Genomic DNA, 72,089 nt, shown 5'->3' with positions numbered 1-72,089 from the left:
TTGACAGCAACTTGTCTTTCGAGTAACAATGACCTTCTATCTAACTTTAGGTCATCCTCAAACTTTTCTGTCAAGAGTTTTTTTATTGGAATTAATGTTTTATCACAGAAACAGACAGGTGCCGCTGCCTCTCACAATGTTTGCTCTCCATTAGTTGATTTAGCTGCATTTGTTCATTTCATTTTGGCTTTTTAATAAATCAAACTAGAATTACCGCCTTGCGGTTCTGTGCCTCAAATTCGAGGATTAAAGAATAATTGATTGTCATTATGCAATACAGTGTTGCACAACGAAATGCAGGTGAAAAACATGACAAACAACAAAACAGAAACAGTAGTGCATTCCTATGCATGTTTTTAATTTGTATCAGGACGAAGGTAAACAGCAGCAACAAAACAAGTTTCTGGGCAATATGGATCGGCATATTAACATAAGAATTCGACATCAGGGAAACATTGTCCATCAATTTTGACTGTTTTTGAGCACCAAGCATTATTGATGTGAACGGAGTTCTGTGCAGCCTGATCCAGGACGCCAAGATGGAGCCAGGTCTCTGTAAATGTGTGGGCACAACAGTCATGCTGATTTTGCCTGAATTTCCCTGTGACCTGACATTAACCCGGAGCAGAATGGGTGGTGAGATAGCCTCAGGTCCTAGCTGAGTTAGCTTAGCTTCCACCTCGGCTCTCCTCCCTCTCGACTCCGCTGTTAGTGGCGTTTGGTCCGGCAGGTCTTGGTGGTTATCTTTTCAAGGTCCGCTCCTGAAGAATCAATCCCCCTGCGTCCTTCTCCGATGTTAGTGTTTTCTCTCATACGCCATTAGCAAACAAACAACAGTGTAGCGGTGTTATAGTCTGGTGGATGATTTGGCCAGAGGTGATTTGTTATAAAGTTTTATTGCAGTGGGCAGGAATGATCTCCTGTATCTGTCCGTGTGACACAGGAGATAAAGTAAGATAGTAAGTAAGTAGTCTATGTCTGTCCAAAACGTCATCACTTTATCAGTCTATCCTTTTAGATATTTGTGGGAAATTGTCATAGTGAGCATTAGATTTTTTGAGGTATGGCCAAAATGTTGTGAGGTCACATTGACCTCAGTTCATCTTTGAATCCAAGAAGACGTCTGTGACACATCGCAGACTGTGATGCCCGTCACCATCTTGTTATTTCGCAGCAAGAAGTGACACGAGAGGGTGGAGCTACGTACAACCAGATGCTAAAAATGACAAATTCATGCTGAACGTTTTTATGCCAGTCTTGTGTTTAAAAGACGACCCGCTCTTCCTCCTGATCCACCGCCACCGGTCAAAGGGTACTCATACACATATTTAAAAAAGGTGGATGAAGTTGTTGCCAGTAGCGGTTTCCACTAGCAGCAAACTGTTCACAAACTGACACTAACTGCGAGTGGCAGAGCAGAATATTTGAGGTGAGAAATGAGCCATGGGATTACAGGATCACGGTTTAATATTTTACATTTTACAGGGTCTCAGGGATAATTCCCGACAAGTTGTACGGCCCATGACTGAAATGCACGATGCGGAGGCTGATGTGAGCCAGAGGGCGTCTGCCTTCACAAAACTCGGAGGGCATGGGGCTTAACAATAGGTGGCCGGGGGCCAACAAAATGCCGTATGTAATCAAATGACATAAAGCATTAGATACACGGGGGCAGCTATGGCTCAGTGGGTAGAGCGGGTCGGCCTCATGTCAAAGTGTCCTTGAGCGACAGACTGAGGCCTGAGTTTCACCCCGGGCACTTTACAGCAGCCCAGTTCTCTTAAATGCTTAGGATGGGTTAAATGTAGAGGTCAAATTTCATGAATGTACCTGTTTAAGTGTCTTTTATTTATTTTTATTTTTGAGGATTTCTGTTTTATAGGTTCTCTCCAGCAGGAAAAAACTAGTATCCATGCTCTCCCTCTGTGTGTGTTGTAATCAGAGCTTCTCTGTGTTTTGCGGCCGGCTAAACGTGCCTATCATTGAATGTAAGCGTGCCCCAATATTCTAGCTAATGGCCGCCGCTCCGCACGGCGGTTACAGCCGATGACGCCATCCCGGCCAATGGCGTCGTCTCGGACGCGTAGCGCCCACCCTCCGGTTCCCCTCCTGGTAAACAGTGTTAGCTGTCAGCACTGTTGCTGTAGTTTGCACTGTTAGCACTGTTAGCGCTGTTAGCTTCTTGCTGGCTCAGCCGTCGCCATGTTGAGAGCCGTGCGGAGGCAATAGATATGCTCTGGATTTCGAATGAAATATAGTGATATAGAATTCCTGATGGTTTTACCAGCTGCACCTGCTCTTTGTAAACTTAGCCTGGGTTAGTATGATCATATATCCCCCACTAATTCTAAACTGCATGAAAACTACAAACTCTGAAACACATTTATTTCTTCATGTATGCATAAATAAGAACATAATGTTATTTTTTGGAAGCGCTGTTACAGCTTGAAGAAGAGTGAGAATAGAGAATAGTGCTACAAAATTATATTAAGACTCTTTTTCAGTGGAGATAACATTACATAGGCTGCCTCCCTCCCTCTTTCTCTCTCTCGCTCACACACACACACACTCAGACATGTCTTTATCGCGTCTCTTTCTTCGTCACACTCTTAACAACATTATTGGATTCAAGAACGCCAAACCCCACTTGAGAATAGGATTATAACAAAAAAAAAACACATCTTCAGGTGAAATACTCTCTAGTTTTCCTGTTTTTTTTCTCACAGCCAGAGGACTTTGTTTACTGCACTTTCCTGTGAAAGAGATGAAACACTCGACGAAGATGAGATTGACTGAGATGGTGAAGTACAGAACTTCAGATTTCAAATACAAACAAACACAAAGAAACTTCATCAAAGAGACCTTTAAAACAAGTGTACCTGTTCAGACTGATGGAAACACTCTCTGACGCATTGTTTCATTTCCAAACCTCTTGAAAACTCACTCGCTCACTCGCTATTAATCACAACCACGTCGTCATATGAATGAGTTATTCATGGGAACACCATAACATTCAACATGTACCCGTAAAGACATGCAGTGCGATCCGGGGAGAGAGGTCAGTTTGGGTAACACATCCATGAGTCGTACGGCTTATGAGACACGGACAAACACCGCACAGTCATTTGGACTTTACAACTTTAGTAATCATTTTGTCCTCCATTCCAGGGGAAAGCAGGGGGTGCAGGAAACAGCGTGGGTCGGGTTGTTAACATAAACTGTGAGAGCTAGCATGGCGAACAGGCTTACAACACCAGTCCCCACAGTTGTTAGCTTTTACAGCTTCTTATCAAACGCCTTACTGTCATTGCACAACCGAGCAGTACCCCTTCATCTCTGCTGCTTGTATCAATTCACTGTGCAGCTCTATAAAACGAAGACATGAGCAATATTTGTGTGCCCAGAATGAGATGTCAATCCCACCTCCTCTCTCACATGTGGACTTAAAAAAGTCCCTTGGATCCATGCTCTAAACCCAACCAGAGGTCTGCCATTTTTAATTTTGCATGAATTTATTGTGTATTTTATGCCATTTACAGGTGCTGTACTTTAACAACCCCCCCCCCCTCCCCTTAGGAACTCATTAGATCAAATTCAAATTTGGTCAGTACGATCTTAAGACCTTAGTGATTAAAAGTTACCAAAAGCTTGAGGTTTTATTGAACGGCGTCTACGTGGTGTGGCTACCATTTTACATGGTTGCCACATCCTTGTACAATATTTACTGTATTTATCTTGCTTATTCTATTTATTATCTCACACTGATGGACTATTTCTTATGTGTTGTGTTATTTTATATTATATATTCATTGTCATGTGTTTGTTTTTTTGTCCACCTGCCCCAGGGACAACATGAGCTGATTAGCTTCTAGCTAACTCTCATGCAATTAGTTTTAAATGAGCACTGTCCCTGCAAAACAAAAACACAATCAAATATACAATACAGCCTTGCACAGGAACATCAAATCCAGATTTCATACCTTAAGGAAACATAGCCTACTAGTAGTAAAATAAAAGCCGTACCTTTCACGTTTCTTATAATCTGGGGTTGGAAGCAAACAGTCCGGGGAGAATCTTCTACTAAACCGCTACTAATAGTGAAGTGATGTCTTTGTGCAGGAGGTGACGCTTGATAAAAAACACAAAAAACAATGTGACTGTAGAGTCAGTCCTCTGTTGAATGAGCCTCTCCATGCCAATGCATTCACTATCTCACGTGCTTAAAACCTTGCTATCACTCTTGCAGTCACATGCGTACTAATACCAAGGATTCAATACCCTGTTGGCATTATAATAAGAATGTCGTTTTTTTTTTTTTATTGATATGGAGATTGACTCTCTTCTCAATGCATCTGAAGAAGAAAAAAATTCAAACTTGAGATGTACTGGCTCTTGAGAATGAAAAGACTGACTGTAGTGGTTTCAGCTGGATAGTTTCAATCATGCTAAATGGATTTTCTAAATGCCAAAGTAACTGCTTTATAGATTTGGCTTCCCTGAGAGGAGAGCAAGCTCATTTAGATGGAATATTGCTGACTGCCAAGATACCTCCATGTTTCTGCAAAAACTAAACCAGGAGGAAATGTGGATTCAGTTTTGTGATACAAATACCTCATTATCCAATCTTTGACAAATGATTTCCAGAGCCGTCGTGGTGCATCTCAGGAGTGTCGCTGTTTACTTTAGTGGTCTGGGTCGCTGATGTCCTCTCATCGTCTCTTTGATTTGGTTTCTCTCACTACAGCCTTCCCTTCTTGCTGTCAGCTAGATGTGCATTAGCCCCACACATTGCTGTATGATAATTATTCTTAAGTGGGGGTAATTTTAAGCAGCAGGAGGTGTATTCAACATTCTTGTAATTGTATTCAGACGTTCAATGCACTTATACAAGTCTATCACACTAATGTTCAATGCACGTATATATTTTAACAGTATTTAAGAGTAAAGTATAAACTTTAATTTCCATTTATTCTGGAGCTTGCAAACACATCTCAAGTTCTCTATTAAAGGGTAACCAGTATTTTTCAACCTGGATTTATATTATTTATGTATCTTATATGTTTTTAGGGACAATTTTCGAAATTGATCCAGCATTGAGAAAAGCAAAACGCTGCAGACAGAAGAAGCAGCGAAACGGGCTGCAAGTAATCATATCTGGCAACTCCTCACCATCAATGTGCATCCACTAAAAGAGCTTGCTATTAACACTGACAGGCTCAAATTGTTATCATAAGTGTCTGACAACTAGTCATAGCAACGGATCATAAAACTCGGTTTGGCTATTATCACTGATCGGATCAGCACAAAATAAAAATGGGAGCAAATATAACTTGTAGGAATCTATGATCATGTTTTGTTGCCGCCGATACTAATTGCCGATCATTGATGATCCATATTGGCAGATACAGATCACTTTGTTGTTTGATTATAGCAGCTGGTCTACAAGGATCCAGACTTATTATTTGTGCCACCATCGCAAAAAACATTGTAACTGCTCCGAAGTCAGTAAACCATCAAACATTCTAAATGTTATTCTTTTACTTTGTTATAGTCATTTATAGAGTTTTTTCTTCATTAAAAACACACCATTCAAATGATAAGGAATTAAAAGATTGTATATTTATTGATTAAAACAAACCTTGTCATTAGTAGTTTTATGATGTATGATAAGCTGCTTAAAGCTCGTGTTAGGAAGTTAAACGGCTCATAATTCATCTCTAATATCTATTTATGTTGCTGTAAAAGCATCTCCTTCAGACATTTGGATTTTTTCAAGTTTCTCACCAAAAACTACATTTTACAAATTTACAGATTACATGTGAACACATCATGATAACATTTTATTATGTTTAAATCAGTTCCAATACCTTCACGCAATACTCATTTTCACTGAACAGAGCCTGAACTCATCAAAATGTAACTGATCATACGTTAGCCGTTAGCGGTGCTGCTAACGTTACTAGTTCTCCTGCCAATTTCAACACGGATTGGTTGTTCACAATTTAACATTTTCAGGCATCGGCGAGTACCGAGCATACGTGCTGATCTCCTGATTGAAAATGTTAACTGAATATCGGCCGATAACGATCGTCAGTAAAACTTTATTTCACACCGTGATGGTTAAACTATAATTAATCCGCGGTTCGGCACGCATGTGAACCGCAGATTAATTACACAGTGTAACCATCCGTACGGATCAACAGCAGTCCGTTACACCACTACTGACAACATTATGGAAAGAAACCCGACAGAGAAATAAAAGACGTTTCGTGATTTTGTTTTGAGGCACTTGCTCAAACGGAAAGAAATAAACCAACGCATCACTTTAACGCAGCTAAATTAACCAACTTGCATTTAATGAAGAGCTCTGTTTCAGGTAGCACAACTCCTGCACACTCTGAACGTTGACTCACTATGGCAACACTGAGCTGTTTGATGTTTTGTCGAATAGAAACAGACGTCAACAGAAACACGGTTCAGAGAAGCATATAACGATGGTGATTGTATTGAGTGCTGATTCATTGGTGTATGTTCCTCTCCACTGATTGGGAACCAAGCTGCCAGCAAAACATGTATCCCTCAGCCTGGAATAACAACATATTGGATGTGCAGCCCTCCTCTATTAAAAAAAAACAGAATCTGTTGGCACAATCCTGTTGCGGAGAGAAAACGATCCTCTCAGGACTGACTGGGATATTGTAGCGGAGGGGATGCAGCCATTTCTCAAAAGGCAATTTCCTCACTATAGCGTCAGCCTCTCTGATTCCAAGGGAAAGGATAACATCATTTCATCACTTGATTAATTGTTATGGGAAGAGGTAGCGATATGACAAACTCATATTCACGGTGCGGGAACAAGCAATGCTTATTTTTAGAGCAGGCAGCTGCCAGGAGTCGCATTTAACTGAGATTCCTGAACAAGGTGGAAGAAGTCGTCTGTCTGCTGTTTCTGATCGGAGTGAAGTTATTTTCAAATCTACTCCGGTCTTACTGCCCTCAGGGGTCATATGAACCTTTGGAGAGACAGGGTTGGTGGCAGCAATGCTGCTCTAATTAGTGGGCAATTAACTCTATCCAGTTGTAATTACACTTTCCAGACACTCACGTTCAGTATGATGAATGTCAAATGTTGACTTACTGATTCATCAAAGTAAGTTTCTTAAGTTTGTATTAGGTTTGCTGTTTTTCCTACACTGAGTCTGTGCTCATGTTAGGAATTCCTTGATGGTTGAAATGGTTCTTTCCCATCAATGTTGATTGTTAGTTATTTTTCGCACAATTAATTAGCACATCAATATATCATTTAGAACTGTTTTTGGCATAAGTACTTGCACACAGAACAAAAATATTACGCGGGTGAAAAATGGCTGATTTTTCTTAGCTTTCGCATCTCAAAGAAAGGAATCAAATAATCACGTTGCGCGTCTAACTGTCTGAAGCCAGATTGAATACTTTTTTTATTCTTTCAGCAAAACCACTTGAGTAGGTATTAAGAAAACCCTTCGTGAACAGTAGATTAGGCAACAAAAGCACAACAACACTTTGTGATCCACTTCCTCACCTGCCCACATCAAAGCAGTCTTTCTTAATATTTAATGCTAGGTCACTACATCTAACTGTTGCATAGTCACGTGGAATGCGTTCAATTCATGTGGCCACCACGAAAAATGGATCCTTACCGACAAATAAAACAAACAATTTGTGTCTATGTGTAGAAAACCAATGGATTCAATTTTGTGACTATGCCACGACACTGGGCTCAAAAGGATCCTGGTAGTTGGTCTTCTGCCTGTAAGAATATATTCCAACCTTTTATTGAAAGAGTTTTGCAACAGTTTCAAATTTGCATCGCTGCCAGTAGCAATAGTTTTCATGCGAAATATTTCACAATGTCTTGTCGTTTATCCTTCACGCCTCCCAAACAGTTTGATATACTGTATGTCCACAGTGTGTTTGATTAGATGATGGCAAAGATTGTAAATGTCTGCACCAACAAATAGCATAATCCATCCAACAGTTGAGACATTTCACACTGAACCACACGCCAACCTGCTAGTGGTTCCACAGAGGAAAAGTCGTTAGGATTTATCCTCTGAGGACCATGAATGTCTGTACAAAACTTCCTGGAAATCCACCAACCAACATTGTCATCTCACACAAAATCTGTGCATTGTAAAGCCAATTAAAATGTCCAGCACAAAGCATTCTTGGAGCTATCACTCTTGAACGCACGCCGCCTCACAGATTTCCACCCACAAAGTATTTCAACAGACACCTGCTTAATAATTGAGTGTTTTCTTAAGCTAATCCCCATTTGTGAATAAGTAATTTAAAGCAATTGGCTCCGTCAGAGATCTTTATGATTGTTCTTATCTGCTCCCTGGAAACGGGTAATGTAATTAAGAGTGAGACACTGATGCTAATTAACCTTGGTAGAGGTGAAGGAGCTGCGAGCTGCTGTTGTTTTAACTAGTGAACTAGTGTGTCTCAGCAATGATTAATCATCAGAGGCCTCCAGTCTGTCAGTAAACAGGGAGAAGGACACCTTGGGGGGGAGGGGGGCACACTGATACAGGTATGGTACAGGGTAAAGCAGGTATGAGCCAGTGGAATTTGTATTATTTTTTTGCTTTGGGCTTGTTCTGCCCCACGGGGCGGTTCTCAACAGCGATAGCTTGATGGGGTTCCAGCCTCCTCACAGAAAAGTCAAGCAGAGGGCATCCGAAGAATTAATTTAAACACAAGTACAGGGTGTTTCCCAAGGCGCCTCGGTGATGTAATTACATGTTTCAACATTATTCATATGCAGACAGATAAATGCACGTGGCATTCCCTCACAATAAGTGTGTGTCGGTGTCGTGTGTGAGATGCTTCCTCGCTCCTGATGACGTAACTAAAACATGAATAGGCCTCATTATAATGTGGTTCGTGGTGTCTTATTGAACACGTTATTTTAATTAAAGGGCAAATCCAGCTTATCACGAGCTGAACTGTAGTTTTCCTTGTTTTTATACAGTATGTGTGTTAATTTACTAGAGACAGAAGGCATACAATGTGATCGTTTTAATAGTTTTGGCAAAATCATCTTTCCGTTCCAACAAACCTCCAAATGAAATGACAATCTTTGACTATTAAAAAATAGATACGTTTTCTGATCTGACAGGTGTGGTTAGGTTTAGGCTCAAAGTCCACTTGGTTATGTTTAAGTACAGAGCATGTTTTGGGTCAAAACAACTTCAATAAAGGATGACTTCGGTATTTTTCATCATCCCATGTTTTTGTGTCCAAGTGACCAATGGGGACAACACTTCCTTTCAAAACTGGTCCGGTATTCCAGGAGAACACTGCAGACGGCAGCCACTAAACGGGCTGCAGTGTAATCGAACGGGGCAACTCGTCACCGTCAATGTACGACCACTAAAAAGTGCTTGACAGGCCCAGATTGTTATCATAAATGTCTGACAACATAATGGAAGGAGTCATGTTCTAAAATCTTGTGTTACTGGAAGACGACGGTGGAAACCTGAGTGAGATTTGGAGAGAGGAGTGCCGGTGTTGTCAGAGTTTGTTGTGTCGGAGTACAGAAAGCAAAGCTTAGTGTTGTCTAAAAGATCTTCAATGTCATGGCTGAATATTCTACCGATTTCCACAGCTGTGGATGAGGTCTTTGAATTCGATGGCTGCCCGTATTGATTTGAGCCGTATGGAGAGGTCCTTCAAATTTCAGAGCAGATGAGGAGAGAGAGAGAGAGAGAGAGAGAGAGAGAGAGAGAGAGAGTCCTGTGTTTTTGACCACCACCCTTCCTGCCTGCCCTTGGCGGACTATCTCTCTCTCTCTCTCTCTCTCTCTCTCTCTCTCTTTATACTAAGTCCGTTGCTCTGAGCGTCTAATAATGATGAATAATGGGTTTACATTAGAGTTAGTTGAAAGCCCGCTGTGTCTCATATGGACGCTAAAGGTTGCCTTTGGAGTGAAATGTATTCATAATCAATGAGAATGATGAGGGGAAAAGGTTCTTTTAAGAAAAAGATAATTTCAAGTTGTGATGCATCGATATGCTTTGTCATTGCAGGCAAACTTCAAGGATGAGGGTGGCATCTAACAGAAAGTGAACATTTCTGATAGTGTAGTGAATTCTCACTGTGATCTACATTAAAACGTATTATTCATATTTCATGCTATCCCCATTATATTTTAAATGTTTAAAATATTTGGCAATTCCCATTGCTGCTGTTACAATTATTCTCCTAGTTCTACGAATTCTCCTGGCTTCTCTCTCATTAAACTTTATAGATGTTTAAAAAAAAAAAGAACATGACGATGGATGGAATCCTGCATTGAACATTCAGCACTTGTAACCATGTGTCTTTATTTACCTGCGCACCTCGATTGATGTTATCCCCCTGATACTTTCTCCCATCTTCCCCGGTAATTCCTCTCCGTGCAGATAAATAAATAGCTTCAAAAAGGTTTCAGGTCTGTATATTATAGTGCAAGTATGCACATTAAACGGTGCGTTCAGGCTCTTGCAGCGTGGGACCATCAGAGGCCCTGCAGCACACTCTCATTATAAACATCCCTCTGTTTATTCCCTAAACTGAGGGGGCTATTATCAAGCATGTGGCATGTTGTCATTCCCATCCACACCAGAGATGAGCTTGTTTCCTCAGTCACATGCCGAGAGCCAGAGTGACAGGCCATCACTCTTCATCTCTGGCGACCCAGAGCCAGACAGTTGTTTGGAATGGGTGTCGCTGTTACCAGTTTTGTCAATCCTGACAGCCTCTATAGCGCCTTAATGCTGCACAGATGGCGTGTTGGTGCATGTCCCCGTTTGTCACCGAAATAGAACTGGGGCCACAGAGTTTGAGCTTGTCGCAAACTACAGAATGTTTGAAGCTAAGTGCATTTTACTTTTGTATTATATAAAACTGGTCGCTCAAATAAAGCAATCTGATTGGCCGTGATTTAATAACCACATACCACTGCTATGTCTAATGTCTTTGCACTTGCTGTGTCTCTCCGAGTCTGAGATAAAAATGGTAGATTAACACAGTGGACCTGATGAATAAATCACAAGAAAATGCTAAATATTCATGTTGGCATTGATGCAAATTTGCAACAGTTGCAATAAAAGGTTCAAATAGATTCAGGTAGAGCAGCCTCTGGCAGTCTGTCTGAGCTAAATTGTTGTACAGCCTAAGCTACAGTAAGATATTTTATTGAAATTCCTTTTAGCAGAATGCTCCATGTCAATCTCTCTCTGTCAAAAGCAGTGTATTTGTCTTGGGCTTTTATTGTGAAAGGTTAGAACAGAAGGAGTTGATCTGGTTGAAAGAAGAATCAAAGTTCCCCATCACGGTTCGGACCACAGAGCCCCAGTGTTGTACACTGCTAGTGTACGTTTTGAATATGTCCCTTCTGCACAACATGATTGGTTGATGCTTTTATTTGTGGAGCCAAAACTCAGAAAAAGACGACTTTCTTCGGTAAAAACAAAACGTTCTGCCCTTTTTCCTGAGTATTCAAAGACCACAGTTTGAAATAATCACACGAAAAAAAGCTTCCCGAGTTTGTAAATGGCTTAATGTGTTTTAAGGTTACAGATACAAAGTGGCAAAGTTAGCTGCTAAAACCTGCTAAAAAGCAGAAACTTATCAGCTTAAATTCAACAGAGGAAAAGGATTGAGCAGTCTCCAGTGACCTGCTCAATAGTGAATGGTAAATGGACTTGTACTTGTATGACGCTTTTCTAGTCTTCCAACCACTCGAAGCACTTTAACACAATGTCATCATTCACCCATTCACACCTATTCATTGGCTGATGACAGGCGCTGCCATGCAAGGAGCCTCCTGCCCATCAGGACTGTGTAGTCATTCACACCCATTCATCCACTGATGGCACAGCCTTCGAGAGCAATTCAGGGGTTAAGTGTCTTGCCCAAGGACACATGGACATGGACTAGTTAAGCCGGGGATCGAAGAGCTGATTCTCTGATTGAAGGACGACCCGCTCCAACACTGAGCCGCAGTCGCCCCAAAAGAAATGATATGCAGAGCTACGTATTGTGTAGTGAAACTTTACATTTGAATGTGTCTTTGACTTTCATTTTGTCACCTGATGACTGTTTATTTGCAAAAGGACGACAGCACAGTTAGCTGTGATATAATCACAACATATCACGGTCATAATGCTGAAAAACCCCACAACAACAACATAAACAATGTCCTGAAATGGTATATTTTGTTAAGAATCCATGATAGACTTGCTTTCATTGCACATTGAAGTCTTCAATTATTTTTTGAGGATACATTTCCCTCCATGCTCTATATGTTCAACCATCTCTGGATCATAAACTGCTGTGTTTTTATTTTGTCAAGACATTTTACCTCAGCACATCCCAGATTAAAATACTACTTTTCTCTTAAAAAGAGCTGGTTTACACTCTCTACTTTCACCATTTGTCAGTGCTCGTGGCGTCAGGGAGAGGACATGCTTTTAAAGAGGATTAAAGGAAAGCAGGTGTGAATGCCCATAACTACACGTCCATCTATAATATATGCTAATTGCTTCTTATGTAGCCCACACTGTGTCCTGACCGTGACCCCGTGTCAACAAATATACCACAAGTGCATTAGCATGTCCTTGTCGCATTAGGCACTGCACGCCGAAAATAGCACCCCGTGATCTCTGATTTCTATCAGGCGCATCACCTAACCCGGTGGCATCCCTTCTAGCTTTGGGTTTGTTTGTGAAAATGAGTTGTTTTGACATATTGGAATATGATGTGAACATTCCACTAACAGGCACATCGGAGGAACTCATATTCCATCACTTTGTTAACACCTACATGCTCGGGTTGGGTTTCGTTTTTTCGCTCCTTTAACCATTGCAGGAGTAAAGTATTAAAAAGGTTGTGTTAACCGATCTTTCTTGTGATAAATATTCACTGAGAAAAACAAACTCTCTGCTCTTACTGTGCTCACTTTCAAACTGTTTCAAAGTTAGTCACATGTAATTAATGTTTCCGCTCTATTGTATATGAATATAATCTCTGTATTTAATTCCCTTAGCTGAGGGGGTGGTCATGATCTTAATTAAGATTCACATTCCTCCTGCAGTTTAAAGAGAAGTCTGGAGCACAAGAACATAACTTTACTCAGAAAACAACTGTGCTGTGTGCGCGTCATAGCAACACCACTGTTCTGTGTGTGGTTTCACACCAATATATTCTGTAATCACAACTTTGACATATTAATATTTATTAGAAAATCATAACCGATAGAGATGAGACATTTTTGTTAATTAGGTTATTATTGAATATCCCTGGTTAGCTTGTTAACATTAATGTGGTGCAGCCCTACAGGAGAATGCAATGACTTCCTTTCTGGAGCAATGAACAATAATGTAATGTGCGTTTATCCATATAAAATTATAAATACTATAGTTTCACAGCATAAATGGTAATTTTCTAATGAGACTTTTTCTTTTGATCTAACTAATTCACATGTTTTATTAATGACCCGAATAAGTTATTTCACAGATTACCGGAGCTTCATTCTCTCATTTATAAAAACAAAGTTGCCTGTTTGGTACTTTGCTCTCTTTCATCTTAAGAGTAGAGGATTTGCTGCTGTACTCACCGGCTTGTTTGTCTTTAACAGCTGCATTACTGTTTTCAAAAGGCTTGCAGCCTGATGCAAATAAGTGTCTCCGCTCGGCTCATTATTGTAATAAGCGTGTCTCAAGTGTGGACATTACTGTTAATACATGCAACTCCCTAGAAGCAGAGTTGTGCTCCGTCCGCAAGCTGCTGGAAGGCTCAGCCACCTTGAAAGATTGTTCAGTTTCACTGTTATTCCTGTCTCATAGGAGAGACATCAAACACAAATGTAGCTTTTCATTTTATAACCAAAATCAAAAGTGTCTGGAGCAGGTAGGTAAAATATGTTATGTAACAATGTACCGTAACAATGTACTGTAACAACGCACCATAACGTAAAGTAACAACGCACCATAACAACACACAGTAACAGCATAATGTAACAGCATAACGTAACAGCGTAACGTAACAACGTAACCTAACAACTCAGCGTAACAATGTACTGTAACAACGCACCATAACAACGTAAAGTAACAACACACCATAACAACGTAAAGTAACAACGCACCATAACAACGTAAAGTAACAACGTAACGTAACAACACACAGTAACAACATAACGTAACAATGTACTGTAACAATGCACTGTAACAACGCACCATAACAACGTAAAGTAACAATGTAACGTAACAACACACAGTAACAACATAACGTAACAATGTACTGTAACAACTCAACATAACAATGTAAAGTAACAATGTAGCGTAACAACACACAGTAACAACACACCGTAACAACGTACTGTAACAATGCACCATAACAACACACAGTAACAGCATAACGTAACAGCATAACATAACAACTCAGCGTAACAATGTAAAGTAACAATGTACCGTAACAACACACAGTAACAATGTAACGTAAAAACGTAACAATGTACTGTAACAACGCACCATAACATTGTAACGTAACGTAACAACCGTAAATATAAATTGATCGCCCTTAGGCCTCAATCGCACTGAGACGCATCGCTAGAAATGTGCTGCCTGCAAAACCATTCTTTTTTTTATGGTACGGTGCGCCTGGCATGTGCTCCTCTGTTGCGTCGCTCAATCCGTTTTTCTACTGCAGGTGTCACTAATAGGCGGGCCGTGGTCCGAGTCCGTTATATCTGGACGCTGAACTTATAACCGATAGATAATTGAGAATGATACAATTTTCACGGAGCTGGCGCAGCTTTTCTAACCTTTACGGCACCTTTACGTGCTTCCTGGACCAGCGGTCCAACCAATTATATGCGTTGGAGACCATTTCATGTGATGCTACTCGGCAAATCACATATGTGTATTCCGTTAAGCATCGCCATCAACTCGATTGCAATATTCACACTCATGGGAGGGACGGGGGAGAGACCCAACAGTTGGAAAAAATATGTGAGTCGGAGAAGTTATTTCACATGACGTGCACGATAAAGAGAAATGTGGACAGCGAGACCAAAGCCTTCAACCAAGAATCAGACAATTATATATTAATTATTCACACAACCAGTTCAAAAGCAGTATGTCTAATGTTCAGTGACCATGACGATAATTAAAAGCTGTAATGTGAAGCGCCTCTACGAGACTGAGCACACGTCTTCTGAGCAAACGTACCCACTCAAAGCCGAAATTATGGCACAGAAAAATAAACCAAAGAGCCCAATACGATCAGAATCCTAACACATTATTGTACAGTCCAACAATGGTGTTGACAGAGAGGAATAGAGGTGAAACAAGTGGTTCTAATAACCACAGATGAAGTCACTTCACACCTGAATGAAATCGATTTAAAGCTGCAGGACAATTAAGTTAAATGCATTTTTCTAAAATTAAGCACTTTACTTGAAGAGCCACATTTTTCAAAAGCTTTCTGTTATGTATTGTTTTTTATCCAGGAACATGTATTTATTATTATAGTACATATATTAGTATGTATTATATATAATTAATACAGTTACATTGGAAATATGTAATAATAAATATTGTTTAGATATTATTCAATTGAACTTTCTTTATGTGATTAGTTGTTCTCTTGAACTGGACCTCGCTGAATTTTAACTGAATATCTCTGTTCTAGCGGTTTATAGACGTGCATAAAAGTTCAAATATTCTAAACTTTTCAGCACAAGCTGCAGAGTCACACGACTTGTCAATGTCACACTTGGCAGCCAATCAAGCAAGAGCTTCACTGCTTAACTATTGTCTTCCTGTTTTGATGCTGGTAGATGTGGCAGGGCTAGCTAGTTAGCTCTTGAGCTGTGAGGGAAGACGGGATTCATATCTAATGTCATGATAGTTTCATGTAGGCTACAGTGAGCGAGGGAGAGAGCGAGGAAGCAAGCGAATGCATTATCCATTTTTCTGTAATAACATACCGCACTCCAAAGGTGCACCATGCCGTTTTGCCTGACCTGCTTTGCCAAGAACGTTTTTGAAGCAGCAGCGCCTAAATCGGCCCATCTCGGTGGGATCAGCCCCTTAGTGGACTTTCTTACGTAACAGCGTAAACTCAGTGTTTACTTTTGCTTTACAGCGGTCTCCTGGGTGAAAGTCCTGTTTGTTTGACCATCTACCAAAACCCAAATTCCCCTTTGTGGATATTCTCCCTTGTAACTTTCAATAATGGTTGCTCCACAGACCACGTCACTTGATCAGCATGTTAGTAGCTGTAATAATTCACTTGCTCTATCCACACTCATCATATCCTTGGTTTGCAAAAACATACATATGCCCACAATTTTTCCTGGAATCTCAGTCAGTAAGCCCGACTGTTAGAAAAGGAAAAATCATATCAATAACAGAACTAGTGTTTTTCGATATGCAATCTGAATTTAGAAACTGTCAAACATGTTTAAGATTCTTATTGCAAAGCAGACCTGACCGAGCTCCTTACACTGCTGTACTATTTCCAGTATCAGTGGAGCGATGTGGGCTTTTCCACCGGCAGATGTGTGAGTCAGTTAGAAGTGAGATCACGGTGTCACTTGCAAATTGAACAGCTTTAGGAGCTTCGTGCCCGGCCCGATGCAAGGTTTCTCCCTTACCTTCATGAACCCCACATTTTCCGACTCTGCAGTGAGAAAGTACAGCAACGGCGATGTCCATGGATGTTGCTCATATAGAAAAATGATTTGTTTGCCTTTTTTTTTGGTTACTCGAGGAGATAATAACATTGATTTTTTTGTCTTATTCGCGTTACAGTTCAATCCAGTCCAGAGGAAGAGAAACCAAACATTTAATTGGTAATTGATTTCCCCTTGGGTGTGGACTGTGTGGCTGTTAGAGGATTTATGGATGTATGTTTGTGTTTGGATGGAAGCTCTTCTGTGTTTTTAGCCCGTGAAATGCAATTGCTTTCATCCACAGGGGATGTAATCGCTGCTCTCTAAAACTGGCATGCTGACACTGAATCAACAGCCATCCTGACACTCTTTCTCCTGGGCTTCCTCGGACAAAGCTTCCAGGAAAGAAGAAGGATCCCAGAGCTGCTTCAGTCACTTCCTACAGCACAGCACTGAGACAGGTGGAAGGATTGCTCAGTGGCTCTTTACCATTTGTTTTTTTGAACGCTTGATGGCAGATTTCACCATGACTGTTGTGTGTTTCAGTGATCTGTGCAGTGTGACCAACTAAGAATAGAACACTATAATTAATGTATTGCTATTAATCATTCATGGATTTACTGTAACAAGCAGAGGCACAGCATGTCAAAAGAAATGTGGCTAAATAATTAAAATCGAGAGAGAGAGAAAAAAGAAGAGTAATCATTTTGTCCTGCAGGAGACTTCCCTCCAGGAGAGAGAATGTATTGTTCCCCTGATGGCCTCATTATAGACTATATTTTACTGACGCAGGTAATGTAAACAGTGTGGTTTGATAGCTTAGTGCATCGGGAATACCTGATAACTTCAGGGTTTGTCTGTGAGACTGTGATTACACCATCAGTGTGTTTGATTTGCTCCAATCTGGAAAAGGTCCAGGGCTGAACCATGCAGGGTGGTAAACACAAGCTAAAACTGAGTTTGTTGAGCCAAGTTTAAAAAGGCATCCTGTCGGATAAATAATAATAACTTGAAAAGTTTTATTTTTTATTTTAACAAAACACATGGAAAAACTGAGCGCACCAACTTAGTATTTAATCATCTGTGAAATTAGAAGCAGCAGGGATAGTATGAGCTGCAGGAAGGAGAGGAGAAGTTTGAAAATGATTAAGAAAATAGGAAGGAAGAAGGGAAGGAGGCAGGCAAAACGCAAAGAAAGAAAACAGCATGAAACAATATATATATATATATATATGGATGGTAGGAAGGTAGGTAGATGGATAGATAGATATTGTCACAAACTGGCTCAGGGAATATGAAGGTTATACTTCAAACCAAACATAATTTATTAAACTAAGGTTAACTCAATTAAACAATGGAGTCTGAAAATCAGCAAAGTCAATAATGAAGGTCATGGATGTGTGTGAAGTGCGCTGTGGAGGTGTTGAAGGTCCAAAAGCAAATGACAATCATGCAGGGTGGAGGTCAGGTGTAGCAAGGGAGAAAGACTGTGAGCATGTGGACCAGCGTTCATAGACTGGGAGGCCCAAGTGAGCTCAATCAAGGTGAGATATATATATATATATATATATATATATATATATATATATATATATATTTATATATATATATATATATATATATATATGTTTCACAGCCCAGCTCTGAAACTGTGACAGAAACCGAATCACACGGGTATACTTAACAAATAAAGTGATTTATTAACAAAAAAGTAAGTCAAAGTAAGTCAAACTAATGGATGGGAAGAAACAGTGAAATCCACAGGATGGTGCATGGGTGTTGTGCAGTACAAAATGAAACCAATAGCCACAACAAAGGACTTCTGCTGCTGAATCGTATATGCTTAGAAAGCAGGTTTAACAAACTCTGAGCCAAAGCCTGAACTCTGAGCTGATTCGATGATCAGTTTGTTAAATCAACTCAGAGTTTGACTTTGCTCACTTCAGTTAAATGTGTGCGTGGTGAATGAAAGAAGCCATCATTAATAGAGCTTCAATACCACAATTCAGCATGGCAACAGGTACATATAAAGGCAGAGCCTCCACTTTAATCCAATAGACGTAGAGATATAAATGCATATCAGCTAAATATGGACTGTGTACATTTATTTTTAAAACAAAGCCTGAGTCAGAGCAGGAGAAAGTGTTAATACAACGTTATGTTCGGTGTCCATTAATTCATCATTTACCAGACTTGTGGATGGTAAAGTGGTGGAATCTAACTGTGTCTTAGTGTGTAGTCTACATTACATCTTAAATATTTGTATTCATCTTTAATCTGATATATATTCATGATAATAATATATTTATTTTTAGATTGAAAGAAATATAGATCAATAGAAACAGGATTGTAAACTCACAATCTGATCCAGTGATTAAGTGTTGAAGCAGTTTGAAAAGAATAACTTTCAAACTACATCCTACTTCTGCACACAGTCCTGTTCACTCCGGAATATGAACATATAATCTCCAATATTATAGGAATTATGTTCCATTAGTGACAGCTGACATAAATCACAGCGATGTATATTCATGTAAAAAAGAACTTCCACACAAGGACATGCAGAGGTTTTATTCTGAGCCGAGGGTGACACAGGACTCGATGCTGAGTTGTACTTGAATGTGAGGGCGAAAAAACACCTTTTTAAAGAAATGAGTGACAAGACATAAAAGCGGTGACTTTAGATCAAACTAATATCCAAGCAGGATTTTGATATAAAAAGTAAGTCTTGATGACTGAATGAATGAAGAAATAATACACTGTCTGGCTCTTAAAAAGGGGAGGAGACTCGAAGAAATCCCAGGATTAACTAACTCAGAGTTTTCTGTGAAACAGAGCCCTGGAGATACACGACCCAGCAGAGGAACCAAACATGGAGGCCATCACAAGACATCCATACATGTATATGTGTTTGTACTGTATTGTTGGCTATTTTGCTGCCTTTTACATGTTCAGTGTTTGCTAGTCAGTGCAGCTACAAATAGGAAGGTAAACAAACTGTTTGCATCCTGTCTTACTCGCTGTGTGAGTCTTTGTATTCAAAATCTTATTGAAAGTAAAAGTACAGAAGTATTATCAGCTTAATGTACTCATCAGTAGAATATCTCCTGTGACTGATAACTGATTCGATGTGCATCAATGTCAGAGCAGAAGTTTACCGTTGTAGCTGCTCCAGGTGGAGCTACTTTCACTACTTTATAAGCAGTAGTCCAGTGGTTGCTAACCTAGTCGTCGGGCCCCTCCAAAGGCTCACCAGATGAATCTGGGGGGACGTGAGAGGATTAATGGGAGAGAAAAGAGAACAAAACAGGGTCCAGATATAACCACCGTCCATGGAAAGCTGTGAGGAAGAAGAAAAGACAGTAATGTGCATTAATGGGACATGAATTCATACAGAAGGAGATAAAAACTGGAAAATATTTTTCTGAAAACGGCATTTTAGATTGACACGGATTAGTTTAAAAGAGGCGGCGAACGTTTACAATGTTCCTTCACTAATTATGTTCAGCCTTGTACCTTTATTTTCTCCGTTTTCCAATTATCTTTTGTTTTGTTTTATGGTCTCAATTCATCTCGGAGTAGGTTGGTTTGGTTCCGTGCTTAAAACTCTAAATAAGGATTTTCTGAAACGTCATTGGAGTGAATGAATGTGGATTTGCAGTTCTCTGCCAGAATTGATGAACTCAAGACAGAATGTTGATATTTGACGCAATAGTTGGGGAAAGATCTTGATTACGCTCATAAAAACCCAACATTAATAATTTGTCTCAGATGGAGAAGAACTGTGGTCTGTGGTGAATAAATCACTACAGTACACACACATGTATTACCCAGCAGACCTAAAAGCATTTAGCCTCGCTAATGAAGGGCACGCTGCTTCCTGCGCTGCCACCGACTGGCTTTGGATGGAAAGCCCAATAAGGACTCTTTTTGTTAAAGGAGGTCGGACTGATTCTTTTGCTGAAAGTCACTGCATCGCTATAATTCATTGACCCAGTATGAAGTACACCGAGCTGCATTCACACGTTATTCTTCCTACTTACACAACTGAAAGTGCGCAGCGTCAAAACACCGCTGCAGAGGAGATATTCCATAACATCTCTGTCTGCCAAAGCTATTCTTCAACCTTTTTTTCTTCTACACTGAATCCAGTTCCACTATTTCTGCTATTCTGCTGGAGATCCACTATTGTCCGTTTCCATTTTAAAGCTGATGCTGTGATGAATGGAATAAATGGTTCAATATTTTACCAATAAAGAGGCTGATTCAGAGCCTTAATCCCAACAACACAACAAATACAGGATTTCTCCTGCACTGCACAGCAACCATGACCTCGCCACGTAAAAAGATAACTTTCCTCATCAGTCCACTGATTATGATTTTACAATGACACTTTAATGTTTAGTTCTGCAATGTGCTTCCTGATAGTGTTGAAGATTGCAATAGATGTGTCTCCTCTCTTTTAACAATGCATTATGTTTGTAAAGGAACAAATTAGGACTCCAACCACAGCAGCTCCTGGCCATGGACCTGTCTGTTGTCGTTTGGTGTTGTATTTTCGTTATTTTTCATAAGGTAATGTTACTGAAAGCTTCACAGCAACCTGATTCCGAAGAAAATCTTTTAAAGAGCGAATGCTCTTTCATTCCCGACTTGCCATCTTACATGAGCACTCAATCACACAGGGAGAAACCCACAGCCGAAGAGGCAGCGTTGCCAATCTCTCCAACGGCAGCAGCCTTAATAGACAAAAATGCATTGAAGGCTGAATGTTTGTGAATTTTTCATCAGTGGATCCAACCCCCTCTTTCAAACATTTCTCTGTAATTTGAACAAGCACGGCAGACCGTGGCACTGTCTGCTCTCCACTCTGACATTTTCTTGATTTAAAAAAAGAAACAAAAATCACTGGGGGGACAAACACGGAGACAGAGAGAGAAATAGAGGTGATGATGAGACAGGAAGTGCAATCAAGAGCTCCTGAGAGGCACTTAATTAACACAATGAATTTCATGCTCTCAGCGGTTTTAAAAGTGTATATTTTAGTGTTTACCACAGTTTAAACTTGAACTCTTTAAGTGTAGCTGCATGCGGTATGTATCAATAGTCAGTGCACTACTACAGTAGATGGAGTTTGGGGGAACAGACAGGAGTACCGTACCACCCATAGACTGTATATAAGAAGTGTACGTAGACATGCGGTCACCCGTTGGTTTGTGGACTGCCGTTATGAAGCCTCCAGATCAGCGATTTCGCCGTCGCCATCTTGACTTTTTGCAACCAGTGAACGGAAGTGACCGTATTTGAACATGCGGAGGAGTGACGTAGAGACGCCGTATACAGCTCTGGTAGTGGCAGCGACCTGTCAATCACAGTGTAGCCCCCCCCTAAAGCATCCCCTGCTTTATGGTCTGTTTGACTCTAAATGGACCATAATGTACTAAATGAACATCATGCTGTATTGAAGAAGACTTGAAACTAGAGATTGAGACCATAAACTCATGTTTACAATGTTTACTGAGGTAATAAATCAAGAGAGAAGTAGAGTCATTTTCTTCTTATTTTTTTGCAGCCGGAGGTCAGTAGAGTTTTAGGACACATTGGCTTCATCGGAACTACTGTAACAATAATCAAAACCAAATTGATTTCATGATGGAAATGTTTCATGCAGTTATGATGCACTACTGGATCGTTTTTCACCAACGCTTGCCAACTTCAACTGTTATCAGTGATGTGCGAATATACGAGTGTGTATCCCTAAAACAAACAGTGGAAGCTGTGGGGATGAGGGCAATCTCATCTAAATGTGCAGCTTGGATTTATTTCTTTATTGTTTTGTTTTGATTCAAAACTTGGATATAATTTGCATTTCGCTTGTAAGCCAATATTCTGTAAGCTTTAATATCCATTAATGTTTAATTGTTAATACTTTTACACAGTGAATAAAAAGATAAAAACACGTCAATGACTTGACAAAAGTAATTCAAGGATGCTTTATTCTTTGTTATGAACCTACCGGGCTCCATAGGGCAGCACTCTCCCAGCCTGCAGTGTGCTTAGGTGTCCATGTAAAACACTGGAGAGTCATGAAGCCCTCCCTCAAATGAAGATTCATCGTGGGGCCCGGTGATATCCAGGGACATAAATCACTGGTGCAGTGCAGACGGCTGTGGCAAGTCATTTCCTGCCAACAACAGGTTCTTTCTGTCTATTTTATGTGCACATGTCAACCTTACTGCCACCAGCCTGTTAGTGAGATAAGATTTAAAAAAATACATGACAACTTTCAAACGATTTTTTTAAATTGATAGTGGTTGTACTAAAAACGGGTGATCTCCAGCCAGCGACTGTCACCGTAAGGCTAATAACAATATAAATACACATCAATTTAATTACCAGCCGCCACAGCGACGCTTGTATTGTTTTCACCTTGTGAGTCTGTGTGTGAGTCATCCCGGCTAAAATATTGTCCTGGAGACACATCGTATGAGTAACTACCACAGAGAAGGTTTGGAGCACTATCCCAGGTGTTTATATGTCTGTCAGTGGAATCTGATCGTACAAAACGTAATCGTGCAAACTTCCCTCATGTTTGATCCTGCTGATTCCTGCACAATGAAACCTTTCCACTGAATGAATCTTGGCCTGATTGCCTAAACTAAAGCACTGTTGCCCACCTGGATGTCATCAAAAGATGATCAAAAGACTAATGAACCCTTTGTCTTTTGAACAAAGACATGCTAGATAATAACTGAAAGAAGGGGGAGTACCAAAGTAGAAAGAGAGTGAACAGCTCCCCATCATTTATACCCAGCCCTTATCCTGTGTTACAATAATGTCAGAGATCTTCGTATCGTTCCTCATTGTCAGAGTGGGATAACAAAATTGCCCCGACATATCCGTCCGTTAATGAGTTCAACATGAAAGCAGAGTTGGAAGATGGGTGTGGTCCAGAGACTGTATGACGTAGTCGTCGTGACGTCACCCATTGGTTTGTGGACTGCTGTTTCAGAGCCTCAAGTTCGGCATTTTGGCCGTCGCCATCTTGGCTTTTTTGCAACCAATGAACAGAAGTTACCATGTTTGGAAGGCGGAGGAGTGACGTAGACATAGAAGGGGCCATTGGCCAACCAATCGTGATCCCATTGCAAGATGGTCGCTTGTTACTATAATTAGAGAGAAAGTTGTCTTTTAAGGAAGCTTTTACTTTCGTCAGTTATGTTACTGCCAAGTTGAGTGCAGATTAATTTGAAAAGGTTCTACTGCACCTCGAAGATTTGAGATGATCTTTATGACCATAACAAAAAAAAACATTTTTTGACCAATCTTCACCAAGGGAATTTATTTTTATACACTGAAATGAATAAAAACCAAAGGCAGTCAGCAGGTTTACGTGATCTGTTGTGTGGGCTAAACCTTCCAGACTTTACAATTCAAACGGTAATGGTTGACTGAACTTACAGTAGAATCCAGGAGTCTGTTGTGGACTGTATTTCCGCTCCTCTGTTGCCTCCTGTCCCTTCCACTCAGGACCGGACATGGCCCGACAGAGCCTTCTCCACAGCTGCCCCCTCCCTCTGGAACTCCCTCCCCAAACACATCCGAGACTGCACCGACCTTTACATATTCAAATCACAAATCAAAACCCACCTATTCAGAACTGCCTTTAATGTGTGACCGACATTATGTGTTTTAAAATTTTAGTGTATAGCTTTCTTTTATATCATGATTTCTGCTGTTAAATTCTAAATTCGTCACTCCGCTGAGTCAGCTTTTAAATATTACAAAAATAAGTTCAGGAATTATGTAACCTATGGTTTGCAGTCTTGATAAAAAGTAGTATCCGTTCTACGAGTCAAACAAGCGGTGATTCTCTCTCCTATGAACCCAGATTTGGACTTCAGTGTGCTCTTCTTACATGTGCTTGAGGTTCACTGTTGCCCTGGAAATGATTGTTGATTGGTGCCAAATTGTATGCACATTATAAGAACAACAAACTTAGTCAAAATCAATATATAATTGGGAGGGACAATTTGATACTTTTTGAATATGTTTTATTTAAAACGCCCCAAACTTAGAGACTAAATTAAGCCTTCTGGCCATTTATTCAATTTGCCACCGTTGCTCCCTTGAGATATTAGTAAAAAGTTAGCCAGCAGGTATTTGAATATGATGCAAAAAAAAAAAAAATGAAAAAGTTTGTACAAAATGTATTAAATTTCAACAAGTCCACAGAGCATATGTGAGGCTGACGATGTGGTCTGTCCCTGCAGTCTGAGACAAATGGCTGCACTCCATCACTGCCCAAAGCATCACAGCTGCTCAAATGTCAGTCTTTATGGCGCTCCATGGCAGAAAATGACAAAAATGCAAATGTCACCTCCATAAAAATAGCCTGCATTACGTAAGATTAATCATGCAGGGGAATCTTGATGGCCCACATCTTAAGCAAACATTGCCTGAATCCAGACAAATTTAAATATTAAACTGCACAGCTGAATACAGTCACATCGCATTGTTCATCAAGATATCAGTCTCCTAATTGCTGTTTTAAAAAAGAAGTCCATTCTGTTCCACATGCGTACACATGCAGTATACATCTAATTATACTTTAGCTTCTCCATCTACAACAGCAACACATCTGTCCTGACAAGCAGGTGATAATTTAATTCACAGAGAGGATAATTGAATTTAAGGGAGCGAGCAAGACATGTCAATGAACTAATCTGCTCTTTCCACAGTCCATTAAGAAATTGTCCACTCATGCCAACAGCGGCCCTCCCTAAAGACATGTAGGGTCAGCATCAGTTTTATTAGACATTAAGGGTTCAACTCAGCGGATACTCCGGACAAGAGAAATTACATTTTTATACCGTATTTGAGTTTGCAGCAGAAATGATGGTAATTGTGGCAAATGAATTGATATTAATTGCTGACGCTCTGCAGGTGTCTAATCAACTTCTGCAGTGAATTTGCCAGAAATCGCATTTCACATCTGCTTCTCTGGATTTGTGGAGCAGGATTTCAGCTTTGGCAACCTTCCAGAGTGGGAAGTGAGAATTAGTGAGAGGCACACACAGAATGACAGCGTGGTTGATATTATCTCAGGCCCCGAATAAATACGCAGCAGCTGAGGAGACCTTCACAGTTGTGTTCAGACGGAGACTCGTCCTCAGACTGCTTGCTGCCTACATTGTTATTGATCTTGTCTGTTGCGCAATGAGGTCACACTCTCACTGCCTTGCTGCGTGACATCAGGGCTGTTTGTTTTGCTTTTGACTTGTCTGACTTGAAGTACATTTTAGTTGTTCACAATATCCTACATTTACTACAATCAAACATTCAACGATGTTCATCTTAGCAGCTGTCAGGTTATATTCAGTAGTGTGTGTCGTAGCTGTCCGTTAGATTTCTGGAAATTAAATTACATTTTTATTTATTTTTTTATAATTGAACACTGCATCGTCAAAGTCAGTAGTGTCTTTATATGGTCAGATCATAGATATACGTACAGTATGTCTTCATAATAATATAATCGTACCAAAATCAAGCACACGTGTTTTTTCTGTCATTGGAGCGGCCACATCATTAGCTAGTTAGCTACGCTAGCCTGCTCAGCAAGCACTTCCATCTCTAAAAACAACGGACCAGCGGCTAGGTCTGCTGTAAAGTCTGAGCTGCAAGTCACCTTAACCCCCGGGCCTTTACCAGTGGACCGAAGGACGCTAGCGCCGGGGAACGATCCCACGAACTCAGACGGGTCAGGGATCGGATGGAGTTATGAGATTTAGTCATAAGTTCTTTTTAATACTTTACATTGTTTGAATATTTGTAAAAAAAAAACACAAAGGTAAATGGTGATTTGTGAACAAAAATAAAAATGACAAGCGAGGATATATGCAATATACTATATACTATCATTGGCCAGCTGTAGCTTCATATTTAACAGAAATATATAAATGAGTGGTATCAATCTTCTCATCGAACTCTCAATAAAATAAGTGGATGTTGAACTAATATTCCTTTAAAAATTATGTAGGGTGCTTACAGTTAGACATCCTTTGTTCATTAATACTTGCATATTATTATATTATATAATATTTTGCAGTCAAATCAAATAGTTTAAAGGATATTCAACCTTTCTTTCTTTATGATGCATGTAATACTTTTTTTCATTACAAAGCTTGTACAAAGGCAATAAAGTAGGCCATGAATATGAGATATGAGTTTACAGATAATTACAATCCCTCCTCGACATTGTGGAGGTTGATTTGTCTTTTTACCGGTTACACTTACAGTCTACGGACAGATCAATGGGTTACACTCCTTTTCTTTTTAAATCGTCACAGTTCATTTTGCTTGTACGCCCTCTGGTGTTTCGGAGAATAATGCAACGAGCGGCGCGTTGAGCATAAAAACCTTTGCGGGTGTTCGGAGCTCGCGCGCTACGGTGCCAAGCGCGAGGAGAAACAAAGCTTTGAATTGGACAAAGCGTGCAGACTCAACTACTGTTTTTTAACGAAAATGTAATGAAACAAAACCATAATACTTTTAGGAAACTTTCCTAAAATGACTAAGCCTGACCTCAACCCAAAAAGTGTTTTTGTTACTTAGACAAAGACATCATTATGTAGTTTAGTTTACTTCTATTTTAATTGAAACACAGCACAAGAGAACAAGTTTAGTGAAAGCTATATATATATATATATATATTTGTGTTCACTTTTAGATGATTTTTCACAACAGTGCACAGCAACAGAAACTTTTACCGACCGCTAATTGAATACGGTCAGGAGGATTGAATGTTGTTATTGACTGACTGACTAAATCGATGCTTGTAGATTGTGCGTGTGTGAGATGAGGTGTGCAGCAAACAAGACTCTCATATCTTCAGGGTCTCTGGGTTCCTGTGGTGGGAGGAGGGTTTTCTTCGGTGTCTAGCGGTCTCCGTGTATTATTTCCGAGAATATTTTTTCAAGTGCGTCTTGCTCTGGCAGCGGGTGGGAGTCGGTTGCGGAACAAAGCTTTTGACTGACCGGTGGGTGTTCGGTATGCCTGAATACACGCTGGAGAAAGCCACTGTTGGCTTTTCAATCATTTTCACTTTGTCCTACAGAGCAGAAAGTGGTTGTCAAGGGGACAACAGACAAAGAGGAGGAGGGGACCAGACGATGCAGGAGCAAGTTCTGTCTCGGAAGAAAGCTGAGCTATAATCACAGCAATTCATAATTTTTAAAGTTGTATTTATAGAGCATAATCCATGTATTGAATTGAGTTCAATCCTCTACACACACACACACACACACACATACAAATAATGAATAAGAAATAAATGAATACCACACAGAATATAATTACAGACTTTAAGTGTACATTTAATGAGGTTCAAACCAATGCTGCATAATTAAAATCTGAGAAGGTTGGCTAATTAAATGTGTTTTTATTTCTGAGAATAGAAATTTGGAGATAGAAGTTGTGTTCAAGACTAAATATATATAAAGCGTTCTATGGTTTAGAAGCGTATTTTATGAAACCCACATTGCCGATGTCCGTCCGAGAGCTGCAGCTGCACTGAGATGATCTGAGAGTGGATGATGGGGCGTAAAAAAGAATGTGAAATATGGACTGAGCGCTACAGCTTTGTGCACTAGCAGCCAGTGGAGCCTGGCCAAAAGCTGTTCTGACATCTCCCTGGTTTCCTTTTGTTTCAGTTAGCCATCTAGCAGCAGAGTTTTGATTCAGTGAATGAATATATATTACAATATTATAGTCGCCTTGAAATGAAGGAATTAATTAGTTTATTCTGCATCACTGCAGGTCAGGGAGGATCGACCTTTGGCGATGTTTTTGCAGCGCTGCTGATGTGGGTCAGAACCCAAAATGACCCCGAAACTCTTCACATGTTTAGATGTCCGATGTGCCCATTGTTGAGATCTCATGGCTTTAAAAGACTAACATGGTTTCAGGGAGATCCAGAAAACTTTCCAGACGTCAACATACCACGCATGATAAATGATGGGAAAAAATAATATGAAATAAAATGTAATTATTGTAAAATACGTGTGATTATGGTAGTAATGCATGTAGCTTCTTATAACATCTTGGTAGGATTTCAAGCTCGGATCATGTTGCACCAAAATGATTATGCACAAATATTGTTATCCTGATGGTGGCATTAGATGAAAAGTAAGCGGATCATCAAAGAGATTCAAATTCACCCTGAGGGGGACATTCATGAAATAGTTGTGGAGATATTTCAGTAAACACCAAAACTTTTATACCTCTGAGATAACAATCGTCTGTTCAGCATTGAATGACCTCTTAACTCATTGAGTAATTGTTGAGATGTTTCAGGCTGGGCCATAGTGGTGAACTGACATCCCTCGAGCCACTTCTGATTGACTTTCAACAGGGAGAAAGAATGTTAAATTACACACGTGAAAAGAGGGTTCAGTGACATTTATGGGCGGAAAGTCACGGTTCAGAGGTTTCTGGTTTCCCCACGGGCCCTCCTGGAGGTCTGCCCCAGTGTTGCTGTCTTTTCTCAGGAGTTTATTTTGATTCTTTTTTCTTGGTTATTGGTCATTTGACCCTTTGGACACAGAGAATTGGAAAGGACATTTTGCTTCTCTGTGGCCTTTGAGCGCAGAGTCACTTTGAAAACCTCACAGCAAACGTCGTTTTCTGGCTCACAAAGTAAGTGATCCAGGAGTCCAGCAGAAATGGGCCATTCCCGTTTGCCAAAGAGGCACTTGCAACCCAGTGATGATGACCGGGGGCCAGCATTGAGCTTGAGGATGTCAGCCAGAGAGGTCAGACCAGTCCCAGTGTATCTATCATAGCTGCCAGGCGGGTCAGTCTGTCAGATCCCCATGGTGAGCCGCCTCCCTGGATCAGAGGGGACGCTCCACCGCCTCTGTGACCCCCTGAAACCCTCAAGAGCAACCAGCAGGATCTGGCGCTGTTTCAATGATCTGAACTCACGGAATATAATAAGTTCAACTGAATGAAACCTCACAAGGGGAGCAAGGGTGGTCATCCCAGGGCTACTAATGTAGAGCTTTATTCACATTGTGAATCATTCTCTGGAGAAGTAACATGCAGACAAGATAATTAGACATTAATTCTAAAGTTCAATAGATAAAATAAGAAGTAAAATACATATTTAGTAAATGTGTTTGTGCTCTGCATGTTACTGGGGCAGTGCAATATTAACACATTGCCACTAGATTTAGTATAGCGCATGAGCGAAACCTAAAGACCCCGGCGGGCTGGTCAGCGATTACATATTTTACATCCTTGCCCCAATAATAATTACAATTACCAACTCGCTGCTCCTCCTGTTATACCGGTAAACAAATCGCCTCTAATGAAACATCATTTCAAAGTTTGATGAATCTCTTTTGATTTATTGAATATGATTTTAATGGGCAAACATCTCCAGAAGAACTAAATGTTGAGATGAAGGATGTGATATGTGTAGTAAAAAAAACATTTAATTATAGAAAGTTTATTAGTCTTTAAGATTTTGGGGCGCTATCGAGGCCTAATAATAATAATAATTGTCCAAAATGATAGAGTTGCTTTGTTTTAAGTCAAACAACTTCAAATATCTTTGGGTGAGAACCCACAAACTTAATATCTTTAATCACAACGTAGGCTAATAGTGATTACTGAAACCGGCCGATACACACGCCTTGATACGACTTCCGCTTTAAGCACTAAGAGCTGCTGGTTTCAGTTCAATGTGAAATATGTCTTTAGCTTGAATATGGAGATTTGTTAATGTGATGAATGGTAACATGCGATCACCAGATACAGACCTGTTTGAGAACCAATATGATGAGTAGAGAAAGACCCTGCAACAGCTCATCGTCTGTTGTAATGGCAGCTACAGTTAGGTACATGTATTCTCCTGTGAGCCACTTAATCTTGTTGTTTACATTTTGGCCCCATTTTAAATATGCAGCTCCTGTTTGTGTTCAGACAACAATCACAGGATTACTTTGGTACAGAAGAAAACTTCAAACGCATCTTTTTTTTCAATTTTTGATTCAAATTCACCTCACCTACTATCTTTTCCCCTTTGACTCTCCTGCAGCCCCCCCTGGAGAGACTTTTCTCTTCCTCACTCGCACTCGTCAGACAACCAGATCACAATGCACAGTGCGGAGCGCAGCGGCTCCTAAATAACATAATTCACCACTTTTCACTTGAACTACTTCACCGGCAAAATAAGAGTTCCACAGAGGCATGTGTCTCCTAAATAATGGATGTTACAACCAAGCGGCCAGAAACAGTAGACAAATTTACCACCCTCAGCCAAAACTGTAGCATTGAATCGTCTACATGTATTTCAAAAGTGCCTCGGTGCACCAGTGTTCTCGCCTCAGACCGAGCCTCTGAACTCGCTGACAGGAACAAACCTGGACGTACTGTAAGAGCAGCCCTGGAGTTTATAACAGGCATGTGAGTACTGCATTGCTGCGGGCTGTGTTGTCATGGCACTTTTTACGTAACAGTTACCTCAAGACCACAAGGTCATGCAGGCACATGTGCAACGCAGGTTTCAAGATAAAACGCACACTTATATATCAATGATATGACTGTACTGTGATGAAACACATTAATGCCTGTGTTAATAATGTATAAAGAAATCAGCATTTCATGGTTGAACAGGGCTCAACACATCATTTAATATTTTAAAACAGCCGTTATCTTTCAAGGCCAATTCTGTGATAGAGTGGACCGTTTGGGACTCATCTAGGTCATGAAATAAAAGAATGTTAAACGCCCTCTAATCAGACTCCTGTCCCCAAAGTGTCTGGCATTAAAAAATGAAGATGCCAGTACCCAGTAGAGTCCTTCATTCGACACCCCTCATGTGAATGGAAGCTCTGTGTGTGTGTGTTCCACTGGAAGCTAATCGCTCCATAAAACTGTCAGCACTGTTGCCATCGTTGGCGCTGTTAACACTGTTAGCTGCAAGCTGCCAGCTCAGACGACTGTGTGCGTGCTCGGCTGCACGGGTTGTATCTGCTGCGGTAGTGGGCCAATCGCACAAATATCTTCACAATGATATGTGTGGATAAAGTGAAAAATGTCTGAGTAATCCAAGTTTAGAAAGTCCCCACTTTTGTGTTTTTGCTCAAGAGTGTCATAACCAAAATGTCAAAGTTAATGAGACAGTGGAAAGGGCTCTCGTGTCACTCTGAGGCAGAGAATTCAGAAACCTTTTAAGTCCTATTGCTTAGATGCTGTAGTTGCATTTCTGAATGAGGAAAAATATGTCTACATTTTGATATATAAAATGTGTATGAGAAGTGAAAGTCGTGGAGGAACATTTCATCAGAGGAGGATCAAAAGCATAAAAAGTAAACTGTGATAATTCAAAAAGCATAAGAGAAATCAAATCGCCGATCACAAGTCAAAGTCTTACAACGAAAGCTTGAATTAAGTCTAGCTAAGCTAAGTATGTGGAAAGAGTAGAACTTCAAAGTGGAGTAGGTTGAGGAGGATTTGAAGATGTCTTCCGTTCACTTACATTTTTAAATATATGTCCACGTCTCGTCTCTACACGTATGCCGACTCGTCCTATTTTTCTATCCAGACACAGGTCTGGTGTCGTAGTGCCTCAGTCCTCCATTAAATTCTTTCTCAGTCAGTCGTTCCAAGCAGTAATCCACCATTCCTCCTTTTTTGCCAAATCACATTTGGCTGACATCATTCTCCTTCCCACCTGACTCCCACTCTGCTGCCGTCATAATTACTATGGCAGCAACAGGGCTTTCACACTTTAACGTGAACATATGCTGTTTTGCAACCTGGTCTCCTTCCCAATGCTGCTTTGTCAGCGGCCCTCAGCGTCTTGATACCATCCTGTAGCATCTGTATGAGACACCAACTTCCTTATTAGACACTCAGAACCATGGACGTAGTATAAAGAGCAAGACAGGCCGGGTGGGGGAATGGATGAAACAAACACAGGACTTTCACCCAGGGGAACCAGAATCCGTGTCCTGCGGGGAGTTATTTTTACTTATGACGTTATGTTACGTGACTCTCTATCACATGACGTTATGTCTGTGAATTACAGCTGTAAATTTAGGAGTAATTTGTTTGAGTGTAACCCAAACCAATCAGTAACTGTATAAGAAATCTCGATGGGCTGGAAGAGTCAATAGTGTTGTTTTTCCCATCTAACCTAAGATGCACTTTATGTTTTCCTTTTTAGATCAGCATTGACTAAAGATCTTGTAAACGAGCTCAGTAAGAGTTGTTGTTTCCATTCTTACCAAGGTTTATAGTTTAGACACTTTAGAGGGTATGATTTTAATTATGTTTCATATTTATTCTCGTTATCTCAGTGTTTTGGTTCATTTTGTAAATGAAATCTGAAGTAAAGAGTTAGTAATGAAACACTAAAGTATAGCTTACCTTTAGTACTACCTTGTAATTTGCAATTGATTTAAAATGATGCCCTCTACAGAAGCCATCTGGGAAGAGGCGGTCGCATCACCATGATGCAAAAGCAGTAAAAGCAATAGGACAAAGAAATGGTGTAATCCTTTTTTAGAAACCAAATAATTGGCTTCTTGGAGAAGAATGTCTCTGCTGACTAATATTTAGGTGGGTGGCATTTGAGTCATTCGCGCCCTAGACTGTTGTAGTTACACCGGCTGTTCTGCACCTCTGACAGAATCTTTCTATCATCAGTCTGATCCAACCTTTGTGCAAAACAAGTACAATATGGGCCATTGATGGCAGCAGTGGATAGGTTTGTTGCCTACAAGCCCAAAACTGTTATGTTCCATAAACCTTGTCTGTGCCCACCTCAGCACATCACTGGTACAAATGGACCATTAAGGTAATAGTGCCTAGCAGACAAAACACACATTCAGCTGCCATTACAGAACTCATAGGGAGCCAATTACAGCAAATCCCCCTTGAACAATGCAGAACAGTGCCTCATTCCAAGCAGCTTTGCAGAGATAGACTGAAAAGACCAAACCACAATTAACAGGAGCAGCAGTTAAAATAACCTACATTCTCAAACCTGTCAAAACACCAGCTTGTTGTTTAAGATTCATGCATGTGGAGCAGATTGTACCTTTAGGGACAGTTTGAGAATCATCCCAGATGTGAAAACACCCGAGACTCCCTCAGTCTCTTGGGATTTTTTCTTTTCGACAGAAAAAAACTGGGTTGAGTGTGACGTTTTGGTTAATTGGTCAGTTTATTTATTGTAGGTTTGTAAGCCAACCGGTGCATATTTACAGGTCGCATTGGCTCAAAAGTAGGTGTTTGATGCTGATGCTCATCGGTCCAGAATCTTTCAACAACCTTCATGCGAAAAGCGTATAAATAGCACGAAATCTTTAGGATAATAGTTTCATTTCGGGAAAAACATCATGGTTGGGCCTGATATAAAAGTACGTAAACTAAGTCAAACATAAACAACGTAACATAACTACAAAAAAAATGACGCACACCAAACTTTGGCACACAAACACACGCCGCTAGTTAAAAGTCCTGTTTGTTTGACCCTTCCACCTCCATGAGAAGTCTTCTCACTTTTTATACTACTTCACTGTCTATGAGCGTTGAGTATTCAAGCATGTGTTTACGTTGCAGTCAGTAGAGACGACAATGCACTAAATGACAAATTGTCGTGTCATCCGTTCGCCATTTGGCGAGACTTGGCTACACTCCTTCTCTTCATTCATTTGGTTCAATGTTTCACTGTCGCAGCTAGCAGGATTCTGCGAGGCATCATTAGCGACGGTAACAATGTTATATATTTTGAATAACAAATGTATTAACTCATTTTGCATAATAAGCCTCGAGATTTTTGATTTCGGCTTTTCAGTCCTTTTTTTTATCCATTTCATTTGTTTTTCTTTCAAATATATTGGTCTGCATTTGATGAAGATTATTTACTGCTTGACCTCTGACATTAGAAGTACGAATCCACCTGAAAGGTGTTGGTGACGACAGTCCGCGAGAAGGAATTTTCTATTTTTTTTTTAGGTTCCATTATGCTATATAATCTTCGCATGAAGAGGGTCTTTTAAGTGTGGTAGTGGGTTAAATACTTCCTGCCAAAAAGAAACCATCAGGTTTGAGGTTTCATTACTTTGGCACGACACTGTGTTTGACGTGTACTGCAAAGCCCTAATCTCCTCAATCAAGCTTCTATAAATGCCTCTGTGTAAGCCATCAAGGGATCCTGACATTGTATAAACCACAAGGTAACCTGCTCTCAGATTTCCATCTCAGTGGGAACCAAAGCACCTGTCGTATAAGTACCTTTGACAATTTTGGGACTGTGTAACCAATAATCAGATGGGCTGCTCCAATGTTAAGTGCGCTACCGACTGACAGGTAATTTCCCTTTTCTCCCACAATTCCCCTCCCCATATTCCTAGTGGTGGTGGCCCACCTGCCATTTGCCAGATTGCCAGTCAGAGCTTGTCTACAGCTCAATTCCAATGTCTGCTTTAAGCCTCGAGAACTGAACCATCTCAGATTAAATAAGGACACATATATAATCAGAGTAAAAGCCTGAGTGATGGAATTCATAGGGTCCTACTTAAAATGTAGTCAGTCTGCAGCAGTGTGTCTGTCCCCTTACGTCTGCATTAATCATATGTGACACTGAAGAAGTTGTGTTAACATATATATTTAACGTCACATACTGGAGGCAATTGTCAAGGTGCTGTGCAGCAAAGTAAAAAAGTGCACGTTTCTTTCCATCTACATGCCCAGAATGCTTGCTAAGAACAAGATTTTGTTGAATGATTGTCTTATTGATTTGTCGAAGTGTCCGCTCACTACATGGAGCCCCACCAGCATGGGCTTAAAAGACACTTAACAACAGCAGCGGGACAATGCCCACAGACCTTTTAATCCCAAAGCCTCTCTCAGACACGGAGTAACACTGACAATTGACGGAGCAACTCTGACTTCTAATCAGTCAGCTCATCTCAGCCACACAGTGTCAATACAATCAGCCAATAAGTGCACGCTGAAGAGGTGGTGCCAGCCTGGCTCCTTCCATTGAGCTACTGATAGTCAATTCCCCCTGACTCAACAGAAGAGTCTCTAAATGAGAAGGCTTGGTGGAAATCCATGGGCAGAACACATGGCGTGATGTGATACAGTGGAGTGCAATGTGTTCATAAAAGAAAAAGAGGAATCCTTCAACAGACAGTCACTTGTTATGAAAGCACACACACACACACACACACACACACACAGTTTTTCTCTGGTTTTAGACACACTCGCCGCAGTGCTCTGGGGACGGCATCGGTCCATCTGTCTGCTAAATTGGTTCAGACTGAAATATCTCGACAACTGTTGGATGGATGGCCATGAAGTTCGCCACATATATTCATAGTGTTCAGGCAATGTAGGTCAAATTACTTTGGTGTATGACCAATTAATAAATGGGTAGCTCAAGTTAAATAATCTGATCGGTTCACAGCCGTGATATAATACCCACATAGCATATTGGGAAGGTGGAGGGATCCCTCCCACCAACACGGAACAGGTCACAGACACAAAGTAACACAGTAAGCTCCGAAAACATGATGCATAGTGAAAATATTTAAGGATTATCTTCTATGAAGGGGTGGATTAATGAATGTGCTCTAATTACTAGATATTCCAAGAAATCAATTTTTATGTAATCCCCATAATCATGAACCAGGAAGTATAGAGACCACAAAGAATCAGAGCGATATTGATTAAATACCTGCCAAACGTTTCCATCTGCCTCAGCTGTACTGTGTGCTTTGTGCCAATTAGCAAATATTAGTACGCTATCATTCTAAACTATGATGACAAGCACGGTAACCATTAGCTGCTAAGCATTAGCATAATAACATTGTCACCCTGACGGCGGTGAATAAATCACAGGATGTTTTAATTTGGATAAACAAACATTGTTGACATTTTCATTGTGAGCAAGTTAGCACGCTGGCAATAGCATTTAGCTGAAAGTACCGCTGCTTTCACCACATCTGGGTTAATTAAACATCTTTTTCTGATAGGGTTTCTTTCTCAATGATCCGCCATGAGCTTCAGTTTTTTAATAAAAGATATTTCTTTAATTAAAAAGAGAGAGATTGCATCAAGAACAGCTCGTCAGCTGTTATCTCCAACTGAAACTTGTTGGATGAGAGTCTTGTTGGTAGTGACGGTGGGTTCCTCTGTAGCGTCATCAATGCAGTTTGATAAACACATTCGTGTGCTTTGTTCCTCTAGCACCACCCTTAGGACAAGGTTTACACTATCAATCCTTACAGCTTTGAAATCAATAGTATTTTGTTATTTAGACTCCTCGAGACAGAATAATAGGCTTTATTCTTTTTCAGTTTCCTCAAACAGTAAAGTCTCTTTGAACTGCAAACATGAGTGAAGCTGAGGTACACAGGGATACTTTAGTTGTTTGCATAAAACATGACTCCTGCTTCAAATTTGTGCTCTCTGTAATAAATCAAATGCGTGTTGTTGCTGTCCCACAGCTTGTAAATTGTGCATCTGTTTTATCACCCCACTGAGACTGCTGCAAATTTACAAGACGATGGGACTTGTGAGAGGAGGACTCTCTGCCTCTGTAGGGTCTGTTTCCTATCGGTCCCTCAGGAAGCCATTATTGTGAACTAGCTCTGTTTATAGGGAGAGAGCCTGGATGTGAAGGTAGCTGAGCTTAGGACCGCACTGAAATATTGTTTGTCTGGTCTCCCAAGATAAAGACAGAGTTTTTCAAAATGTACCCCTCTAAGGAGCACCTTTGCTTTACGTCGGCTGCCTGCATAACTGCCACATGCCTGCAAGGTATCGTGAGGATAACTCAGAGTATCAAGAGGCACAGGAACGGAAAATGCAAACACACACACACACACACACACACACACACACACAGAGGGATTCAATAATAGCCTCAATTAGCTCCTAAGAAGGATGCTGTTTATCATGTGTACATCTGTGTCGCTTCAGCTTCTGTGAATAACAATGAAACTGACATCGAGGTCCAGCTGTGCTTTTACACAACATCTGCTTACAGCCTGACGAGCTGCTCTCATCAGCCGGTGGAGCTCTTCAATCCTCTTCTTCTTCTCAGTGGTCTTTTGTCTCAGTAAGATGGCAATATCACAGACTTTATTACTTATTGTTTTGACAAATAAGCAATAACATAACCTGCCAAGGGACGACAGATGCAAATTAATTTAAAGCTATAATCTGGTATGGTGCATCAAATGGTGGCATTTGTGTTTTAAACCCTACATTGTCCCTTTTAAATAAAATATAATGTATATTTATAAAAACAATTGCGATCACATATAACACAACTGCATTGTCAATTATATTTTGAGGGAAATATATTTGCTTCAGGATTACGTTTGTAATCCACCAATATGTTTCTAATCAGGCTGTTTTCATACAGCATCCGTAACTAAACCTACGAATATCAATGCACTGTCATTTGTAGATATCCCACGAAATCAATTTGCATATGTAATCCACCTAATCTTCAACAAGGAAGCATGAAGACCGCTGAAACCCTCACAGGGCAGGCAGCCTACTTCTGGAGATATTTGAACCCAAAGGACAATCTTTTTCTGAAACATAACGAGGTAGTTTTGTTGGCAAAACCTAATTAAGTTGTTTCCTGTGAAATTGACACCTGTTGCTTGACTTTTGCAGGAAAACGATAAAATGAGAAGTAACTTTTTGGTAAGATATGATATGAACTGTCCTATGAGGACACATTTTAATCATTGTGTCCCGCGTAAAACCAACCAATCAAAGTTTTGTTATTTTAATCACATTCTGCTGTCAAATTAGTTGACAGAAATATTCATCCCTTCATAACTACAAGACATAAGCCAAATCTTTTCAAAAGCACAAGTTGCTCCATTGCCTGACATCACAACAATCCATCAACATAACTTTGTTTGCTTGCTCTGTTAACAGATTTCAATGTATAACAGAATATAACCATCTTCTTATTTTTTAAGTTTTTAAGTACAAGGAGTGAAAGCTCCTCTTTTGTGGCAGTGGCTTAAGTTATTTTTATCTCCTTTAGATCCTCTTGCATGTGTTGGGCGTTCCCAAATTCAATGAAACAATCTGCCCTCATGTGTAACATATTTGATACATAAAGCAAGTGTAGTAGGGTTGATGTGATGGAATAAACTGGAGTCATTGTCCATTCGTACTCAAGCAGTTTGTACTGAGTGTTTATAGTTTGGACCTGCCATTCTTCTACTTCTTCATTGAGATCTGAACAGCAAGCAACTCTTATCCTCTGAAGGCTCCTTTGTAGCTGCCGCTACAATAATTTGGTAAATTCTGGAGCTTTGGCCAGCTGCCTCTTTTCTAATGTGTTTTGAGATTTGGCAGATGGTCAGAGTTTTGTGTTGTGAGGTTTCTGATTTGGAGATATTTGAAAAGTTCTTTGGATCTCTTCCAAACTTTTCTCTTAAATCCCCAAAACAATCATTACTGTATAAATCTGTGACTTTACTAAATGGTAAATGGACTTTTGCATTTGTAAATAACCTTTCTAGTCTTCCGATCCCTCAAAGTGCTGCACACTACATGTCAACATTAACCCTTTCACACCCACACATTCACAGGCTGTCGAACTTGCAATCTTCCATCTTCCGATTAATTGACAACCCGCTCTACCACAGCACAGCCTCCCACAACACCTACCCAGTAATACCCTTGTATTACCGCCCACATCCTAAAGCACAGGTTGCTGGTGTAAAGTTGTTTACACAGATTGGTGAAAATTAGGGTAAAAGAGGATTTTCTCCGAGACATTATGACTTTGTTTGCTCTTTACGTGAACTCAGAAACAGCCATTACGGTTAAAACAAGGCTTTCATTTGAAACGGTACCCGACTACATAAAAGAAACTTTAGCTAACAACCAGGACTCAATTTAACCGTTCAAACTGTAATATTTAGCCTTTGAACATAGAAAGCTACAACAGGAACAAACATTTGTTTGACTAAGCAAGCTCTAAATTTACAATTAAGCATTGGAATAAACACACTTTTCAAAACCATACCAAAACTAGATACTACCTTACACTCTCACATGCCAGAACGTCCTTGCATCTCCCTTTTTGAAACGCATCCTGCAACACATGCTTTAAATGAAGCACTCAGCATGTTGGTGTTCAGTGGCTCAGCGGTTAGCGCTGTCACCTCACAGCAGGAAGGTCCTGGGGTTCGAAACAAATGAGGCGCCAAGTAAACATCACATAATCAAAGCAAAATGGAAAGTCTTTCTGTAGGTGTCTCACCATCATCTGCAATTCATATGAATGTGTTGCAGCTGTGAGCAGCTTCTACATTTCCCTAATGCACTGTGAGGCAGAGAGAGAATCCTTCAACAGCAAACTCTAAAAGGGTTTTCTTAGTTTGCATGAGGAGTTTTCTAATATACTTATTTTTGTGTCTTTTCCAGTGTGATCCACGATCTCATTCTTATGACCATAGGTGAGGGTCTGAACATAGTCGGACCAGCTCGGCTCCCTCTTCAACACAACGGTCCAGTACAACGCCTGTATCACTGCTGATGCTGCATCTAATCTCCTGTTCCATTCTTTCATGGACAAGACCCCGAGACACTCCCAACCTGGAGGTACTGACACCTTACATACTCAAAACCAAAAAGAGTTAGTGTAGAGCATCATTTCTGGTAGCATATGTTTGTGTGATTGGTTTTCTCATTTCCACTGCAGGAACTCAATAACCTGTAACCCACAACTTCCTCTGATCTGAAACCTGTAAGTAGGTTCTAGCTTCTACTTTGTTTTCCACCGTGTTTTACAAAGCAGAACTTTCTAGATAAATTACATTGAAAATATGTCACTATGACCAGACCAACCTTTTCATGCACTCTTTGAAGTTTGAGTGTGCAAAGGAAAAAGTGGTGCTGATATAGAATTTTTTTTTACGTTTACATGTGCTGACTTTTAAATGTCAGCATAGTTAAAATTAATAGAAGAGCCGGCAGTAGATGGTCGTCGGAATGGACCAAAAAGAGAGTACCTGCATCCGATCAGCTGCCTCCCCGCTGATTGGCTCCCCAGAGACGTCCGCGTCCCTCTGGATACACCGCTGCCAGTCCCCCTCTCTCTCTCTCTCTCTCTGCTCCATGGCTTCTAAAAAACAAACCTTCCTATAGCTTGATTTTCTCCTGAAGTAGAAGTCGAGGAAGTGGCGAAAGAAAATTGCTCACCACTTGAAATGTTACATGTTATTGGAAATACCAATGCTGCCTGAAAGTTACTAGGAAAGGTAAATACAATTCTCACCCCTCCACACTGTGGGAACAATCTACCGTTAAAACCTGTTAGATTACAGTTACAAACACAACAGAATATCACCTGTATCGAACACACGTCCTGCAGTGTTGTATGAGGTGTTTGCAGTGTTTCAGACCAGCTGTTGGATTACAACCATCTCATTAGCAGTGCTGAAATGTAGGTTCAGGAACTCGTCTCCCAGCGGGGGGGGAGGGGGAGTACAGTGAAAGCAAGAGCAGACGGCATGACGATGGCTACACCTTAAGTTAAAGGTTGTAAAGTTCCTGCAGTAAAGAAAGCTTAATATATTTGTCAGCCCTATGATGCACCAGCAATTTGACGGGGGTGTACCGAGCCTCTCGCTGTAGCTGGGCATGAGCTGTAATAAACTCCGGCCTCCTGCAGTCCTGCACGGGATAAACAGCAGGGATTGTAACTCGCTGCAACAAGCAGGAGTGAAAAAATAGGTAGATCTATACTGTAATGATCACACTCCTTTTGATGTGATGAGCGATCGTTATCAAAGGAACACTCACAGAACAGCAGCACCACCAGCTTTGTTGCTATTTTCTATTCCAGCAATACCTGCATGTTAACAATTCCTTTAGATGGCAGATGGCATTCAACGGCGTTGTGTGATAAAGACACGTCTATCTGAAATAGAAACGCAGCGGCAAAGGTCTTGACAAAGGCTTGTTCATTATTAGAAACTCAATCTGGTGCTTTCAAGTGAAGTATCTGCAGTATGTGAAAAGGCTGTCAGTACTTTCTGAGAGACATGACAACAGTGCAACTTCTAAGATCTGAGTTTGTTCTTGAGAACTGTCCTAAAATAAGTCTCTTAAAGCGCAGAAGTATTCGTGTATGCGTTCTTATAATGATGAATCTCATTGTTGAATTAAGTTGATGCTATATCTAATGAAGGTAGCTAAGCTATAGCTGCTAGCTAGCTTTTTATCTATTTCAATGGGCATTTGGTTATGTAATTTAAATGAATGCTTATAGCAATGAAAACAACACTAATTGAAAGAACGAAATTGACAGTTTAACAATCAAAAACCATATTAGCTCATTGACACAGACAACAGTTGTACTAGTTCCTACAACAAGATTAAATTGTGTCGGTCTAAACTATTTGACCAGTGTAACTTGAACTTAAATTGAATTCACCAGACTAACGAAGGAAAAGCATTTCAATCTTTTTTTAAGAGCATTTGATTCATTGATTGCTCTCAGGAGGTAATGAGAATTTTAACAAAAAATGTTTTTGAAGAAGATTACCAACCCTGCCTTTAAGTCAAACAAACTTTTGGAAGAGGTTCGAGCTCAATAGTTGGATGCACCTCTGCAGGAAGTGAACGCCTAACAAGCTGCTCGTGGCGTCAGCAGTTGTATCAATTGCTAATCATTGGAAAGCAAGGTTCCCAAAATAATTTGTAAAATGATAAAAAAAAATCATTAGAAATGATACAAATCTTAATGTCATTTAAATCCTATTAAATTATGTATGTAAAGTATGCGTAGATTCAAATCTCAATTAAAAAGCACATCTTTATCAGAATCTTTATGAAACCTGCTTAAGCGGGTTTTTAAGGAGAAATTTCTTCAGGTGAAGATGATGAAGGGGAAGGTCAGCAGAAGATGATGAAGGGGAAGGTCAGCATGAATGGATTGTAGATGCATTGTTCAAGAAATGACCTCGGAGAGTGATCTGTGCTAATGATGCTAATGACGCCCTCATTCTCCTCCCTCAGCCCAGCTAATCACATCATCGCTAAATATTTTCTCCCTTTTCTTTTTTTGACAATAACGTTGATGGATGTGAAGCTCGTTTATCATAGTGGTGACTGGCTAATGCTATCAGCTGCTGGCAGCAGGTTTTAATCATCCTCTTATGGATAAAGCTGCTGGTACATTCTCCAATACTGCACATCTTGCAGGTTGGGAAATGTTATTAAAAAGTTGCAAAGCTGGTAGATTGTGAGACTTGCTAACTGCAGAGGGGCTCTCGGTTTCAATCTCTGAGCGCTGCATATATAAGAGTACAATGAGAGCGGTGTATCATCAGAGCTGGAACTCCAATAACCTCCGAAAAAAAGAGCCAGGCCACCGAGCTCATGTATCATATCATATTGCACACCCAACCTGAGCTTATAGCACTAAAAGTTAAATTACCTGAGCACAGAATGTAATAGCATTTTTTAGCAAGAAACAGCAATCCCGTCATCCTGCTACACATTCTGCTGAAACACTGCTGTGCTTGCTTTGGAGTGAAGGTGTTTTTTCTTCTTCTCTGAAATATATATTGTGCCAGAATGCTTTATTCCATGTCTTATAATTGGCTCATAAAAAAGAAAAATCACGTATCCCTCGTGTCTCATACACAAAATACGTGAAGGCCGATCCCAGCAGCATTTCTGCAGTTATGTTCCAGCGTGTTAGACACAATTTGGTGTCATTTTGTTCTCGTAGGCAGTCGGTGTTATGCTTATGTTTATTCAAATAGTAAAACCTGTTCCAGCTGTCAAAACGCTGCAACCTAAAGAGTAATCAAGGGAAGTGTTGCCTCTTCGTGCGGTGTGCCTTAGCTCTACACAAACAAGAACAAACAAAAGGTTTTGAATATTTTAAGCGAGAAGAGAAACAGAAGTAAAAACTGGGGGAAAAGAAACTTTTTGGGCACGAACACAGTCACAACGCACCTGCACTCATTCGGTAATTCCCTGGCTCTGAACGCACCTGTTTGAGTGGTCGGTGTGGGGGAACCGACGGTGTGTTTTTGCAGATCAGGTGGCATGGTGTGACTTCGGCACTCATTTTGGCATTAAATTACTCGTGTGATTTGGTCTATTTTGACAACACAAAGGGCTTAAAAGTACATAAGAAATGTACAAACATACTTATTAATGTAACCATTTGCCTTGAGTATACACCATTAGCATTACCTTATATTATATTTATTATAGTTTTATCTTGTTCTGTGCTTTAATCGATGGTTTGCATACTTCTCTTCACACATTTACACCAATAGGGCCTCATTGTATGTCATGGTGTGACCTGCAGTTACCTGAATTGTCAAATAACCTACTTTTTTAATAACATAACAGACTTTGTTATATATATAAATAAAATTTTTTGGTGATCAGTCCCCTTGCTGTAATATTGAAAGACATATTTACTTTTGGATTATTCATTTTCTCTTCACTTTATTCACTGTGTGAATTTCAAAGATGAACAAAGGTATTGATCAAACATTTGCTTTATTGTATGCAGTGACTGAACATTCAGTCCATTTGGGGACATTTTGATCATGATTTCCAGAGGTACATGTGATGAGGCAGACGCTGTTCCTTTTTGGAGAAGCCTACATTTTCACAATCATTTGGATATTTAAATAAGGTGCATTGTGTAGTAAACAGAGTGATTTCAGCCCAAAGGGTGCTTTAAATCTTCAGCTATGGCCCCAAATGCTTCCAACAACGTGCCTAATTTAAAACCCTCTGAATAAGAAAGCAGCCATAACTTTGGTTGAAGTTAATGTATTCCTGCCCAGTAACTAATGATGAATGTACATTTGGATTTCATGGACCCAGTAGTAGAGGCCAAACGCTGCACCCTATTTGTTTGGAGCATGTGGCCACGTCTTACACATTGCACCTTGGAAAGGTTGTGTTTTTGGTTAGATGTTAATAAAGTAAATATGAATTTCAATGCTTGACCAAGACTGCGGTTTCCTCTCCTTACAGAGTACATCAACATCAGGTTAAAAAGCAGTGTTTTGCAACTCTGTCTGGTTGAATGTTTCAAGCCTGTTGCACCAAATTAGGTCTTACTCCAAATGGAGCATTTTCAGATTAAGACCTGAGATATGCAGATATCACTCAGGTTGTAGGAGCGTTCCCTGGACATGTATACAGCAGTTTGTGACACGCGGTCTCTTTCCTGTTTACTGTCATCTCTGCGTTTACATCGGTAGCACACAAACCACCGAGCTAACGCATTGCAGAGAAGCATGCCCACGAGGAAAGGCCACATTTCTGGTTTGAAGGAGAAACACAGCTAATTTTACACTTCATGAAAGACCTGGATAGTGACAGGTTTTTGGATACGCACACATATCGCAACGCCGACCTTTTCAGGAAGATGGTTGAAGGAATAAAAGATGGAGGCTGTGTTCAGATGCTTGAACAAGTCTTCCACCGGTAACGTCAATCAGAGTATGCAGGGCTGCATGCAAACCAATAACAGTGGAATATTCATGTTAATAGGAATTTAAACACCTTATTAGGAATATTGTCTTTTTTCTGAATAAGGGGGGACATTTTGCGCCTGTAAACGTAGTCTCTGATAGGTGTGGTTGGTCAGAAATGTTGGGTCTGTAGCCACACACAAAGTGACGTCACAGTGTCCTGGAGTCCACCTTTACATCACTGCAGTGAGGTGAAGAGGTCGATCACTGGAAGTTGGCAAAGAAAGAAGTTTCAGGGGGTGTTTAATGGCTCTTTAACTTTAACCAAGCGCCAAGACAAATCCACATCAAAATGTACTCTGCTTTAGTTGCCATAGGCGGATATTGTAGGAAAAAAAATTAAACAGTGTCACAACAATTTGCAGACACGTTCAGCAAATTTTCAACATTTTCTGACCTCCTAGATACGTTCTAGGTGTCGCAGATTGCTGTCTCTCAGCGCTATCTGGATTTTAATTAATTTGGGGACCCTCATTTGTCATTTATTCATATTGATTATCGTGTGCCAGACTCTTGAATGATAGTTGGGATTAATATTTGCATGTGTCCTCGGGCTCAGTGTTAAATCTGGGAACTCAGCCTCCCTGAATGAGACACTAAGCGCCCTCAAAGGCACCATTTGTGAGAGTTTTTCAATTGGATCTTGCACAGTAATTGGCAACCACTCGTCCTTACCACATTACTTATTCTACAATGTATTTGCAATAGAACTTATGTGCCGTTATGGCGCACCTCTCGCACACAAATTATCGATCACATGGTCCAGGGTTTCAGTAGTCCCCCTAAAGAGACACACTGTAATTCTCAGCGGCGATGGGCCAAATCCATCACTTGTCGATTTTGCTGTAACTGAGGCTGGATTGTATCATTCTGCAGCACTATGGGGAAACATTATGTCGGAGTGGGAGAACGTTCTTTTTCCATCAATTACTTTTAACATTTCACTGTTCCACAAGTTTTTAAACAGCTCTTCGTCCACTAAGAGTATCCCATTAGTAAACAGATCCAAACTGTGTGAAGTCTGGAGAAAAAAATAGCCTTGGAAATAAATCAGGGCTTTGCATGCCAGACAAATATATGACGAGTAGAGTCCTGCTGCAAGCATCAATCTCAGGTTGCTGAAGATTGAGATGAGACGGTGGAATTTTAAACGGTAACTGGACGAGATAATCACACATTTTGAGATTACTGCTTGAGAAGGACTCTGCCATCTGTAACATCGCTTAAAGCTTTAGGAGGCAAATTTGCATGTTTCTGGCTTGAAATAGCAGAAAAAGTCACTCTGAATGTTTCCCGGCGCTCGGGGAACATTTTGGTCGAGAACCAGATATTTAAGTCACTGTCTTTACATTTGCTGTGAGAACCTTGAATGGAGGTTGGCTGAACCTTTATGACTTTTGGTTTTACCTTTTGGCACCAAGAGCTCCAGAGTCTGTTCGTAAGAAGTGGACGTAGTCATCGTGACGTCACCCACTGGTTTGTGGACTGCCTTTTTGAAGCCTTGTGACGAGGCCCAATCCATGTCATTATTAGACATTTAGAGCAACTGATGCAGTATGAACATTTTAAAATTCCACAAATGGCGGGAAAGTGTAACAAACACAGGATTTTCAACCAGTAGACCACTGTTCAGGTCCCAAACATTGTGTCACGTAACTCCACATAACTTAGTCACTCACATGATGTTGCTTCTGTCGTTGCGTAACAGACGTACTTAGTTTACACAAATCATGATCTCTTTTCTAACCCCAACTAAGTAGTTTTGTGTCCTGAACCTTAACTACGTGTTATAACGTTAACCAGGCAGAAATCTTCTGTGTCAAGATACGACACAAAGGAATTCAAAGCACTGGGCGACTTCTGCTCAAGCAGCAAAACATGACGGTAGGGACGAAGAGAACGTTGCTCAGTTAGCTGTGGTGGGATTTCATCATGTGAATATGTGTATCTTTCATCTTTTAACCTTAATTGACTGTTCCCTTTGCTCTACCTATGCTATTTGTTTAAATAACAACAACAATAAATTGAGGGAACATTTGAGTGGTTTTAGCCTAAAGATTGGGTATTCAACAGTGAAAAGCAGTACTTCACTCAGTCAGAATCACATACTGTATATATATAAAACATCATAAAGCAGTAGCTCATTTAACAGAACTCCTCTGGTAATCAGTTCCTTTGTGTTGCGGCTTTTTGCAGCTGCCATTGATGGTCAGGTGTGATTGTTGCCATTCATCATTTTCCACCTGCTTGAAACCTGAGCCACATTCATCACCTCCCACCTGCCTGAGCAGAGCTGGGCTGCAGAATCACAGAGCCTGAGCGGGAAACAGAAAATCACAGTGATTGAACGTCAAGGGAAGCAGATGTCAAACTGGTGTTGGCCCGGCATGACACGCACACAGGGCCCTCGCTTTCCCCTGTCACTTTAAACTGGTAAGTGACCTTCGAAATAGAAACTCTGCGCCATTGCTGCTGTGTTGTCACAGCCTGATGGTGAATGCTGACGGATGAGCAGCGAGGTACTGAGGCCTTCACAAAGCACTCACATCATTAAGGTGCGACCACTGGCAGCGCTATTGTGACGCTGTCTCAAGTGACCATAAACGCCTTGATGAATTTGTTGCACATAAAAATCGTGGTGACCGGGGATTCAAACAAAAGCAACTGACCCCTCCAACACAAACTGGCCAATCACAGCGTAGCAGCTGGGGGTGGGGCTTAGATAAGGGTCAATTAAGACCCTTTTGAGCATTCTGATACAATTAATGTTGTATAATCACCTATTGTAATAATGATTGGTTGTTTTTTATTTTCTCAGTGTGACACTGTAGAAACAGGTGACAAACAGGTGTAATAAAATCGACAGACATTAACAAATACAAAACAGCCAGTTGGGTGCATGTATGAAAGGGTTTTCATTCATATTCTTTCACATCAGCCTCATACCACGCTCGGAGATACACACAATGCCTCGTGGTGAACGTTGTGAATCGTGTGGTTGGGTTTTGGCAACAAAACTACTTGTTAGAAAAAAGATAATTTGTCTAGAAATAATAACTTAACAGCGCAACGTAACAGCGCAACTTGGCAATGTAACCTGACAACATAAGAGCGCAACTAGAAAAAAACCAATCGCTGTTAGATGGCATAACGTTTTTACAAGCGTCACAATAAAATTCCCTAAAAGGCATAGAGTTGAAGTTGACTCAAAAAAAGAAACGGTGGTCTCAGTGCAGCCCGGGAAGGGCTTTATATCTGCTACTACTTAGTTTCCCTATCTTTGTCTCAGGGGTGTAATTGCTTTGGGCTGGCCCCAGACCTTCAGGAGGGAGCTGGTCCACCATAGGTCATTCCCAGCTGCCCCACCAGACCCTCTGGGAGAGGGAGCCTGTCCATTATGAGTGAGTTATTGTTGTTTTCTTTTCTTTTAGGTTTTCTGGTGAAAATTAAATATAATAACAGCAAAATGAAATGAAGCAACTCTATTCTTTTGACAAGATACCTAGTGGGAAATGTAAGACCGTCAAGGCGACGCGGTTCAGCAGCAGCAGCTAACTCTCAAAACTCAGGATCAAAGATATCAGATGAGATCAAAGATATTCACTGTGACAGACGTGTTTCATCTGAGGATTGTTTCAGGCAGATCCAGCGTACAGTGGACTAGAGGGGCAGCTGGTTTATGAAGATCCCCAGTAAAGTCGTGCCTGATTCAAAACAAGTAAAGCCAACAGAAAACACAAGCTGCAAAACATTAAAAAGCTGTATCTTACAAGAAAGACCGTGGTGTCCTTCCTGGATGAACCCTACCTCGTATCATTTACAAAGGGTTTGTTTTGAAATGGCAGCTTCGTTATGGAATTAAATGCCAACGTCTCATAGTCAATGATGTATGTTTGTTTCCCCAAACACCATTTATAATTGGTGCCTGTTGCAATATCTTCTGTAAATAAGACATGCTATTTGTGCAACACCCAAAGCGTGGGACAAACGAATGCAATGTGTTGCCGGTCAACACTCAGCATAAGCATTACCAACATGGGAGATAATTATATTCATATTAAGCCGTTTTGGAATTGACCCGAGCCAGTCCCGGCCTTAAACGCAGACTGGCCGATCATCCGACCAGGGTCCGACATCTCTCCGTCTCTGCTCCACAGACTCTCATCAAAGGTTTCAGATGTTCTTCATCTTCAACCTGGTTTAGTGGATTTGGAGCTTGTCGTGGTTAAATGTTGTGTAATGGTGACACTCGTTACCCGGAGAGGTTGAAAGGAGATTTGCGTTTCTAAAACGTTACGTTTCTATGTAGAAACCTGTGGAGCTAACATTAGTAGGGTCAAGGGTCAACTGTATTTTGTAATTGGGGCAGTTTTACAATTTGCTTTCTTGTATTTAGGGGTAATTCCAATAAAATATATTTAAATAAACACATTGGTATGAAGATAAAAGACGAATAGTCAAAAAGAACCGTTAGAGTTGTGCTTTAACATGCTCCCTTTGTGTTATGCACATTACAGGCTCTGTCTAGTTAGCCAGAGATATATTTTTAAGAATATACCTGGACTCTCTGAGACACCGTACAGCTCTGCTGTCACCGTCCAATTAAATCAAAGCAGATGAATAGGATGTGTGACCCATGCAAATGAGAAGAAAAAGCAATTTTGCCAGATCCTTGACGTCCGTGATTTAAAGCAAGGTGGTGACCACCGCCCTTCATCTAATTGTTTCATTCACGTGTATAAATCAGAAGAGCTTTGTTTTAATCCACGTTCCCATACTCACCATCACATTGCAGTCATTCGATATCCCCCACTGTGACGACCTCTCTCTGCCTTTGTGTTATCATGTCACTTGTAATGCGATATGGCTGCATGCCCTCCTGTCACTGATCTTCAGCCCTTCAGAATAATGATGATGATATATGGGTGTTTGTGCAGCGGGGTCTTCTGAAACCTGTGAACTGTGCTGCTCAATCTCTGTCCATCTTGTTGTTATTTAACGGCACCTCAGAGAGATTGCACGCCCGAAAGACAAGGGGTCGCTGCTGTGATCTGAACTGCAGCCGAGGACAGATTGCAAGATATTAGTTCTTCAGAAATATGGGAAACCAAAAGGCTCCTTTTCACAGCAGGCACTCTGACTCCTCATAGCAGGAGAAGCGCAGTAATTAGCAGTTATAAAAACGTCAACGATGGCTCTTGTTTTATATGCAAGTGTCCCTGTGAGCCACGGCAGTGATGCACCACAGCAGGACCTTGAACCAAAGCAGCTAAATGGATTCCAGCTGTCTTTGAAAGGATTCGTTTTTATTGAAAGATGATCAATTTAATGTGCACGATGCAAGAGTACATAGATTTAGAAGGGGAAATACAACATAGGTGAAGAGATACACACAAAAGTACTCGGAGAAAAAGTGTCAATTATAAAGAAACTAATGATACATCAATTTAAATATATATATATATTTAATCTTGTGATGGACTTATTGCATGGGTGGAATTATTTTATGTCCTCAAAATATAATTTATATTGCAAGTCTCTTTTAATAAAAAATATTCCAAGGCACACTGTAGGGTTTGAGCAAAATGAAAGTGCCTTTATTCTACACGGCAAAATGTATTTAATTGCGACTGACGTAGGTCTTCATCAGGCTGTGTATATATATATATATATATATATATACTGTATATATATATTTAACATATTACTGATAAGAAACCTAACTTATTGCAATGGTAAATAATAAAAACAATAACTATATAATAATCATAATAATAATAAATAAATAATGTATTTTATTTCCATGATAAAAAATATTAAATACATTAGATAAATGCATAAATAAAATACAAATATTAAATAGATATAAGCCATTAATTGTATTATTTACACCTATTGCGCTGTGAAGGTCAATTGGATATTCTGTCGATATCTGCAACAGTTTGGTAAACATATGATGAACAGCAACAACACACCAATCAATCAACATCACTCAGTCAAGGTGGTCGTGGTTAAATTCTACAGATGTTGACACATGCCGTGAACCCTGGATGCTGATGTTGAAGGTGAAAAAGCCCTCCAGTGCTTTACTTTGCACTGCGCTACATGAACCTCACATCACCGATCTGCATTGGAACTGGATGTTTGCATCTGACGATACATCACTCAAGGCCACTAGCTGCACTTCTTATGTGTACGCCAACAAACATGCAGCAACACATACAAACATGGAGCAGAAGATGTTACCGACCGGGTGTGAAGGGCACATGGTCATTGCCAATATATTCTGCTGTAACTGATGTTGATGCTACAGTGAGAAAGTCATCATCGACGCATGAATTGAGGCATGCTTCACTCATCAGTTCTGGTTAAATTCTATTTATTTTTTATATCGTAACACAGAACTGGTTCATTCAGTTGCTTTTCATTAATCCGTTAATTAAAACAGTGTATTTGCGTGTTTGCTGCCACGGTCACTGGAACGTATACGTGTTTGTTTTTAATGTAATGTAATTTATGATTAACGTTCATATTCATAATTTAGAAGCTGATTTCATTCCTGACTTCTCGAAGCTCAGAGTCACTTAATACCTCAGAACGTTGACTATCGACGAGGGTTAATGCAGCTGTTTGCTGAGGAGACAGTGAGCCATATGAACTGAATAATGATAAGATTATTATTATAATGGAAAGGGGTTAAAAACGCTTGAAATTTATAGTATTTATCCAAACACATTTAGGTGTAGATCTCTTCTAAATTCAACTACGGTTATGATTGGATAATGCCTCATTTACATATTTAAACATTTCAGAAAACTCCTCTTAATGAGAGTGATGAAGTGGTGAAGTTTCATGGTGATATCTGTGAGTTCATGTTGTGACCCTATTCACCTGTAGAGTCTCCAAATGTCTGTAATGGAACTAAACGTCTCTTTAAAGGACGTTTCTGATCCAGAAATCTCCACTTCAGCAGCTCTTACATACACCAAACTTTACATTTTCATTCTTCTCTATGTGTTGAAGGTTAACACAGAGGGGTTTGTTCACACATCACTCATAACCTGATTTATACTACATTTATAAATAAAAACATGTTGAAATGTTATTTTATGACTGTATGACTGTCCAAAAGTCCCTCTGTAAAAACATTTGACTCTAATGTCAACAACATGAAACAAGAAATTGTTTAACCTCGCTTCATCCAATGTTCAGATTTCTGTTCAGGAAATGTATGCAAACTAGCACATATTTCATTTACATATTGAAATACCCTTTACCCTTTTTAACCAGCTCTGTTTTTCTTGCCGGCTAAAAGTTGGTTGCAGTTTCCATGATGAAGAGGTGACGTACTTTGGTGCCCATTTTGACATATAATCGTTCTTGTGTATCACATGTGACGCAGATCCTCAGTAAAGCCGGCCTTCAGTCTGTAGTAGTGTTCAGTAATAACCTTGGGTCTTGAACACATCAAGCATCCTCGAAGGAGACGCTGGGCACGAACAGCCTTTATACAACGCAACCAGAGCGACGGTGCTTCTATGCACACGGGCTCCGACTCTCCAAAAGCCTTTTTCTTTGTCTGAGCTTCGGGGCTTTGGAAACGGATTGACTGCTGCTGCCGCTGACAGACTACATTCCCCCCTGCAGCAGCTGCGAGAGCGCAGAAGAAGTAATGTGACATCCTTCCTCTGGCTGCCAGAAGACGCCTGGAACTACAGAGAGCTTTTTCATCTGTTACCCTGCAACCAACAGCACCTCCCCGCAGCCTTTCCTGTCCCAGCTAATGCCTTTCTCTCATGTTCGTCCATCTTTTTGAACCGCAACTAATTGTTTTCTGCCTCTGCGGCCCGTCCTTGTTGTTTCACATTGGCGTGACGTTTCTTTGATTCCAGCCCCCGTGCTATCCAGATTTTACTTGTTAGTTGATGTTTGAATCATGGATCGACCCAGTGGAAGCTGGATCTCTGTCAGGCGGGGGGGTCTTTAATAATGTGGCCTTTGAAATGATCAAACCAGCACAACCGACCCGCATTCCTGGCATTGCAACAACTCAAATTAATGAATTTGAGACAAGAAGGTTTCCAAATGCAAAATCACTCAAACAATAAATAATTTGCATAAAACTCAAAATATGTTCATATAAAGAGAGTTGAAATACTTCATATTAATAATTCTAGTCTTTGGCATTGACAGCAAAAATTTGTTCAGTTGTGCTTTAAATTCCCCTCTGTTATTAACACACCCACACTCCAGACTGACATTTGAATATATGCAAGTTCATTTTTTTAACATTATTAGTGTTGTCACCATGGCATGATGTATTTTTCAGCAGTGATAACAGTTTAGCAAACCACGGACAAATCATGTCATATTTTCGGGTTTCATTTTCAGGACTTGGCTCCTTTCTTGTTTCATGAATTTTGACTTTCATGACTAGTTTTTGCTTTTTTTTGACTCTTTAAATAAATACTTCACCCACAAAATGACCATTTGTTTATTAAATACTCACCAAGTCTCAAAAAACGGATCAAACCTATAAGAAAACATCTGTTTACAACCTCTCACACAACTGGTGCAGCATAATCCACAAGTCTCATTCATCAATCCGTCTGCTCACGACTTCACAAACCGACCCATTCTCACTCCCAATGCGTCAAGTAACGCGGCCCCGTCAGCGCTCATCGGCATCAGACACCGGCGCGGCGTGTGAATGTCACCGCAGCCACCCCCGCGGCACTACAGGCAGACGGACTGCCGTGTACACACCCAACATGTTCTCACTCCCAACTCAACTGTCGACCCGTAGTCAGTGGCCCTACGCTTCAAACGGCTTGCTCTACGTTCCCCTCCAGCGGCAGTGTCTGGGACGACGTGTCAGTTTCCTTTGGCTACATGCATAGCTTCTTTTCAGAATTAACTTCCAACGTAGGTTTATTTAGGTTTTAGGTTTAGTTACCCCTCAAAAGTGCTGAGTTAGGCTTAGGAAACGGCCGTGGTTGGGGTTTAAAAAAGTATGTTTGTAACGCAAAATAACATTCGAGAAGTACGGAGAAGTACATTCGAGCGGCCTCCTGGGTGAAAGTCCTGTGTTTGTTTGACCCATCGTGGGTCATAACGGGTTAGTTCCAGTGTTTACCTCACAAGACGGAGGAGAAAACGGTTCCTGCTGTTTTAACTTCCCAGCGTGCAGTCAGCCGTCACACTTACGGATTTATGACTCTTAGCTGCACGTGAAGAAACACACCCACACAAACACACACTCTGCGCTGGCAATTAATTCACCGCTGGCATATGGAGACCGGAGTGTTATTACGTGTTATGTCCGTCAGCTAAAGTATTCATCATCTCGTGAGTCACACAACTCCACATGACAACAAATCACAAATGCCGCACGTTGCTGTAAATAAATCATTACTCGTGCTTCTCCATCAACGATAGCGGCGTACATCCACAGATATATAAATAAAAGTGCTCTGCTTCACTTTAAAACCGATGTCATGCTGGTATTCCACTCAGTCCCTTTCTTTACTTTATGTTTTTATAAAAGCTCAGGTAATCTTTGAGGGTGGAAGTAATGCTTTGACATTTCATATCTCAGAACGTCTCAGCTTTTCCTTAGTGTTAGTCTCCCTGCACTCTCTCTCATCAATAGACTGTTATTGACCTCATCCTCCACAGAGAGGATGGAGTGTGCAGACTGGGTGCTGGAGTTCTCTGCATAGCTCTCCACAGAGATTTAGAAATACATAAAAGGGTTTGTTTTCATTATATACTAACTCCAGGACCAGCATAATGAACTGCTGTTGACAAAAGTAGCTCCTTGTTTTCCATTTTTAGATAACAAGACCTGGAAGACCAGTGGCAGTACTTTAGTGGCACTTTGTTATTTTTGGCTTTATTTTTCCATTTTTAACTATTTCTTCCTTTCCTTCTTGTTTTTATGCAGCATCCTCCAGGATGTGAGAATATGTAAATATATGCTGCTTTTGCTCCTCAAGCTCCGTGCCTCTACTCTCTGTGTTTGTGTTGGGACTTCATTAATCCTGCACGCTATGTTGTTGCCAGATTAATGTCAAAAACATTTCAGTCAATTGGTTAATTATTTTTAAATATGGGGTGGTTTTTTTTGGTATTTTAGCTCCTTGCCAGGAAGCTCTGCAGAGGAGAGCTGCCAATTTGTATTCGTCTCTCCTTTGTCCTGTTTTTTTTTTGTGAGTTGGGGCTAGAATAGTAACTTTAATTTATTTTTACATTGGTTTTCTTTCAGACAAAGTTTCAATAGCTTGTTATTTTGGCAATGTGTTCTCCCTGAAGTTCAACTTAAGCTTCCGTATTTGCCAATAACTTGTGTTATGTAACTACTTTTGTGTTATTTTCTTTCTCTCCTTCTTACTTTATTCTTTCCTCAAACGGTAAAATGCATCACCTCATGGAAGCATCAAGGAGAAGCCAAAGAGTTACATATCATGCAATAGAAAATTACAAGAGAAGGGAGAAGAAAGAAGCTAAGAAACATATTTTACAGTGTTTTTGTCCTTCAGATATTTCAAAAGTCAGTAAGTGATTCAGTACTTTACTTTGAAGGGCAAATAAACCAAACCAAAGTATGTTTTTATCCCTGTGAGGATAAATTAAAAGACTGCAGCCGGCTCACTTGCACCATAATTATCATTCTTCTGTGTCTGAAAACAAAATCATTAGCGGGCCGCTGTAGACGCCCGTAGTCTTTGTAATAGGGCCGCTGATTACTTGTTTTGGTGTTAGCAAAGACATCAGCCTTGGAAGAATATTGGCATTAGTGCTGGGCAGAACCAGGCCTGATCAATTTTCTATTAATGGCTTCTGTGCACCTCCTTATTCTCCTCTTCTTTCTTTATCCTCTCTGCTGAGCCGGCTCTTCTGCATCACCCGTGAACCTTTAAAGGTCACAAACGGCCGCAGAGCACTAGCCGCGACCGTTGTCCCTCTCTCTCTCTCTCTTTCTGTCGTGCGAGGCTTGATCTACTGAAGGATGAGAATACTACGAGCAGTATTTTACTGAATGATCATCGTTTGAAAACAGCATTTGTTACGAGTGATGCGTCTTCTAAAATCACGGCACGATAACATGAGCCTTTTTCTTATGAAAATAGCTATCGGGGGAGTATCGTTCCTCATGCGTTGACTGCTTCTTCTCTTTGAGAAATGAAGACCTGTAATTTTCACTCACTCGCTCACACACACACACACACACACACACACACACACGCCCTCACAGCGAAGAAGTAGGTGTAATCTATGAAAGCAGTAGACCTCGTATTACTATTCATGGTGTCAGGAGTTTGATAACATCCCAGCTACACTTCAAGTACAACGTTAGAGTGTTTTCCCCCCCCATTAGTTCTTTTTTTGTCAGCTCTTTTAACCTGACTCCCCATATCTTACAGGTGTAGCCGCCTCCCCGGCCTTCTTTTCCGCAGTGCGATGTGTGGAGTGCCGCGGGCCTCTGAAAGCAGATATATGTTGGTGATACATGAACAGCGGCTCAGCTCTCGGCTCCTGCAGCGTTTGTCCACGGGGAGGAAAACAGATGAGGTTGACTCCGGGGTCACCGGCTCCTCCTGGGCAGGACGCTGCTGATGATTCCCCTCCTGTGCCGCTCCGCTGCTCAACAATCGCAGCGCAGAGCCCAAAACCACGAGGCGGAGAATCGCGGTAGCCCGCTTTTCTTTTTCCCTCCCACTGTTCTGCCTGCAGGACGGCAAGACTGGGAACTTCCGTGGACTGGTTGGACAACGAACATGAATATAAACATGTAATACATTTTACATAGATGAGACTCATCTTTTCCGTCATTGTGGTCATTTCCCAGAGAGGACACCCTTTTGTAAAAGAAAATCCAGGTAGTGTGCAGAGTACAGAACTGAAAATGGGTTTAGCGGTCAAACCACTGCTGGTATTTATTTTCCTGTTGGTCAACAGTGAATTTCTGCACCAGTAGGAGGATAACGCTTAAATCCCCAGTTACAGTACTCCGCTGCCAAACGCTTTAACTTTTCCCCTGAACTACAAACACCTCGCTGTCGTGCAGTGTAAATCTTTTCAGGTCGGTTCAACTGAAAAATCTGAAGTGTCACTACTGCCTTAAAAAATGTGAATTACACCAACCGTGAAGCAAAATTCCTATGAAGCTCAGAATCGCTGCGAAGATGCAAATTCATGCGAATTTCCGACGGGAAACACAAATGACACGAATGACCCAACGCAAATATGCGGAACAAGTAAATGGACTTGTACAGCACCTTTCTAGTCCTACGACCACTCAAAACACTACATGTCATCATTCACCCATTCATACAATGATAGCAGGGGCTACCAGCAGAACTCTAATAAACCATTCATGCCCATTCATGCACCGCTGTTTATTTGTGCCCAAGGACGCATTGACATGGACTGACAGGCGTCGGGGATCTCACCGCCGATCCTCGGATTGAAGGACGACCCTGCTCTACCACTGAGCCACATTTCAAGTGAGTTGACATATTTCAACTTGAGCGAGCAAAGCATGTGACGCTGGTACCTGCATTGAGATGATAGGCTGTCTCCTCTCACGTCTTGATGTTGTTCATTCAGAAATGTAGGAAAAAAATGTGTAACCGTCTGTGGTCAGCCAGAGCTCTACGATAGTCATATATGTACAGAGATAAATGTGTATAAATGTCATTTGGCATCATTTTTATCCATTTATTAAAATTAAATCACAGCAAAACCGGTTCATTTTGGGATCGTACAGCTGTAGTAAAGCTGTCAACAACTGTTCAGTCACACTGACAAAGATACAATCCGATTTGCTTTCCATGAACAACAGCTGCTGCTGGAGCCACCTGAGATAATATGAAGGCAACGTGAGGCTGCTGCTTGTTACATCGTGGTTGGCGATGTTTTCTTCCAACCAAAAAAGGGAGGAGGTCTCTGGAGAGTTTTGACTCAAACAATGCATGCTGGGAAGTCTGCTAAGTAATATTAGCAGACTTCCCAGCATGGCATGTTTAATGAGTTGCCTGAACAACCAGCAGTACATTCATTTAACTCATTGTTTCAACTCAAAGTGCTTCAAGTTAGAACAACTCAAGTGCTGCAGTGATTTCAAAATAAGAGGAACAAGTTTTAAGTTGAATTAACTTGAAATTGATCAAATTATACTTGTGTTGAGTTAATGAGACATGATTAGCTGACTTTATGTGAGAGGAGAAGCTTGAAATAATCACGGTAATTCTTTTATACAATTTCATTTTTTTCTGACTGCACTGATTGTTTTTCTATGTGCAAAATAAATTATATTAATTTAAGAAATGTATTTATTACACTAAAGGCCTTTACAGGAGCGTTTTTATCTCCTGTAAATGAGTCGTTATCTAATGCTAACTTTTGGTCAATGTAGGAGAAATCTTAATTAGACAATAAACACCTAAATGTACATTTTGAATGTTTTCTTTACACTAGTAATGTAGCTCATGTTTCTGCTTGTATAGTGTAAAAGTGAAGTAAGTAAAACAGAAGAATTATCTGCAGCATGAATTATGGCATTATTAGATTATTAATACTGATTAATAAATGCACACTATAAGTTGCTTTTACTGTTGTTTCATATACAGTCTGGTAGTTTCTTCCAGTCACTAGATTACAACTCTTATTTCAGTTTATTATTGATAAAAAAGATAGATGATTTCAACTCAGATGGATGTTTTCATTAGGATGTAGGCCTTTTTTGTACTTTTTGTATATAATTACAATGTCCTGATTACAGGAGAGAAATGTTTTTTAGCACAAAATGTTAACAACATGTACCAATGCTTGACAAACAATGTTTGTGCCTGCAGTGTCTCCCCTTAAAGAGGAGACAAAACCCGATCAAAGGCAACTTATGTCGTCCAAACGCTGCATTCAGTCCCTGTTTTGTGGTTTGACATTTACAGTGTAAAGGGCTGCGGACAGACATGTCTGCCTCTTTACACGCGTTGGCTGTGAGCTTCTCACCAGACACAAGACATCAGCGACTCATCAGCAGCACTGAAGCCTCCGACGTCCTCCTGGCCGTCACCGTCCTGAGAACCGGCGGTCCTGTCAGCGACGCAGCACCCGAGTGGACAGCGGGGGGACGAAACTGTCAAAACGTTTTTACCAACCTGACTGTTATTTTGAAATTCCTGAGGACGAAAATAGTCAATGACGGCTCAATGATGAGTGTAGAGGAAGAAAAATGGCATTTCCTGCACTCGGCGGAGCTCCAAGCCAGAGCTTTTAAAAAGCTTTCTTACTTTCCCTGAAACCAAAAAATATGCCTTCAGCGTAAATGTCAAATAAAGAGAAACAAATTCATCAGGTTGCCAGGACAGCTTGGAAATCAAGGCTGTCACAGTGTTATCGCTTCATTTGGCCACCGGATTGTTAAAAAAAAAATTATATTTGTAAAAGAAATCATAAACGTCTCTAAAGTACAGATCAGGGATGAAGAGGGAGGAAAGCATAAAGCACGAGAATACCTGAAGAAACGCTCTCTCCATTGAGACCTATAATTTAACGGTGATATAACCTCCCAGCACAATGTGATGAAGTCGGAGACGCTTTCACCGTTTGGTCACAATTCAAATAGCTGTGGGCCAAGTTTATTATCCAAAGCAAAAGAGATACATAAAGAGGTACTTACACGCATTTACATACGCTAGTTATAGAAGTTCAATCCACGTTCTTTCATCTACAGAGCTGAAAGCGATTCAAAGTGCAGACTAGGACAGAATATGAGAGCATTTGTTCCAGAAAGACAAAGGCTGTCAAATGAATGGCTGCCGAGGCATGGGGACTGAAACAAAGAAGAGCGTTTATGTGCTATTATTATAATCCCCGTGGCAGATCTGATGTCCTTTTGTACTTTTTATGAAGACTTGTTTATCAATCCTGGTCGTCTGGTGCCAGCATCTGGTAGTCCGTGAGCTGTGAAGAGACATCTTTGATGAAGAGGCTGTGTCACAAAATGTACAGATACCTTCATCTCATACGGGTTCCTCAACCGGCAGAGTAGTGACGGAGAGAGCGGGTTTATCTATCATTCACAACAGGGTTCCTTTCCCTCCTGTAACTACTAAATACTCTTAATAACCTAGAACGTATAGAAGAAGTGGACGGAGGTGTCGTCACGTCACCCACTGGTTTGTGGACTGATGTTTGGAAGCCTTGAGTTTCGGCGTTTTGAGTAACTAACTGGCAGTTATTAGAATAATCCTCATCATACCTGTTATAGATTTACCTACCAAAGAAATATGTAAAATGCAATAAGTGTCCGTAGACTAAAACAAACCTGTTTCAGTTCTATGGTGTGTGTGTGTGTGTGTGTGTGTGGAGGATTTGGAGGTTTGAGTGAGACAGAACCAGACAGGGCTGTGTCACCATGACATCGTTTCTTTCTTATCTCGAGTGAATCATCGTATTTTGTTGAGTACAAGTTCCTCAGTAAATGATGTGTTTTCACAGAGGTGATGTGAAATCTATTACTGCGGTCTTCTTTTCAAAGATTCTCGTGCTTTATGCTTTTATTCCTCTGTGTCCTTGATTAACAGTAATGTACATGTGTGTGTATGTTTGTTCTTAGATATAAAATTCAATTAGACTCTTATCAGTGTTATTTTGGTAAATTTCTCACATCCAGCTTGTTAAGAATGTGTGGGCATACCCCTTACTATTACCACACAACACAAACTAAGAACTGTATTTATATAATCTGACATTGTAGTGAAACAGTGAGAAATGCATTTACATACTATTATTTTTACACACTTTAAAGGAGACGGTTTCAAACGTATTAAAAAACAGATGAAAATTTTTCTAAGAGGCTTTCAAAAGGGGAAAAAAACAATGTCAGCTTTAAACTCCTGAAATACAATTTTGACCTCCTGGCACGTTGGCCTCCCTCTGTTAAACTCCACAATGCAAATGTGCCTATTTTCTTAAATACACTGAGGTCTAGAAGCCATTAATGTCACTGCTGGACTGAAATATCTTTACTTAAAATGCACGACCTTCATTTGGCAAAAGCCACCCTAATATTCGACATTACACGACTACAACGAGGGGCGAAATGTTCCCAAAGGCCTTCAGGTTAAGTTAACTTTCCGGAGTGTTGATATTTCGGCACTAATGTAATCTAAATGCGGCCTCAGAAAGAGCAGCCTGCAGTGGTGTCGGGTACCGCTACGAGGGTAAAGGTTTCCGGTGGGTTTCGGTGAGGAATCCCAAGAATAATAAATCTTCATCTATAATGAAACGCTTCACTACTGCAATATAATTGCTCAAATGACGAGACAGAATTAGGAGCAGAGGGGTGATTTAACTCAAATAACCCTTTTACTAAAGTAAAGCTCAGTCTTTTAATTCTGAACTTGGCATAGTAGACGTCAACAAATTCAATGAAATAAAGGGGGAACCGTTCATTCTTCAATCGTAGCGTAGCATTGTCCAGCTCCGACAAGGGTCCGCCAAATATCCGGCTCTGCTCCGTCGACTGTCGTGCAATCATTTCAGATTTTCTTCATTTTTAACTTGGGGCTAGTCGTGGTTCAACATGTTATAATGGTGATACTCGTTACCTAGAGAGGTTAGAAGGAGATTTACATCATTAACTAGCGTTAGCACGGCTATGCTACGCTAGCTACTGAAGGTATAATCAAATGTATACACATGCTGATTTAGCTTTTTAATGATTGTTACAGTGAATAAAGACCTCGGCTTTACGGGAACAGTGTTCTTTAATTTCATCGTCTTCTGTCTCCATCGTGAGGCGATGTGGTGGTTCCCTTTTATACTGTGATCTGTAGAGTTTAACTTCTATTTCCAAAAATTAGATAATATTTATTAAGGGAGGGCAGTTAGTGACAGTGTATTAACGCGCTTTTGAAAAAGTCCCCACGAAAATAAGATAATACAAGATTAGATCCCTCACAGCAAAGTATGGAAGTAAAAATAAGAGCTAAATACGCACAGAAAGGATTGGGGCGGCTGTGGCTCAGTGGGTAGAGCGGTTTTTTTTAGCCATAAGGTTGGAAGTTCAATCCCTGTCTCCTACTGTCAAGTTGCTCCCTGAGCGCTTCTTAAAACGCAGAGGATGGGTTGAATGCAGAGGTCAAAGTTAATGTATGCACCTGTCTGTATGTAATAAAAAACTATAAGATTATAGTAAGGTGCCAAAAAATATCACACACAATGCCAAAAATATAACAGCTTAACAGTAAGGACCACAGATGGGTATGTGAAGCATGCACAGCATTAAATCTTGGGTACGTGTGTCCGGTTAATTGAAAATGTTGTATCCCATTATTGCACATTATGACCCATGTAATGAATTATCATCCAAGTAGAGACAATAATCCGAGAGAGTTGAGTTAAAGTCGACACTTTACTTTGATTTTTGCAAAAAACTACAGTGCTCATCCGTTTTAGGAAACAGTTTTTAAATACATATTTGTACAATACTACCGACAGTGTAGCAGTGAAGCTTCCCAGCCAATCGTATCATATAGAGAAGTATTACTGGAAGCCTCATTCAACACAGTGTCACCCTCATATGACTCCTGCTGATGAGGAACATATTCAGTTTGAAGCAGACAAACCAGGAGCCACTTGACAAAACCCTAGACAAAGAAAACTGAAGCAAATATTACAACTGCTGCAACCAGCAGGGAATGTCACGATTTATGATCAGACCGAGGACATAAATCTTCCTGTGTTTACCACCACTGACTGTCTGTATGACTGAGCGGTACCTCGACCGGTGTTTCAACCAACTGCACAAATCTATGAACTATACAACATCTTCCAAACGCGCCTCCGATCCACTGACTCACTCTCTGACTCGCGCTGACATCAGTGGGCTCTCGATACGAGGATTTCTCTTCACGATAACCGAACAAGGATTTTCAGAAGTTAAAACACAGTTTGGAGTTCAGCCAGGAGCCGATCTATACTGTCTAACAACTATTAACCACCCGGTCCTAAATATTCCGAAACTGCGTAGGGAGGTCGTTTGGGTCAGACAGGACTTTCACCCAGGAGACCGCTGTTTGTGTCACATGTGAAACCAAAAGTAACTTACTTATTTCAAGCCAAACCATAATATGTTGTTAATCCTAACCAAGCAGTTTCCTGCCTGAACCTAAACATAATTGAGAAGCAGTTTCAAAATGTCAAAAATGCCACAAGCGATTAAAACTAGATATATTGTTATATAGATATGAAACGTATTTGTGGTTCAGAAACGTCAAGATCCAACGTATAAGTGGTTTGCACACAAGTACATTATATTTCTAAGGAAAGTTATATTCCCTTTATCCCACAGCCTCCTGATCCTTTTCCCTCCAACCATCACAACATATTAAGACATGTCATGACTACTTAACTTAAGATGCTAGTCCTTAAAAACAAGAAGAAACACAAACATCAGACATCATTTATTGTCAAGTCTGAACACTTTCTACTCGGTGAACGGGTTCAACCCAAAGACCTGCTCCGGCAGAAAATACTGAAAGGATGTTTTAAGAATTATTTCCCAAGAAGAAGAAAACAGTTCTTAAAAAAAAAGAAAGGAAAAGCAAATTGCACATTGATGGACTACTCTTCCGTGACAACGAGCTCACACCCCGCTGATCTAATCTACTGTTACAATAGATGCAGCACGATGTGCAGTTAAACAAATGCAGCCGACTCTGACACCAAGCCTTAGTCTCACCATTTGTCTTCATAGTGAGTCTGTATTTTACATGTCCCTTGCCCCTTTCCTCTTGTCATTTTCACTCCAGGCGTCCATATTTTTTTGCATGCTGTATATGTGCTCCTGTCTCCTCTCCCTCTTCTCAGCTCACCGGTGGAATTTTTCACACACCCACGTGCCTATTTTCATCGCCAGCCGCTCTCTCTCTCCACACCCGGCACAGATTGCATCAGAAATACACGAGCCTCGCATGTACACGATCCAAAGCACTTTAGTATTGAGCGCCTCGATAAACCTACCTCATCCAAACAGATGAACAAGTAAACATTTTAGAGAGCCACTTATTCTACGAGGGGATTGTTCAACGCACGCTCAATAACGAGGCACCTTCACCTAACGGGTTCCCTGCTGAGCTTCACAAACATTTCATGTTTAATTCCGTCTTGTTCAACAGAATTGCAGCAGAAAATGGATCTGGATAATATTGCCCTTTATTGAATCGCAGAAAAACAATTATTTTATTGTTATTGTTCCACAACCCTAGACTGTGTCGATGTGGAATGAGTTTCGACTGTGATGATGGGTTTTTTGGGCTAGCCACCGAGAAGGTTAATTCATTTTAAGTGAAATTATTGACAGCAATAGATGACCTCAGACAACATTGTAAATTTACTTAGGTGTTTTTGGAACAAACTGTCCTGAGGACTCCATGAGTGGAACTGACCACTGGGGAGCTCCCTGAGAACTACGTACCAATAGGAACGCTGAAGTGAAATATGCTGACCGGCGCCACTTGATTGCTACGTTTGCTAAAAGTTCTCTTCACTTTTTTAAAAGTAATATAAGAAGAAAATAAACAACTCTGTTACATGCCACAATCATACAAACGCAAGCAAAAGGAGCCCTCATGAAAGTACCTGTTGCGATTTCAGTTCGAATCAGCTTCTTCTGCTTTGTGCTACTGATTTAGCATTTGTGCTACTGGGTTAGCCTTTGTGCTACTGGGTTAGCTTTCACAATTGAATTCAGTAGGACAATAGCTTGTCTCTGCTCGTTTTTATTGAGTCAAGTGAGTCCAGCATAGCTTAGTTCACAAAATGCAAATGCTCACAAGTTTTTCAAAATAGTACTGAAAAATCCATGAAGCAACTTTATTATAATTTGTGCGCAGCGAATATAAACATTCCTTAAGGTCACTTTTAGTAGCAATGGGCTGATAGGCATGGATGTCCTCCTTCCCCTTAAATCTTCAACACATTCGTCAAATAGCAAAGCAGCTGCAGTCCAACAAGGTGAAAACATCGAGAGTATTCACACCGCAAAGTGTTCGTGTTTCATCTCCACAAGAATCCTGTAAAGTCGTAAAATCCCTCTCACACATTTCTGAGAGGTGTGCTTGGTGGAGGGTGGCAAGTGAAGGCTGGCCTTGGACAAAAATGAGGTACTGTATAATAATAATATCCGGAGACCATGTTGCGATGGGATCACGCAGCTGACACCAAATAGTGCCAGTGGCGTAAAGCACCTTCCCCTCTTCCCACCCCTATACTTTCACACCCATCCTCTACTACACACGAGTAAAGTTTCACGACTGCATCCTGCACAGTTGTGACCAGGGAATGAAATTGAAGGTAAATATTGTCTGTGGCAGTGGAAAAATTCAACGTGTCGTCGTACAACGTTTTGTACGATATCTCACAAAAAAGTTACTTCCCATTTTTTATGCATTTTCCAACGAAAGTCCAGCAACATTTGTCAATTTCTGGTCCTTTCATGCATAAAGTCTTTTCAAAGTTAACTTCCATCTGCACAGGAAACAACTTACTTAGGTTTAGGCAACACAACTACTTGATCGTGGTTTGGGTTAAAATAAATGCGAACGTGACAAAAAATCACCCGTACTACGTGACTTTTCTATAGTCTTTATGCTTCCTGGATACGATTTGCTTTCGTTGGATATTAAAAAATGACAAGGCAGGTTGGTATGTCTCCAAATGCTGTATGAAGACAGCCTGCATAATTTCAGGTCCAGTTTTTCTTATATTAAAAAATATTATTTTAAATAATGAATGTTTAAATTAGTCAGGGAGTAAGGTTCAATTTCATAAATGGCAGACAAAATAATTAGTCGCTAGTAGAAATGTTCAGATTAAGAAGTCTTAAAGCTGCATTCTCTCTAATGTCCACCAGGGGGCGACTCCTCTGGTTGTATAGAAGTCTATGAGAAAATGACTCTACTTCTCTCTTGATTTATTACCTCAGTAAACATTGTAAACATGAGTTTATGGTCTCAATCTCTAGTTTCAAGTCTTCTTCAATACAGCATGATGTTCATTTAGTACATTATGCTCCATTTAGAGTCACACAGACCATAAAGCAGGGGATGCTTTAGGGCGGGGCTACACGGTGATTGACAGGTCTCTCTACCAGAGACGTATACTGCATCTCTACATCACTCTTCCGCATTGCAAATATCGTCACTTCTGTTAATTGGTTGCATAAAAGCCAAGATGATGACGGCCAAAACGTCAAACTCGAGGCAAACCAATGGGTGACATGACGATGACTTCGTCCACTTCTTACAGTCTATGTTTCAGCCCCTGGTTGTGACGCTGTCCACAGATGGACAGACAGATATAAAAACACCTAACAAAGCACTCAAAACCTCTTCTGTGGTAGTTCCCACTACAGTGTGTCTCCAGGACCACATTTTGCCATCATGACACACACACACACACACAAGTCAAAAACAATACAATATGTTGCAGCTGGTAATAATAGGATGAATAAAAAATTATTTGACAGTGAACTGCCAAAGCAGAAGCACTTCTGCCTCATTCTTCATTAAGTGAACTGGACAAAAAAGAAAACCCACAAACCTGTTACCGACTCAGACTGCCCTCGGCGGGCCTCATGCACTCTGTCGCCAAATCCTGACAGCCAGTCCTCCCACGAGTTCAGTCCCCAGGATAACAAGAGGTGTCTGACTCCTTGGACTCTGCTCTCAGCCACAACACTGACGGGCTCCTACACAATCCGAGCTGACAGAAACATGAGGCGGTGTGGTGAGAGGAGAGGAGGGTGAACGTAATGTCATTTGCCTGGAGACTCGTCGGCTTCACACGGAATCTGCCTCAGTGTGGCAACAAGCTTCTTTTTTTAAGCACACACCAGCTATGAAGATACCAAAGCTAAAATGCAGCCTTTAAATTCTCTTTACAATGCATTGAAGTATTGAGTCAATGTGCTATACTTGCTGTTTGTGTGAGTGTATGGGCTCTTTGATAGCACAATTGATCTACTAAGAGCCTTGTACGATTTTTATTTCACCACATGCTGTATAGCTGATAGCTTTCAGGACACACTGAAGGTCTCGCAGACTTCATCTGACTGTATCTTGGTTCAGCTGCACAAAGCAACAAATTAAATACAACCTATGACATGAAGGAGCTGAAAGTAAATCACAACAATGAGGTGTTCAAGGAAATGCTGGCGTGTTTTTTAAAAGGATTTAGTCAAAGACAGACACAATTTTCAGGTTGGTTTTCTATTCGCAAATTAAAGTAGCAGGATTGTTGATCAGTGGTGGAAGTACTGAGTATTCCCATTTTATGCAACTTTTAACTGCACCCATAGATGGATTACTGAACGGGCCTACAGGGGGGCCCCTGGCTTTCACCTACAAACTGTCACTCAAAGAGACACATACCAACGGCAAAGAGACTCAAAAAGACCATGAAGAAAAAGACTAAATATACTCAAAGAGGCAGGAAATTACTACACAAAGACACAATAACCACAAAGAAACAAAAAATGACAAAGAGACACAATGACTACAAAGAGAAATAAAATAAGTACAAAGATACACAAAATCTTCACAAAGAGATGCAAAACAGCAGCAAAGAGACTCACAACGACCATTAAAAAGGACAAAGCAACCAAATGACTACAAAGAGATACAAGACAATTACGAGACTCAAAACAACCACAAAGAGACACAAAACGACTACAAAGAGACACAAAACGACCACAAAGAGACACAAAACAACCACAAAGAGACACAAAACGACTACAAAGAGACACAAAACGACTACAAAGAGACACAAAACAACCACAAAGAGACACAAAACGACTACAAAGAGACACAAAACAACCACAAAGAGACACAAAAATACCACAAAAGGAACAAAGCAATAGCCAAAAAAAAAACATGGAGATGTGTAACAACTACAAAAAGATGTAAAGCCACAACAAAAAGAGGCTTAACAACTATAAAGTCTGTGTGTTGCTCCTGTAGGAGAGGTGGTGGGGCCTTTAGCATGTCTGTGTCCAGGGGCCCGTTGTCTTATCACTTCTTCCACCACATCTTAGAGGCAACTATCGTACCTTCTACTGAACTACATTTATCTCACAGCTTTAGTTACTTTTCAGATTTTTCATCCCCTTCCTGTCCGATGAAAACCACGTATCTCCAGCTGTGTTGCTGTTGAATGTTTGTGATGAACCGAAGGATGAAGTGTTCCTTCATTCCTGTTGGATCAGCTGAAAAATGCATCGTCACAAAGCGTATGGTGCTTGGAGTTGCTGGAATCTTTGCAGTTTCTTTTTGCCTCACCAGCTCATGTTGACTTCATGATTAATTAGCTTGAAGCTCGTTAATCCTTGTGGGACCAACATAAATAACTAACGGCTCACTTACATTCAACCACAACTGTAGCGCTTTCAAGAGGTGCGTTAATTAAAATCACCAGGAGACCTGAAGAACATAATCTGGATTTCATATTATAATTGAATGGATTTCATTTTAATTACGTTTTAATTACATTTTATCCAAAAGCTGTTTACACACCTTGTTTTTATTTAAAGTTTTTTTGTTAAAGTCGCCACAGGCACAACTGCAAATCATCTTTTTTTTTATTATTTGTGAAAATTGCCATTAATTATTTTCTCAGTTCTGAGGTGAAAAGAGCAGCGAGCAATGTCCAAAGAGACACAGAAAAACATGTTTAAAAATGCTCACATCCGTCTTGCTGCTAAATTAATTCCTAAATATAGTGTTGAAAAATTGAAGTCCTGTCCTGTTCTAATGCCATATTTCACAGAGTGGAGTTCGGGTGTGAACATAACACGAGGCCATATAAGCTTCAATTTTAACAGAGGTTTTTCCAGTACCCCTTGTGCAAATGAGACATGGCTTCTAGCTTTTTTTATTCAAAGGCGAATTTCAAAACCACTAACTGTACTTTCCCGTGTGCTCTCATGCTTCAATAAAGACTGGAGTATTCTTCATTCCTCCTCATTTGGATAATAATTCACAGTTGGCTGTTCTCACAAAAGTTATCTTGCAGAAGAACTTGGGCTTTGAGGCGGCAAAAAAAAAAAGTCCTGATGTGCTTTCATCTACTGTAGTTAACATGCAAAAATAGAAGTGGAACATGAGGACGGGCGACTGACAAAGCCGCGAACAAATAAAAGCACCCAGTGCAGCCGGAGAGAAAACAGGAAGAGAGGGATTGATGTCTGTTTTTGGATCAGGCACTTCCTCTCTGTGACTCACTGCGAGCGCTTCAATTCCCACCAGATTCCAACAGTTTCTGATGTGGAGGATCTTATTATGTTCAGAATTTTTTATTTTTTTCCTTGATAAAATATCGAAAGATATACGCTAAAAAAAAATTATGTTAATGTGGGGAAAGGATGCTGTGCACTGAGTCAGACTTGAAGCGTAGTTCGTTGAGCTTTTCCTCGCAAAACTCGTCCTCCCACTCATCCACCCACACAGACATGAACACCAGCAATAAGTCAATATATATATTTATATTTACCAACATTTAGGGCTATATTGGAACCAATACACGGACCAGGAACAAAATGAAAGCCCTCAGGAGCCCGTAATGCTAGCTACAGGTAGATACCAGCAGAATGTCCACAGACTATATTCCTCAGTGGTTCAAATGCTGCCTGGACACAATGAGTTAAATTACAGTTAAGAAGAGGTACAGAGAATTATGTATTCCCCACTTCCCCTTTTGAAGGTACTGCCAATCGAACGGGGCTGTGGAATACAAATAGATTTCTTTCTTTTTAAAGACACACCATCCACTGTTTTAAGATGCAAACATGCCTTTATACGAGCAAAGCCTGATGTAACGCGTAAAAAAGAAAATCAAACTATGGTACGATCAAAAGATCTCAAGGACACTTCTGGTTTTCAATGAGGTCACATCTGTAATAGGCTAATGTAGCTCTCACCTTCACAGTTTACAGGAGCAGCCTTGAGGGAAACAGGCCAGCCGGATTCGGGCGAGCTGTGGGCTTCGGGGAGGCCTGTGTGGGCCGCCTGTAGAAAGGGTGCCCTTCATTTCTAGACAGCGTGCCCTTTTTAAAATACAATCATAGATAGAGAGTGAGTGGCAGCCTCACTGGTCGTCCGTCCCCACAGAGCGCTGCAGGAATGAGTCAGCATTTTTGCACTTCCGGTTCCCTCTTCTCAAAGTCAATGGGCTTTTTTAAATGTGTGTTTGGTTCGATGCCTGAAATAAGGTCGGTGGTTAACACGAGCTTAGACTTAGTTTTTTATTTTCCTGCTTCACAGACTTCGGCGACTGTGATCCATGCTACGATTATGAAATGTCAGAAATGAACAAAAATAATATTTTGATATTGGATTGGAAACCAACATCTGCTTTTGGTGAAAAGTGGGCAAATCAATGTTTATACAATTAATAGAAAAACATTATTTTCTGTATTATTCTAACTTTGCTGCAAGACATTTTTTAAATCATGCACAGGTGAATTTGCATTATTTATTATTATTTTATTAAAGTGTGTTTAGCGCCACACTCAATGTCATATTTCACTTCAAATAAACTGGTTTCCACTGCTTAGGTTCACCGTTTATTATCTTAAATAAAACAATGAGGCCAATAATTCAGAACACCCACTGCAGAAACTTTGAACACGGATTGTGTCACTGCAGCTTGACTTCATTTGGAACAGGCAGGCCTTTCACTGCAGCCAGGGCGTTTTCTACCATCTTCTCCACGATCGCTCTCACTGTGTCGTAGGTACTGATCCCGATGTGGGGGGTGATCAGCACATTAGGCAGGCCGAGGAGCGGGTGATCCCTGCACAAGATGAGGCAGGGGGGGATGTTAGGAGTGAGCAACAAGTGATGCATGGGACATATTATGTCGTGCACGATTCTGTGTTTGTGTTTTCAGTGCAAGAGACCTCGGTAAAGGTTCCGGATGAGTCACATCTAATGCCGCTGCACGAATTCTTCCCGACTGGAGAGCTTCGACTAACGCATCCTGGTCCACGACTTGACCTGAGGCATTAAAAGAGCATTACTATTGTTATTATTAACTTAATAATCAATGCAGTCGAGAAAACCCATTGTTCCTACCTCGGCTGATGTTCACCAGTGTTGCTGTGGGTTTCATGAGTGACAGCTCTCTGTGGCCGATGAGGCCCGTTGTGTCCGAGGTCAGTTTGACAACGATCACAACAAAGTCCGACCTCCTCAGCAGGTCATCCAGGCTCCGACAGTAACTGGCTCCAACCGCCTGCTCATCGTCTACACTCCTGAACAGAATAATGGATGAGTGATACAGAGTGTAATCAACATGGTTAATGAGAGCGCATCCATTTTTCAAGGGAGGTTGGTTTTTAATAAAGAACGGATGCAATCAGCTTCTTTTCTTTTTTCTTTTTCAAAAGCAAACAAACATGGCTATGTTTGATATGTTTCCATTAAACCTGTAAGAAAATTGCTCCACTGTTAAGCGTTAGCTGGTAACCATATGTAAATGTTTGATTTCCTGTGTGTTGTGTTTTCACACCGGGCAAGAAACCCGATGCTCAACAATGTAAACTCTCAAATACAGTATGTTGGTTATGTCTCCAATAAAAAAAATCCTTAAATAAATGTATAGTAACAGAACCATGCTGTGGTTGTTTATTGTACCTTCTGGTCCTGTTGTGATACAGGATCTTCATTTCAAATCCTTTGCTTCTTTGGGCGATTCTGTAACCGATCTCTCCCATTCCAACGATCCCCAAAGTC

At 40.6% G+C, this 72,089-nt stretch overlaps 1 protein-coding gene across 1 annotated transcript in view; it reads right to left on the bottom strand.

The window, feature by feature from the left end:
• Positions 1-70,991: 70,991 nt before the first annotated feature.
• Positions 70,992-72,089, bottom strand: part of LOC116397976 (probable 2-ketogluconate reductase) — a 1,997-nt gene continuing 899 nt past the window's right edge. Inside the window, exons 2-5 of the mRNA XM_031873925.1 lie at positions 71,991-72,089; positions 71,430-71,608; positions 71,255-71,351; positions 70,992-71,148 (exon numbers count right to left, since the gene is read on the bottom strand). The exon at positions 71,991-72,089 is cut by the window's right edge and continues 73 nt beyond it. Coding sequence (XP_031729785.1) covers positions 70,992-71,148; positions 71,255-71,351; positions 71,430-71,608; positions 71,991-72,089 — 532 coding nt within the window. The remainder of the gene's footprint in view (positions 71,149-71,254; positions 71,352-71,429; positions 71,609-71,990) is intronic.

Source organism: Anarrhichthys ocellatus, unplaced genomic scaffold, assembly GCF_004355925.1.
Source record: "Anarrhichthys ocellatus isolate YVR2014 unplaced genomic scaffold, GSC_Weel_1.0 scaffold77, whole genome shotgun sequence".
NCBI classification, from domain to species: domain Eukaryota; kingdom Metazoa; phylum Chordata; class Actinopteri; order Perciformes; family Anarhichadidae; genus Anarrhichthys; species Anarrhichthys ocellatus.
The sequence above is the reverse complement of the archived record's forward strand: the minus strand, read 5'-3'. Positions and strand labels throughout refer to the sequence as shown.